General features: G+C 35.8%; 1 long non-coding RNA gene across 1 annotated transcript; it reads left to right on the forward strand.

The window, feature by feature from the left end:
• Positions 1 to 19369: 19369 nt before the first annotated feature.
• LOC128851441 (uncharacterized) lies at positions 19370 to 49902 on the forward strand. Its single transcript, XR_008448827.1, has 3 exons — positions 19370 to 19751; positions 45982 to 46078; positions 49811 to 49902. It is a non-coding gene; the product is annotated as an uncharacterized LOC128851441 (long non-coding RNA).
• The last annotated feature ends 22187 nt before the right edge of the window (positions 49903 to 72089 follow it).

A 72089-nucleotide genomic window follows, 5' to 3' on the forward strand; every position in this document is an offset into this window, starting at 1 on the left:
ATTAGAAGACAATCCTCCATGTTATTTAGTTACGCCTTCAACCTACATATTATAAATGCTTGACAGACACATGAACATCTTCACATATCTGTCAGTCTTATAGTTAATTGGAGAATTTCATATGAAAACTACTGATCTGCCGTCTTTCAGAAGTACTCATCTCTCAGGGAAACTAAATTTTTATGACACAATCCCTCTTGAATTCCTAAAAACAGCTAATCTATAAGTAATACCAAAAGAAGGAACAAAAACCAGTTTATACCCTTTTATTCATCTTCTATCAAGTCAATGTGTGTCTGTTATCTAACCTTAATTGTTGGCAGCAAAATTAGAATGAGCTTTCTCACAGTGATTAGATGTCACTGATGGCTCTGTGTATAGTGGCATATGCTACTAGAATATATTTACCCTATAAATTGGAAGAGTTACTATATCAGCAATCGTTTCATTGAATAGCAAACCAACGGAGGTCTCTGTTCATGAGGTCAGAGTTACAAAGTGAAATATAAAAAGGATGCAAAGATTTCCAATATCTGCCTAGCTAGCAGCCAACCTCATTTTGCATTCCTCTTCAGAAGGTGACCAGCATCAGGTTGCTTAGAACAAGGTATAATAAACCCCTGGAGGGTAATAACCCTGGGATCTGCCTATAAATATTTACATCCCATTTACATCCTAAAATGTAGTGATTTGCATTATCTTGCATAGATTTTTTCCATCTTATCTATGCTAAAAGTGAGAGTTCTGTTTATATTTTCAAATTTCTGGATAGCAAGGACATCTTGCATTTATTAGATTTACAAGATAATTGGATGTTATGTTCAGAATTGCTTCTGCTCAACAGTGTACAATATGCTACTTCAAATTTTTATTGATTATTCCCCCTTCTTGTATTATGGGAGAAACTATAGCAGAACATCTGCTTAATTGTCTGTAGTTCATTCATTATTTCTTATAAGTTTTTTCATCTATTACTTATCCTTACTGAAATTCAAAATTTTCAACTTCCTTTTGTGTAAACTTTTCTCTATAGCCTGAGTTTATTTCTTGTCTTGTATTCAAATCTTTCTCTGCAAAATATTTTGAGATCATAGAATCACTAGGTTGGAAAAGACCTCTTAGATCATCAAGTCCAACCATTCCTCTCTGCCACTAAACCATGTCCCTGAGCACCTCGTCTACCTGTCTTTTAAATACCTCCAGGAACGGCGACTCACCCACCTCCTGGGCAGCCTCTGCCAGAGCCCCATGACCCTTTCTGTGAATGATCAGGCGGCTAAAGCCATACCCAGGCTGAAAACCTACAACTATTTAATTCAGCGTCTTCTTAATATTTTTGTATTTGTTTCTACCATGTTACATTATATAAGAATTCATTCCGACCACTGCTGCGCATGCAAACATTTTCATTGCCTGTCCTGGGATTTTTCCTCAAGTACTTGATTTCCAACTCACACATAGATGTAAAGTTTAAGTTTAAGTATACTTTTACTTGTAGTATAAAATATCTTATTTATCACTGTAACAAAGTCCAAACCTGCAAATATTAAACTCTTGAGAAAGACTTGCACTGGCTGTTTAAACCATCTGCTTTTTAAATGTTTCTCATTTACCTCCATACACCAAAAAAAAAGTACAATTTCAGTTTTACCCATAGTTTTTTTTTAAAAATAAAGTAAGCTAAGTTTTAGAGATGACCCAGACTTCAGATCCTCAATATGAACCAAAATTGAGAATGTGATAGCTGTACATAAGCTTGCATTCAAGTCTGTCAAGGAGCTTTCTATAGAATAAATGGCATATATCCTGAAGTCTTGTGGCAATTTTTGAAACATTGTAGTAATTGACAGAAGCCTGACTCACCATGGGCGTCAATTAACCTTTATCACTGTCCTGGACCAAAAGAGAAAAGCGATTCAGGTATCAGAGGGGTTAAATAGCCCTCTGCTGATGCATGTCTGTTTTCATCTACCTTAAGGGAGGCCAATACATAAAAGTCCCTAATTTAATCACCGAAATTGAATATATAAACTTTGCTAGCATGAAACCATATCATTTTTTTTCTTTGTGCAGGACCATTACTGCAACACATTTCAGTGAAGACCAAGGAAGGAGTTGGAGGGTGATGCTAAAATGATTCACCTGATATCTGCAGAATTTTCTCCCAGATAAAGCAAGTTAGAATCATAGGAAATTTCTGCTGTGTTATATCCAATCTGAGACTAATATAATTCCTATATTACTACTATTTCTTGTCTTATTTTTGTATCTAAATACAAAGTAAAAAAAAAACCAACCAACTAAAAACACAAAAAGAAAAAGATAAAACTTTCATAAACTTAATTTTACAATTTCAAATATGGTACATCGATGCTTAGATAAGTAGTCTTGCCAAAGCACTTAAAGATTTTATGCCTGAATCCTAGTGGTATTTATTTTAAAACTCTCCATCTGAGAAACTCGCCATTGGACTCAGTCTAGCAGATGACTTTATAACATGACCCTCAAGTTTCAAGAAAAAGTAAGAGCAGAAACTTCCCTTTCCTCTTCATATAGCAATTTATTAGTTGGACACGTCTTCTAGTGACAGGGAATCCAGGATCATTTATTTCCAAGAGAACATGCTACTCCTAAGGTTATAGATTTCTCTCCAATGCTCATTTTATTTGAGTGCCAAAAATTTCTGGACCTCTTCACAATAAAAGTATAAACATATTTTATTGACTTAAATATTCTTTACAAATATTTTCAACTCTTCTGCCTTTTTTGGGACTGATACAAAGCTTTTGGAAATGCACTCATACACTTCCATTGATTTAGATGACTTTTTGACCAGCTCCTTGCAACAGCCTGAGTGGAGAATTAATCTGTGATCAAACCAGATAAATCCTAAAGGTTTCTAAAGCTACATACTGACATCTCAAATAGGAACTCATTCTTCTGAATTCAGTGGAGAATCCAGTATAAAATCTGAGTTATTAAACCAAGACTGAGAGCTGCAAGGGGTGCTAGTACAGAAGATTTTGTTGTTGCTTTATTTTATTTTATTTTATTTTATTTTATTTTATTTTATTTTATTTTATTTTCTCTTCTCTGGTTTTGAAGCATCCAAGAAGTCACAAATTATAGCATTTGTTTTCAACAAGGAGTATTTGTAACTGTGTACCGGCTCATGGCTACTTTATCTGTTCTTGCTTGCATGAGAGATAAAGGACAAAATTGTACAGAAAAATACTTCAAATAATTTCAGAACCATATCCAGTCCTCTGAGAACTGAAATCTCTTAATCTCACTCTTCTCTAATTCATGTTAGGCCCAAACTCCTAAGATGTCAGTTCCTTCATGAAACTCGTTTTCAGATTTGCCATGAGCAAATAATACTTTCCTGTTCTCCTATTCTCTTCCACCTTTGTTCTGCTTTCAGAATCAGCAATACAAAAATCAATAGCTGATATATTTAATTGATGAGAAAAGTGTTAGCAGAACCATGACAAGGTCATTCTCTGAGTCTCAGGCTAGCAAAGGTATGCAAACACTTGCCAACACTGAAAACAAGGAACAGTCTTGGATTTTGCCAGTATGATGTGTTACTTGGCCAAGGCGTACACACAAAGCACGTTCTGTGGTATAAACACACATGCACATATCCCAACCTGATTTTTGCCACTGCCCTAATTTATTGCTTATTAGACCTATTGACCTTCCAGCTGATAAACTATTATGTTTATCTTCTTGTAATATTTGATTATAATACTTCATTTTAAATGTATTCTAAACTGGAAAATGGGATTTTCTGGGTACATCACAATTAAGATCTAAAGAGGTGTAGGTTCAGATCCTTAGAAACACTCCTCATCTCACATTTCTAACTGTCTATATCACTCAGGGTGGATATGTGTAGAGATACTGAAGCCTTGTCAACACTGAGCTGACTGATTTCTCTGTGTCCTGTAAGCCTTAGCATGATAGCAGGTATATATACTTCCCCCACAGTCCTCGGTTCAGCATCAGTCTATATAGCATAACTGAGACAGGCTGGTTGTGCTGTGTGAACAGGTTGTCCTTTGCTTTTCTTAATAGTGTGACAGATGAGTAATCTATGGGAGACCCCACTCCAGTTAAATCTCATTTGCAAGTGAGGACCCATTGTCCTAGCTTGCAGAAAAACAGCAGTGTCCCATTTCCTGTAAGATTTCTGTAGGCAGTGGACTATATAATGAGTCTTTCCTGTCTTTCCCTTTGTAGTCCAACTCTTAATTAAAAAGCAATGCAGCTTACAGGAAACAAATCTTGTATAGAAATGGCCAGAACACTTCCATAACAGGAAGATTCAAACCCAGACAGGTAGAAAGGGAATTGAAATCAACCTTACTTACAGCAGAAAATTAGGTGCTTCTTTTCTTGGTACAACTTTTCTTGGTTGTTCCATGATACACAATCTTTGGTATGTCTGCTGAATATTTTCTTGCACATATATCTGTACCACGTCACTTATGCTGTGGAATTATCCAGATGAAATCTAGTTTCAATCTAGATGGTATTTAACCATATCAATGTAAAAATGAATACAAAACGATAAGCATCTGGTCCTTATAAGCCTGCCAAAATTTCATTATAATTTAGATACGTAGCCCTTAGTTCAAAGCTGTCATACAGCTGAATGATGAAAAGTATAACCAGGATGAAATAAGTCTACCTGCAAAAGATGACGAAGTTGGAGCTTATGGATGGTTAATTCTAAGAAGTGTTTCACCTTTGGAGAAAGAGATTCCAAGTTCTATTCTTATTTCTTGATCTTCTTTCCTAAGTTATAAAAGATAGCTGCTCTCATGTTGTATTTTCAATGTTGGCTTCCGGAAAAAAGAGTTATCTTCTGATCTCCACAGCCAAACAACTGCAGAATATTCCTGTGTTTCCTGGGATAAAACAGCAGCAGGATGGTGTTCTGATTAGAAGGCTGGAATGGAATTTGGGACCCTCTGGTTCAAGACAAACCACCCCTGAACCTTGGACAAAATCATTCCTAAAATTTATTTCACATCTTTTTCTTTGTAAAAATAAGAAAATAATGTTTTCTTAGTTTATACCGACATTTTTTACCTATATTTAGAGACTGTAATGCTTTCGAAGTGTTCCGGGTACACATTAAGTATCGTAGGTAAAAAGCAGAGTTCATCCCTGTTCCATGAACAAACACTTCCAGCAGAAAAAAGATGTGGTACAACAGATGAACTTCTCTGCAATAACTTCCGAAATTTTATTTTTATTAGTGTCTTTCATCTCAGCTGACAAGATAAGTCATCATAATTAGAAGGATAACCTAGGTTACAGAGGCATGCTCTGCAATGGAGTTGTGAAATAGATTTGTATATGGCCTTTCTATATACAGTAGTGTTTTTAATGCTTATGAAAGAAAATGCCTCCACTGAATGCAAACATTCATCTTTTCACTGGCCAAAAAAGAAGTGCAGCCAAATAAACTACAGGTCAAGTTCTCAGTTGTATTACTTTGAGAATGCCAACAGTAATTTACTGTGATAAATGGTCATCTAAATATGCATCCCTCATGGAAGAGTGTGTATTTTGTCTAGAAATTTTAGCAAACACTTGTGATATTGGCCAATAAGGTGTTTATAACCAGAAAAAGTTTTAGAAGACAAAAATAACTCACTGTGCACAGGATTTACCTGCTACTTCAGAGCTCCAGAACTCTGCAGCATTTACATATACTCTACCCGTGCCAGATTCGTTTTATAATTACTGCAGAAAGACATGCTTTTTTAAGGTGTAATTCATCTGGCTTGTTTAAAACAGAGACTTTAACATGTGATGAATCATACCTTAGACTCTATTGGCAGTCCTAATGAAAATTCCTCAACTGTAATGGATGTGCATGGTGACTGACTTAGACAAGCTGAGCCGAAGAAGCTTAATATGGCAAATCATTTTGCTTATAGTTTTCATTACCAATTTTGCCAAGGCTTGCTGCACATGTATGGGTAATTGTATTTTTTGAGACTTAAGACCTCTAAAATGAATTCTGTTTCTAGAGGTCTTGGAACCTTGACTTCTTAGTGAAGGATGGACAGATTTTTGAGTATCAGAAAGACTTTTTAAAGCAGGTGTCTTTTAATAATATTTGTTTCAATTTCTTTGTGTCAGCTGTTTCATGTGAAAAATGTGAATTATAATATTACTCTTATTACTACCTGGTTTGTCTTTATTAATTCAGATTTATAAAGTGCTGGATAAACTCAAAGGATACAGATGCCAAACATTATTAGCTATGTTTTTTCTCTTTATTATTATCACTTATTCATAGATATTTTCAGTTTGAATTTTGACCCTTATTCATCTCTCTTTTATAAATAAATAAGATATTTTAAAATCTATCATTGTGCATTGAACTCCCTGAATTTTCATGTCGGTAAATCCGTGATTCAGAGCACATCCCACCACATCCTTTTTCACACAGTACTGGATGTGCCTTCCATATGCTATTAAACATTCAGCATCACAAGCTATCATTATATTAATTTTAAGACACTTTTTTATCAACAGATGAACAATCATGATGATTAAAAATGCTTCTCCTCTCAAGGGCTTGTACAGTATTTTGCATTCTCTGGCATGTTGATTAGTTATGTTGATTGAAAATGAGTGAAAAACAGAGTCAACTTATTAGCCAGTTTAGTTAGCTGCTACTTACATTAATGAAAAAGTCTGGATACATGCCCATTAAAAATACTTGGGAGATCAGAGGCTGATAAGTGATTCTTTTGCTTCTCACTGCTGACAATTTGGAAAGGAAAGCATCCACAAATGTCTGTTGAAGCATGCACAGCCTCCACAAGGAAATATTGCCCTGTCCAAAATCGAGCACCCGCAGGAGCAGGGAAGTCACACTCAGCGGGTATTTGCATGGCACCTGCCCTGAAGATTGGCATCACAGGTGCTTTGGCAGCAGTAATATTTATCAGTAAAAGCAGCGAGCAGCAGCTCCATTGCCGTCACTGCTAACAACACATATCTGTCTTTCATTGCCAGAGAAGCATTAATAGAAATAAGGAAGGACACATAGCTGATTTTCTGAAGAACAGCTTTGGTTTGTTCTTCATAATTTGTTTATTTATAGGACAACCTCAGAGTGCTTTTAAAGCTGCAAGACAGAATTTCTTGTATATAAATTTCATTTCAGCTGATGCCAGGTTCTTCATGTTCAACACAAATACCATTCTCTCAGCTGTGTATCACTAGTTAAGATGTGCTGGTTGTCCACGCTGCAGGGAGGGAGGGAGAGGGCAAAAGAAACATTACTAAGGTTTCTCTTTTGCATTTGGAATTGCAAGGGTAAAAACAGTAAAGTAATTTGCCCAAGGTGATGCATAAGTGCCCGGAACTGAATCCAGATCTCCTGAGTCACAGTCCAATGCCTTAATGAGCTGACCGTGTTTCCAAGCATTTGGCTTTACAAATCAGTTGGCCTGATTTACTGGCAAAGTCTTACGACAGTGAATTTTCCCACTGCAAAAAGTCAATGACTAAAAAAAAAAAAAAATAGATTCCCCTCCCCCACCTTAACTTGAAACTTATCGTACCTGAGAAATACTGCAAAATAAATGCACAAGAAAGAGGATGGGAATAGAAACCTCACTTATTGTTAGTGCAGTACCTGTTCCAGCAAGACTCCAGTGATAATCGTTTGTCATAAGGAACTGTGCATTAGAAGGAAAGAAAAGGATCTTATCATAGTCAAAACATCTGCTGCTTGTCAGCTGTTACTTAGACAATGGAAAAGGGCTAAGAAAAAGCCTGGAGAACTTTGCTTGTGATTATTAGACCACTGCATATGCACTTTAGTTTTCCAAAAATTTAGTTCTTTCTGAACAAAGAAAACAGATTTCATTCTGACTTACTTCTAACACTGTTGAGTGAACTTCAAGCAGAATATGTACTAAAATTTGTCTAGGAAAGAGAATAGAGTCATTAATTATGATAGTTGATATTCAGAATTCGTGAGTAAAGAATTTTAAAGCTATTTATATGAATTTAATTTATATTTTCAATCAGGAGGTCTTTATTACATTATATATATCATTATGGTTATTTACATCTTGAATAATTTATTAAAATTTCTTAGTAGACTAAAACACATTATTATTCTGCCCATGTGGGCTTTTGATAATTGGTAGAACAATGTTACTTATTTCTGACACTTCAAAGTTAATGCAGTTAAGGTGCTGCATTACTGAAAAAGTCAGTGCATGTATGAAGGTTTAAATGCAGAGCTGCTGAATTAATACTGGAAAATTCAATAGTTTTTGCTTGTTTTCATGGTTTTCCCAGTGTGAAAATGGATATTCTTTTTAACTTTGCAAAGCAAGTTGAACTGTACTATTAATGCCTAACCAGAGGACAGCTAATTAGTAGGCAGTTTTCCTTTACAACATAGGTACTAGTCTTGTTTTTGTAGCACAGCAATATAAAAATTACACCAAAGAAAGAGTGCTACAGAGATATTTTTTCAAAGCCTTCTGTTCTACATGTTTTGTCCCTTAGGAATGGTGGTGGTGATCTCAAAAGACCTCCTGCCAGGAAAGGAATCTCCTATCACTGGTACGTAGCAGAGATGCGTTGCAGATTTAATCATTGCAGGTAATCATTTCTTCAGCAAGTGAGAAACTTTCTGTTGTGCCATCCATAGGCATCTTTTTGGTCTTCTGCCTTCTTTGGTTTCAAGTTAGGTGCCACTACATAGGGAAGCTGAAATAAAAGCCCTTCTTTTTTCAGTATTCTGTTGAGAACTCATCAGTATACTAAGAGCAATACATGTCCACTAGTCTGCAACATGTATTTCACTGTCCCACCTGATTATTGTACTTACTACTACTAAAACATCTACTATGGTAAGTGTTTCATTCTGTAAGTTAATGTCCATGTGCTTGGGTAAAGCACATCTTCTGAGATCCTACTGCAACCTGCAGCCAGGGAGAGAAAACACGTGTAACAGCAACCCAGAAAGCAGAAATGGAGAGAGTAAATATCTCCTCAGCTGTGGCTAAGGTTGTTGTTAGATACAGCTCCTGTGGAAGAAGATAGCTGAATATCAGAAAAGAGATTAAATAATTTTCCTTTTTTTTTTTTTTTTTTTTTTTTTTTTTTAAGAAGGAGGTCTTATCCAGCAGGCAACTGTCAGGTCAGGTGATTAACCATAAATAACCCTGCTTTTTCAAGTAAGCTTGCACATATTGAACCTCTTATATGAATTCCCTGAAATCATGATGGAAATACTTCATCTAGCTGTTGGTGGTTAAAGGAAAGCTAACAGGATTTGCAGGCTTTTAAAAACAATGTGACTGGAGATTTTATTATTGAAATGTATACACAAATACCCAAACTGAGACAGAAAGAGCTTTGGATAGTTTTGAACATGCCTAACATGATAAGGGAAAGGAGAATTACAAGATCCTCTATTTCATCCATGGGAGTGACTTTCTTATTAGATTCTGAGTGATTAAAAGTCCAGTGGAATAAAACATTATAAAATTAAGTATAAAACAAGCTGGAAGTATTTTGAGCAAAAAGAGTTTCAGACCCATCTGTGAAAGAAGAGAATAGAGTAATAACCCAGTGTCACCTGCCTACATTAAACTAGAATTTTCTGTGGATTTTAAAAAATATAAGAAGGGAAAAAAAAAACCTGCAAGTCTTCATACTTGTATTATCTTGCACTGCACTGTAACATGCAAAAGAATACAAAGAGAAGTGGGCCAAAATCCATGTTCATGTAATCCTGAATTAGCAGGCAGTAGATCAAATTTATACCGAAAGAATATGTTTCTCTGATAACTGTGAAAAAGTGCATTGTGAATTCGCATGAATATTAAGCATGGCAAGATAAAAACACATCTTATTTCTGAGCACAAAAATGTCATTGTCTAATTTCCTCTGAAATGTGTCATAAACGTGCCTTTTATTCAGTATTTTGAAAGAAAAATGGATCATATTACTTTTCCCAGTAGTATAGTTATGCAATTCAATGGGGGATGAAATGTCATGATTTAATAAATAGGATAAAGCTTAGTAAAATAATCTAATCACTGTTCTCTCTTATTTTCGGTTATCACTGAGGATGGAAAAGAACAGGAGAGGAAGATTAATTTGAGGCTTTATGCAGATATGGGTCAGTAACCCACAGCTTTCCTGGTTTTTGTAAGAGTTAACGTGCTTCAGCATGGAGGAGATCACTTAGAGTGAGAGAGTGATTTTAAATGTAACACACACTTCCCTGAGACAGCAGCAGTGGGAGTGTTTCTTCTTGCAGGTGGCACCCAGACACAGTCAGCTCTGCTCTCAAAAAGCACAGAAAATGCTTCTGTAGTGCCTGTGTGCAGGCAGTCTTGAGTTGTAGTTTTTGTCTTAGATGCTCTGCCTGGATTTAGCCATGTTTAGGGCTAGCTTTGTGGTGATCTGTAAAGCCTCACGTCACATGTGCTCCTACAGGATCTGGCTAGCCTTTCCTCACTGTCCCATATTACTTTAAGCAGTGTCACACAACCACAGTCGGATGGAGAAGTAACCTTAAATTGGACTGGTTTCAAGTGTTAACTCTCAAGTGTTTCCTAGGTGTCTGGGTACAGTCATTTACTTCCCTCTTAGGAGCAACAGCATTCCCAAAGAGCTCCGTCTTCTTGGAGTTCCGTAAGGCAGTAAGTACTAGCTATGGTAAGTAGGTCTATGCAAGACTCTGTCTCACTGTTTATTTTTATAGTGGAACATGTTGTCTGAACACCTATTCCACTATTCCAGGCACTAGGTATGTCAAATTAATTTCAGGATTGAAGGCATTTGATAGTACCCAAATGAGTCAGTTATTCCAGCAGCCACATGTAATTCCTTCTGCTTTTACACAGAGGAGAAGCACAGCCTCAGCCTAAACCTGATCACTCAGCAGTTTTGACCTCCCTAGTGCTACATCTGACTTACACCAACACATCCATGTGGAGAATTAGATATATAATCTGCCACAATGCTCTCACGTGAAATGTTGTTAACAGATGGCATTTTTCTTCTCTAAAATATGTGCCTGTAGCTGGTCTCTTTCACACTTCTCTCTACACATTTTGAGATTTCCGTCAGTTATTCACTCTGCAGCCTCAGGTTGCCATCAACTCTGACAATCACTGCACAGTCCAGATGCTCACGAATTTATCGTGCTACCTGTTTAGCCTCTGGCCTAAAGAGTAAAGATTTCTCCTGGGCCCACTTTAGTCTCAATAATGTAACTGTACAACACGTTAATGTTTTGTCTCTGTCACCATGTCAGTGATGACAGGGACTTACAAGAGCAGGGTGCTGAGTCAAAAGACATCTAAGAGCAAATCCAGCTCTTAAAAGGAAAACTAGGCTGGACACAAAAAAAAAAAAACAATTCAGAGTTCAAAATGTGGGTAAAAAGTCTTTGTGATCATGAATTCTCTAAAGTTAGGGTAAAAAGAGTTTCTTTAGAAAGCAGTAGCTGTGGTTTATCGAAAGAAGCTCTGGCAGAGCGTATTGTGTATGATTTTGGTATGAGGTTAGAAGAGCTACACTATCCATTGCTCGTGTGTGTTGTGATTCCTTAATGTTCATCACAACTTGACTCAGGTGTATGTAAAGCAAGCCAACAGTTTTTTCTATCTAATCTGCTGTGCTTATAAGTCATTTCCTGAATGACTGGCAGAATCTGTGGCTCTGTGAAGCATGTGACCAAGGAAGGTGAATGCTGTCATAGAAAAGCAGGAGGCAGCAAACTATGAGGCAGTTTGGGGACAGAGCAGGCAAAAGGAGAGGTAAAAAGGCCATGGGCCTGCTGGCCAATTTGCCTGCAGCAGAGGGCTGGAAACCCAGGGCACACCCTACCATTGGCGTGAAATGAAGGAAGTGTCTTCTAGGAGACAAGGGAGGACGAAGCAGCAATAATTGACCACACTTTTCAGGATTTTCTATCCTTGGCCTCCCCTCCCACACCAATTTTCCCTCTGACTCTATTCCAGCTCTGCTTCTTCTTCCTTCTCATCCCCTTTCCTTAACAAGACTCTGAGCAAGGCTCCAGCCCCTCATCAGTTTAGGCCACACCGCTTGTGAGCCTTCAGGCAGTGGGCATTCATTTATGTAACATTTAAAAGCCCCCAACAATCATCTGACATTGTCCGAGTACGTGCAGATGAGTTGACTCCCTGAGGCAACCCAAGGCAGTGTTTGCTGAGTCTCAGAAGCTGTTTAACATGAAAACATAGAACCGCTCCATGGAAATCTGGTGCTGTGCCTTGCATCACATGAACACTACGTCAATGTCGCTGCTTTTTTCCTGTTTAATCTATTGTACTTGTAAATAATTTACTGAAGAAAGGTTTTTAGATGGAACAACTGTGATGTTTGCAGTTACCAGCAAGGACCTGTGCCCTACTGTGGGCAGAATCCATGGTCTGGTGAGGACCAAGGAATGCAACCAAGGAGAGTAAAGGATGCCACAAAAAGTCAGCAATCCATTTTAATGATCTATCTGTCCTTCATATGCTGGCATTTTAAAAGCTTGAAAGTCCTTTCTATAAACTTCAGAAAACCTTTGTGCTATTCAAATACAGTTGGTGAGAAGATTTGAGTTGACATTGGATGAGATGTTGACTGTGGTAATATTATTCACGAGATATTTTTCTATGTGAATTTGGTGATCAAAATCAAAATGTCCATGTTTGCAATAAACATCATGTTGTTGCTGGGCCTCCCATGCTGAGGCTGGCAGAAAGGAAAAAATAAGGTACTTACATTCCCTCTCCACTCCAGCCTAACTCACAGATGTTACAGGCTTTGGTTTGGGGATATTTTATTCCTGTCTCTTCACCAATTTGTATAAGGGAGCTGCATCTGCCCATCGCTCCACCCTGATATTCTGTATAGCCACTAGAAGCCCTGGGAAGGGAAGGAATGCTGCTTTTCCTCTGTGTTATCAAGGAATTTTGGGAGACGTGATGTTTCCTGCAAAGCAGTCCCCTCAAAAGCATGTGTGCTGAGGCACCACTGGGCTGTGCGATGTCTAAGAAGGCAAATTCCCTTTGTTTTCAGATAAGTCATCTGGGACAACTGCCCGTGTTCCTAGCCAGGGATGGTGAGGGGGTGATGCTGCAAACAAACCTCAGGAGTAACTGCAAAGATTCCATCAACATGGTAAGCAGGGAGCACATCATAGCTTGAGGTCTGCTTGAGGGCTCCAGGGCGTAACATCAGCTGCGATATAGGCCTATTTGTTTCAGAGAGGGCTGATCTAGAAGGCCCAGCCCTTCGCTGTACGGTTGGCTGTAAAGTTTTGAAAAGATCTTATCATTCTAAGGTGAGGTCCTATGCTTCCCTGCACAGGCTGGGGAACCCTTTTAGTGATCCAGTTCTGTGGATTTCCCTTCTGCATAACTTGTTTTCCTCATGAGTCTCCAGCCTAAAACAATAGAGGAGTTTCCAACAATAAGGGGATTTTCGGCACTCCAAGCTTAGTCATTTCCTATTACTCAAAGGAAGAAAATGTAAAAAAGTTCCAATTTGGAATGTCTTTGGCTGCTGGTCCAGACAGTATTTATGTATCTGTTTTCACAAAGCACTAAATTTCAGAACAGCAGGGGGTTTGCGTCTCTTTGAAAGTAACATGATATTTTAGAACAATTGTTCAAAATGGTATAGTAAATAGCTTTCAACATGACATAATCTGCAGTGGATATCAGTGTTTCCATGGCAACAAAGAATGCTGTCCTGTCTTTATTTTATTTTCCTGGATATTAAAGGAAAATCCTTTGAATGCTTCCAATGTTTCAGCTTATGTTGTGGCTACTACTGCTACAAATCTACCCAAACATATAAGAACCATGCTTCGAGAGTTACATTGTCTGTAGCTTTGAGTATGTAAACATGTTTAACAAATAATTTTTTCTAATATTGTGTCTTATAGTAAGTACAATTTAGCTGCGTCTCAGGGCTGAAATCTTCAGTTAAATAATAAACTTCCTAAACAGAGAAACAGTGCTGATATTGATTAGTAAAATGGGAGACATATACCAGATATCATGAATTATGTTTAGATCCTACTGACATATGATTTGTCTCAATGCTTTTGTTTTGGAAAAGGGTTTATTGCTAATTGGACTTCTGCATTTGAGCAAAACTTCTTGTGGAAAATGCTTCAGACTGTTTATAATGCTCTCTTTTTAATGATTACTTTCTTCCTCTAATTTCAAAATATAAACTTCATGATCAATTTTATACACTGTTCGCATTATTTTATACTATTTTATGAAACATCAAAAGTAGTGTTGTGCTACAGTGTTCAAATCAAGTAATTGTCTTGCATATCACTATTCAATATAAATAAAAATATGAAATCAAAGAATGATTTATCTTAGAAAGAGTCCCAGGAGGTCATCAGGCCCTACTCTCTGCTCAAAGCACAGCTAACTCCAACATTAGATCAGGTTTTTGTGGAAGTTTCCAGATGAATTTTGCATATCTCCAACAACGAATATCACATAGCAACCATACCATCATAGCTTGGAGAATAATTGTTTCTCTTGAAGGCAATGAAGGAAGATAATGGAAGAAGTCAGCAAGAAATATTACATTTAAACAATCTCTGTATTCCTGAAATTATCTCAGATGCCATCCAAATAGCATGGCACAGCTTTTACTTCCTTCTGAACACTAATTCCATCAGACAACATTCTGTTCCACTGTAAGCAATGGGAATTTTCATCTAATTCCCATAACACACTACAATTTAACTTGGTTCTACTTTGATTTCATTCAGTTTTCTTCTGTAAATCAGCATTGTCCTCCTCTCTACCAAAATGATGATGCAAAACCAGGCACTTTCCAGTCAATTCTTTAAATACATGTTCTTTAGAAAAAGTCTTGTTAGGTATCCTAATTATTAATTAATTATACTGTAGGAAAAAATATTCTTTATTTCAAAAACTTCCTTTTCTGCACTGGTTTTAAAATCCACTTTCCCAAATGGAGCTTTGTAAACTTCAAGCAATAAAAAAAGGTTAAAAACCTCCTCCTGAGACTGTAGAAGCATAAGCAGTCACCACAATCACAGAAATCATGAGGTGAAGCAAGATTAGCTTAGTACAGTTTGCCTGACTGCTTTTTCCTATGGTACGCCAAAACAAAATTAGAACAGCTGATTCAGGGGTGTTCAAAAAAGAAACTTTTTCCATATCAGACTTATCACATGATTCCTATAGAGCACATGTCCTAAAATAATTAGAAACATTCTTTCATAGTTCTAAACAGTCCTTGTTCTTTAATCAGAGGACAATTATTTGATCTAGACACACTGAGCCAAAATAGCTCACGTGAGTTCCTTTTTACAGTTGCAGCATGTTCTATAACCTGCTATAAGCTACCGTAGATATGGAAAGTAACTAAGTACAACAGATTAAGTGGATTGCCTAAGATGGGTAGGTGTTCAGCGTTAATGAGAGTTAATGTTTGAACTAGTTTCCCTCTAACTTCTGATATGAGTGTACAGAAAATTATTACAGCAGGAAGTATTCTCATACGTGGTTTTAATGATGTCACTTATTTAGTACTGTTTTATCTCATATTCAGAGCACAAAAATCTATATGGATTGATGAATATACATGTACTTAAATATGGCAATCACTATTACAACAAAACTAGGTGGTTTAGGAATGGAAAAGTCAAACATTAAAAACATGAAAACATGACAGCCCAAGGAAAGGCTTCCCCAGCTCTTAATTTCTGAAGTCATGCAATACAATTTTGATTATTTCCCAAATTCATGGACAAAATAAAGCCAAACTCAATTTCTGGTCTACGTGAACTGGTGACAAAAATAGTAATACTATTGCATACTAATTAGTAATACTAATGCAGTTACTATATGAGTGAAAAAATAAACACATATAAATAGAAAAAGAAATATAAACCTATGTACAAGAAAGTAAGTTTTTCACGGAGTAGGAATTGCCTGTGGCATATTTGGTTTTGCAATACTTATAGTAAGAACTGGTTCCTAATTTGACGTTAGGTGCTATTATGTTAGAAGTAATAAATATTACTTAATGTTACACTTCATACACAACACAGAAATACATATATGAAGGAAAATAGATGTAGAAATATAAATAAAATTAAACTAAAGACTTAACTCTTTCACCCTGCTGAGCAGAATTCTTCAAACTTTTTTTTTCTGGAACAGCCCATGAAAACAACACATAACGTCACTTACTTCAATTTTCTTGCATATGTCAGGCTTAATCATGCAAGCAAACTGGTGAAGACTATGAACACTGATTTTATGTTACATTTCAGAATCCTACACAAGCCACAAACCCAAGTATTTACCACTGAAGGCAAAACAGAGTCTTAGGATGGGATTAATTTAAGTTTTTTTTAAGCACACTATAAGATCAGTAGAGAGAAATCAGCACTTTCTGAGGATCATCTGAAGATGGTTAACAAAGTCCAGTAGAATTATTCACTTCCTGTAAGTACCTACTTTTCTCCATATTGAATGTGGAGAGTGATAGGAGAATTTTAGGCAGATGGTAGAGAGAGACGAATTTTCAAGACCTGTTGGATCAGGTTTAATCTATGATAGTGGTTTATTTGTTCTTATTTTTTAGGAGCCTGTAGTTCTTAGAAGGCGACAAAGTTGTCAAAAGACAAAATGAATAAAATGAAACAAGTTTGAAAACCCAATTGTTTGTGGTATAAACAAAATACTGTACAGCAAGAGCAGCTAGGCATTTACACTTGTTTAGAAGAAGAGAATAGCCTAACCTTGTGTAATGGTCATTACAAACTTGATAATAACACTTTATAGTGCCATTCACTATCATATAGTCTTTAGATACTTCTATACAACATAAAGCAATGTTGAAACACCTCTCCCTTCCCACTCTGAGAACTTATATGAATCCTCCACCAGTCCATGTTTGTTTAGAATACATTTTTATAGCAAAGGTATAAGGTCAATAACGTGTAGAAGTTTATCTTGGGAATACAGACTCAGTAGTAACTGCATTGAAATCAATATGACAGGAAAATAAGAGATCTGGAAGGAACCAGGTGAAAACATGTGGCTTTAAAAATGTTTAGAAGAAAAAAAATTGGCATATATTTGGAAGTTAAAAGATCTCAATTCAACTGAGAGACTTGCTGACTTTATTCATTGCCCTGATGGTTGATTTTCAGTCACATGGTGCCTGTCTCTTCTTTATAGACAAGAAACTAGAGAACTGGACTAAAATTTGCTTTCCCAATCTGAGGATGATGTGTAATCAAACAATTTAATGACTGTGGAAGAAGCACTAATGGGTTCTTTACGTACCCTTGCTTCATAAGAAGTCATTGAAATAAACCGTTAAATTATCATAAACACTTCCTTCTCTCAGGAATGATATGAACATGATAAAAATTAAAGTCCCTGCCTGAAACTCAGGAGCATTATTCACATACAGTACTCACTTAACTACATAAAAAAGTTTTGGTTTGTTGTTCAGTGTTAGTAATATTTATATTCTTGCTCATATGAATGTAAAGTGAAAGATTAAATACTAGTGTTTACAAATAAAGCCAGAGGCTTTTAGTGCTGAAACAAATGGCAGACTTGATGTCTCACTGGAAAGGTAATGTGGAACAGGTAGTTTACTAAAACAATAAAAGTTTATTCTCATCACTGTTGTGTTTTTTATGGTCTCTTGTACTGAATTTCATCTAGTATTTATCAGGTGATAAAAGGACTATGAAATTATTCTTTACTGGAAAATTGTGAAGCTTTGTTGCTATAGCTGATATCAAATAGACGTGCTAATTGGGATAGCGTCCGTTCTTTTGAACACAAGGGGAATCCAGAGTGTCACAGAGTCACAGAATCACTAGGTTGGAAAAGATCTCCAGGATCATTGAGTCAAACCATGTCATAAAAAGAACAAATTTTGGTTTGTAAATACTCAGCTGGATTCTGATATAACTTATGCTGAAGTTATAAGAAGCTCACAAAGAAGTTGGTGAACTGCAGTGTTTTTGCTGTTTATGAATTACAGCGATTGCCCAAAAGGTATCTGAGAAAGTGTTAATGACAGAGTACTGAAATGTGGGACCAGACCCCACTGATGGCTGAAAACAGAAGCCTCTGCTTGTCAAAACTCCATCTTCATTTTCAAGTCCAGAAGTTATCATGAGGTAAAACACTTCAAGGCATCAACTCATGTACCAGGAATGCCAGATCACATGGTTTATTTATTCAGCACTGCACAGTTAACATTAATCAGCTATGTCTATATCTAGTCATATTTTCTTCCCATTGAATTCCCTCATATATTCTTTAAAAGGAGTCCACCAGAGTGACAATTTTACAAAGGCAAAGTTTTAGTTACGAAGAGAAAGGAGTCCTTCTGTGTTCACTTGCTTCAGACACTGGTGTGCCTGGCATAAAATTTCAGACCTGAGGTCCAGATTAAAATGAAATTTCATTGTAAAATACAAAATAAAACAAAGCTGTACTGGGAATAAGAAAATAGTCACTGTAGAAAGATGAAAGCTAATATGTTTAGCATTATTTAATATAGTAGAGAGTTTATTTCTTTAGAAATATTAGAGAAACATTCACTTATGTCAAAATAGTCAAATGACCAGTCTACCAAATACCCAGGAGCTGCTTACATCACCAGGTGTGACAGCAGAGCACTCCATGAAATCAGTTCCCCAGGTGACCCAAAGATGAGGAAAAGTGGGAGCTGTTGCTTCCCAATTCTATCCTCTGAACCCAAGCAGAGCAGATGATCCACACAGGAGGAAAAATCCTCTGTTTGGGAGTTATATGATAAATGTATCTGAATATATCCCAGTTCCAGGCAGTAAGTGAAGGATCAAACCATCAACTTGAAGTCAAAACAACATAATCCCGCTCTTACCTAAGGTTCATTTTAATAAATTAGGAAGACCTAATACCAAACATGCATTTCTGAAACACTATGTCTGAGCAGAAAATCTAAGGGTCTCTGTTTTTAAAGTAAGGTAAACTGCTTTAGGAGAAAGTAGAAACACCTTTCAGAAGTCATTTTAGAAAAAATTCATGGGGCCTTTTTAAAGCTTTGGTTACCAGTGAAAGTTGAACATAATTTCACAGCTCAAATAAAAAGTTATTAAATTAATATCTTGCCTGAGGAAGTTCCCTGCTCCAAATATCAAAGTCTCTCTGAAAACACTAAGTGTTAAACTACACTCCAGTTTTACTGAGAATAAAGTGTTACAAACCACCACTTCCTCTCTCCTGCTTCTCTTCCACAGGAAAATAAAACCTGAAGTATTAGTTAGAGGTATGTAGAATCACATGCTCCCAAAACAGCATAAGTGGAGGAGGCATCATGAAAAGCTGAGAGTACAGAGAAGGTGTCAGAAATGTGCAGAAAGATGTGAAAGAGGAAAAAGAAACAAGAGAATCTCCTTCTAGTATTTTCTCTGTCCCCAACTTGCGCTGAGGACTCCTCCATTACTGTGAAAGGCTGGAGAGAAAGGAAAGTGAAAGTGGAGCAGCACCTCTCCTGGGATCACTCATCTCTAACACTGGCACCTGGCAAACCGGGACCTGGAACTACAGCATCCTGAGCAGTACAGCTGAAGGTAGCAATGTCTCCCTGTGCCTCTGAGGAGTTTATCCTGCAAACGCCATGCCTGGAAGGCAACTGTTACAGAGGTAAGGTACAAATCTTTGCGAAAAAATCTTTCAGATCCCAGCTGAACCTCTACCCTGCATGCTGGCCCTCTAATTTCTGAAAAATATAGTCAGGCACATCACCTCTGGAAGGGATTCATAGTTATGATATATAATTTGATATAATTCATAATATCAGTACTTCTTTTTCTGTTGGATCTTCCATATCATTCAGTACAGAAGCTGCGCTTAGGAAGACGAAGGGTGTAAATTGGTGACCGCCATTAATCTAACATCTTTTGCTAACATTTCTAGTTTTATGTTCAACTCATTTAGTAATTTTTAAGGAAGATTTCTGCATGCTGATCCTTTCAATATTATAGTAGCACATAATGACAAGATACATTTCTAATGCCTTTTCATCTAAGAGAAAACTACCTCAACTAAGTCCTATTTTGTAGCAGAAAAGACAAAGAATGCTTATTATTTTATTCTGCTGAAGAAATCTGATTTAGCATAGATACGTTCCTTAAGCAGAGCAGCCGAGAGAACAACTCATGATCAAACTTGTGAATACCCTTCTCTCCATATACACAGAACCCTTTTCACTTATATATAATGCTACAAATAAGACACAATCTTTCCATGCCCTATGGGAAAAATATGACAACTGATTATGGGAACTACCCATTACCAAGCTAAAACTGAGTAAATACATCAAATGAATATTAGAGAACAAGAGACATGCCAAACTATGAAAACAGATACCTGTCTGTAAGTGCAATAAATTGTCTTACCCCATTTCTTTAGCTATGTAGAGAGGAATTTTAAGAGCTCATTTATGCCTTGAGAAATTATGGAAGGGAGTTTACTGTTCCTTGCATGGCCACTCACTTACCATGATCAGCATGCAAGGCCCTGCCTCTCTCTAACCTTTCCCTGCTGTTCTGGGGAGTTTTTAGAGAAAACCTTTCCTCTCAGCTATGCTCCACAGATCTTTCTTCATCCGCAAGCATGCATCTACATTCACAGACATTGTACTGCGCAGTCTCCACATAGAGCTCCTATGGAGAGCTACATGTTCTCCTGAATCTCCAGCTTTGATAGCAGAATGTTTCTCTTAAATTATTGATGTTTGGCTGCTCTAAAAATAAAAAAATAAATTCTAAATACTTCTGGAGGTGTTATTTCTGCATAATAAATATAAGAATCTGCAGCTTTGCTTAGCCATGCTTATGTTTCTAGGAAAGCTAACATTTTCATACTTCTTTCTCTGTTACTAATATATTTCCCCTCTGATCCTTAGCAGTATGATCATCCTTGAGAAGAAAGGCAAGCAGCTTAGAATATTCCTAAGGAAAAGCAACATTTTACAAACTGGAAGCAGAAACTTTAATTTTCACTAAAGAGAGAGGCAAAATTACTCAGTGGAAAGATCTGAAAAATAAGAAAAAAATCACAAAAACACAGAAACAAGGATCAATAGTGAAAAACAAGTCCCTTCAAGGATTGGGAAATGAAAAATGAAAAAACAATAGATAGCGCTTTCTGGCTTAATACAATCAAGTTGTACAGCTAAATTCACCAATCTTACCTTTCTTCATCAGTTACATTTCTCATTCATTTACCTCATTAACCATTAAGAGAGATTCCGTAAGGTTCATGGTCTCTAACAAATGGCCTTCAAAGCAGACTTGATTTAATTAGCAGACAATCTTTATGATTTAGCTGTAATGGACTTCCTATTTCAGATAATATCCTCTCATTTTATCTTGTTGCCAAAATAACACACATACTGTGTGCACTGGCCTAAATTCAATAAAAATGTCTGATTTTCTAGCACCTTGAATATTATAGTGAGCCTTTCTGTGAAACTTAACAGGCTTTTCTCAGTGTTAGAGGGCTCAAATTCAACCTGAGGAAGAAAATAATGTTCTAGAATACCGGTATTTGCTGTTCTGCAGAGAAATTTTTTGATTAATCCCTGGGAGAATGGCTGAACTAATTGGAAATGGTGAAGGGAAAGGTGGTAGCTGAGAAGTGCTAATCCGTGATGTAAAGAAATAAATTTGGCAAAAGAAGTCTGACTGAGAAATGCCACTTCATGACTGGCTGCTGAGATGTTTTGATCCTCTGTGGCAGATGCAGATTGCATCCCCTTTACATGGCAGCTGTTAAGAAAGCTCTCACTGGCAGTGTAGTGGAGAGGCTGAAAGCTGAACAGGCTTCCAAATAAAGAAGGAAGCAGTTTCCATGCGTTGACATTTATAAGTAAAACACAGTCTAACTATCTTTTCCAGCTATTCATCTTCCAGTATACATCTTCGCTAACCTCTTTTCTCTCTGCTGTCCACAGCAGTTCCTAGTCCCACTTTGTTACCTTTCTGTCTTTTCTCTCCATCTTTCACATTCACAGGAGATGTTCTTTATCCAGATTCTCCCTTTCTTACTCCTAATTAGGGCCAGAAATGTCTTTCTAGGACAACTGGAAGTCCCAGTAGCAATCAAAATGTCTTCTGTTAGGCATTCTCCAAAGATACACAAAAAGTATGTTGTTTGTTGAATAGATCGGTGACTAAAGGTGAGAAACTAAGAGCATGGGATGGGGGGAAAAGACCAAGACATGGCAACAAGGGCTGTTCAACTAAACCAGTCAGTGAATGATAGCTATAGAGAAAACCCTGAGGTGCCAAATTTCGTCTTTCAGTTCCTTGATTACTTTCTTCTCCCATTCCCACAAAAAGATAAACTCTTAGGAAAATGGTTCCACTGTTGTGAAATGAGGATGACATTTGGAGACCTGTTTCCTGAAGGAATACAAAGAACATGAGGCAAATACAAACTAGTATTAAACAATGTACCATACCCTGAATGGAGATATGCCAGACTTCGTAACTGCATGGGCTACATAAAGTAATTTTACCTAAAATCATTGTCTGCACAGGGAATAAGTGCGAGTGACTGTATCAGTCCTCCTCAGGGCAAAGGTAGGTTCACATGTACAGCTAAGTTTATAGGTGAAGAATGACAATGGACCCCAAAGTCCCTGCAGTCTCTCTCTCTCGCCAGCTTAAAAAAATTAAATTTGCTATACACTATCAGATGTATCTGATGTACAGTTGTCCAAATTTCTGATTATTCAGATTGAAAGGAAATTTCAGCACTTCTAAAATTTTTTTCCATTTGAAACCGTAATTCAATTAAAATTTGGAGCTGTTATATATTCTGATTCTTTTTCCTTAAGAAAGTATTTTTTTTAATTTAAAACTTTAATCTGAGGTTCCTATTACTTTAACTCTATTTATCACTGTTCTGATATATTAAGAAGACATTTTCAATGAAAATGCAGAACTAAAACCAGAAAAGAGTACTCTACTGAGATTCCAGAGTTATAAACCAAAATTCCAACATCCCTTCTTCTTCTGAAGATAAAGTTTGTTTTTCTTATGAAAATTTCAATAAAAATGGATACATTTTCTATATCTAATCCTAGACAATAATTAATTATTGATAAAAAGCACATTTCACTAATAGGTTTTAGACCAAGTCTAATCTAAAATTGTTAGATTAGAATTCTGTTGCACGGCATCGGTATTTGTGCCACTGAAGACCAGCATGCTGCCTTTCCTTATGAATCAGAATACAGCATTTTTTTACCAGGTCTAGAGCTGAGCTCTATAATATGCATTACCCCCTCGGAGGTAAAAACACATAAAAACAAGAAGTTGTTTAAAGCTGTTGTGATATTTTTTTCTCACTGATGGCCTTTCTTTCACAGCTCTGAAAACATACCCTTTAGTTTGGGCTTCTACGCCTAGAGGCTGTTTTCTAAAATTAGAGACAAAACCACCATGCATTTACCCAAAGTTCCAGGCAAGTTGCCAGTGTGGCCTTCTGTCCCACGAGTACAGTGCACGCCTGATTCTGGTCCCCTTCTTATATATACTTCTTTTTACCGTAACACTATCGCATGGTTTGTGCTCTTTGTGTTTTCAAAGACAAAAAACTACCTAAGCCTCTCTTGTTTGCACCTTACAAGCAAAGACAGTTTTTACAAATCCCTGGAAGAAAATATGATCTCAGAAGAGAACATTTTCTGAAAGGAATATCATTTGGTCTTGATCCTGTGATTACTTCTCATGTGAACAGCAGCCCTGAAGTCAACATTTAAACATAATGAGACTGTTTTTCATGAGATAGATTTGAAGATGCATGATCATATGACTATGTACACTAATAAGACAGGATTTTCAAGACAGCCCGAAGCTCTTATGCTCCTAAACCAAATAAAATTTCACGGCTTGGTTCCTACATCTCTTACATGCTTTTCAAATAAAAAAAATGTATTACCATTTAATTAGATATCATAATTATACCTAATAGCAATTATTATAAACATTAGAGGCTGAGATAATACCTCTACTTCTTTTCCAGACTTTTTGAGTCTCATATGGAAACCTTAACTATGTTGTAAATTTTTGTTTTCCTGTAAAAGATGTGTTACAAATTGGCATAAGGAAAGCTGATGGTATCATCAAGCAAAATTAATTCAGCTAAAAGGTAAAAACAATTTTAATATTCTTGAATTTTCATTCATTCATAATCTTGGATATAACATGCGTAGGATTTAACTAGAGTGGGTATTTTTTTCTTTTTATCAGGCCAACGATTTTGTGTCAGTTCTTTGGCTGCATCAGAATGAAATTCATCACATTTCAGAAGTCTAGAGGTTAGACATCCACATCCAAGCTATTCTCATTCCCCTAACAGTCAGTAAAGAGACATAGGCATCCCCAAAGGGCAGTTTATCTGATCAGTCCTAGACACCTATCTTAGAAAGAGATGAATTGCTGTCTGGAGATGGTATTTCTCTACACTTACTATTAAAAGAGAGTGTAGTAACTGTCTTACTTACTTTGTAACTTAGCTACCATGTTAGATGCTTAAACCAGGGCAGATGGATCTCTTTTTAGGTGACGTTTTTACATTTACTACATGCCAGGTTCAGAAGAGCATTACAGGCAAATCTATGTGTTTGTCTGATGTCTCACTTTCTATATATGTGCATGTGAACATCTGTTTTGGAAGCTAATGAAAGTATTTCTTCGGATTCTTTCCTCAAAGTTGTTTTTAGCAATTTCTCCATATATAGTAAATGTCAGATATCTGTTGAGATATTCTGTGCAAATGCATGCTTGCCAGTCCTTGGAAACCTGTCATATCATGAGTTCCCAGTCTTCACATTAAAGCAGCATAATGCCAAGGTGCATGTACATACAGGCAAGGAATTCAATAAATTACAAAGTGCCAAAAAAAATCCCAAGCCCTGAGGGAAGAAAAGACAAATATTTTTTTTATAAGAGAACACAGAGTACTAGAGGCTGAAATCTTTCAAAAGCAAGTGCACTCCACTAAAAATGTTCAGACATGGGAAAATGAATAACATGAGGTTTTGATAGTTAAGAGATTGAAGCAAAACATTTTGAACACTGTTTGTGGAGTAACTCATTAACTTTTTCTGCCTGTTTTGAAAGGTTATATAGATTGTTGCACTAGTGGCCTTTCACATACTGTGCTTAATGTTTAGAACTCCCCTGTTCAGCTTTCATGACTGTAAAAAGCTGGATTATAGCAGTTATGCTACAATAGAGACAGGAACAAAAAGTTTCTGCCTCCAACCAGCCATAGGGCTTTACAAGCAAAAGAAAAAGTAATCTAGGGAACGATGGGGGGAGAAGAGGATTGAAGGGAGTGGTTAGAAACAAGAAATTCAGTCTTTGTTATGAGCTTTCACATATAATGCTTAAAGATATGTAAGACTTGTTTTCTATCACTTTTCTTTTCTCAGTTGCATTTAGATCTGTCATGTGTGAACCGGATTTGAAAATATGAAATGGCTACCAGCAGGACCAAAAGGCTTGTATATCACTAGCATTGTTATCTCTTCTGTAGCCACATATTGACCATGAAACATAGAAAGAAATCTGGGAATTTTGAGGAGGAATATAATGTTTGTCAGCCTGATCTCTTCAGACATGAGAAAGGAGCTTGTAGAAACATTATGAAAAACAGCCCCCCTCAAATAATTATCAATACATTCCCATGCCTAGGAGCAAATAAATAAACACAAGAGAAGTACAGGTGACAAATATGCAGAGTTTATTCTGTCTTTATTTTGGACTTAAAGAAAACCTCTGTAACAATGCTTCAGAAGACATTGTGTTGTGTTGCGGTTTTGCTTCCAAAAAACTGGAAGGAAGGAAAGAGGTATATTTAAAAATGTTGGAAAGCATCAGTCTAATTAATTAGCCTGAGCTGGTGCATTATGAGTTATATACATACCCATTACATACAGATACTTGTCCAATCTGTTCTTGAAAACTTAAAAAGATCGTGATTCTACATGATAGTTTGTATTGTTGTTGTTCTTTTGCAATATCTTACTGAAATCACCTCTGCAGCAACAGGACAATTACTCCTTGAAAAGAAAACGGAGCTGACAGAGCTCAACATGTTTGATTCGCAACCCTTGTGCACTTTGGAATGTTGTTACTGTGATCATTCTTCCCTCTGCAATCTCCTTCTGCTACCTGAGAACACTATTTTTTAGATTTAAAAAAAACCAAACCAAAATGATTCTTCAAGCTTTCCCATAAGAAAATTAATAAAGCTTTCATCTTTACAAGTATTATTCTGTTGGCTGTCTCTGTCTTGTCTACAACTTCTCTGAGATTTGGTGCTCAAAGCACCCCTTCATCAATTCCAAAAGGGTTGGAATAATTAATCTCTTGTCTGATATACAAGACTTCTATTAACACATCTCAAATGAAATTTGCACTTTTTGCAATAACATCTCTATATTTACTCATGTTTGTTGGAAATTCACTATACTACTTAAATCTTTTTCTGCAGTACTGATGCCTTCCAAATGTTTTCTGGTCTCTATTTGAGACATTGATTTCTCCTTAAGCACCACAGGTATTTGTTCAGCAATGCTGGTGCTAATCTTCAAAGTCACTCTAATTCTAAAACAGCGCTTGTATAGCGACGTTCTAAATTCTTCTTCATACATGACCTGCAAAACAGAGGAATGACTCAAGTGATCCTTAAGTATCAGATTGCTTAATTTATGTCATTTGTTCCATAGACATAACAAATGCTCCTGATGCAGCTATGGTGGGTTGTTGTGGGAAATAAAATGTGCTACATTAAAGCCAGGGGTAGGAGCATCATTTCTTTTCATTTGATTTCCTAACTGCCAAATTTTGAAGAGTCTTTTAAATTCTAGAAAGTGCCCTGGAGTGCTTACAACCATTCCAGTTTTACAAGTGTATTGCCTGCTCCCTTGGAGTCATTAAGAAACATGTTGCTCTGAATAGGCTTCAGGTCAAATCCTAGTAGGACCTGATTGGAAGTACTCTCTTCATCTGTCAGCAAATATCTGTGGCTTACTAACCTGTAGCACACCTTCTTACGGCTATATATATAGCCCTGGTTTTGTTATGTGATCTTCTAAAAATCTTTTCCACAAATACATGAGTGTATTTCAAGTTTTAATTTGAAAGATCAAAGATCAAAGAAAGGAGGTGCCTGATTTCCTTTTTTAAGTAAAATATAATAGAAACAGTGAAATATAAGTGAAGCAGTGCTTTACATGTGAAGAAAAAAAAAACCCATACGTGAAGTCACAATAGCATTTTAAAGAGAAAGTCAGTGGTGATTTCTACCTAGTTGTAAACATAGAGGAGGAGCCTAATGAAAAATTTTACACATACTGCGATAATGTCTGCTCCATTTTCTTCTCATTTCCATAAACTCAGTGCCTGGCATAGATTACTTCATTTGCACAAGGTTGTTCTCACTGTATGTAATTTTTTTTTTTTTCCCAACACCATTTATCACGACAGACTGATTTTTCTGATCTTTCTGGCACATTTGGAAGCAGTTGACAGTGTAGTTTCTACTATCTATTGTATTTATTATATTTAATGTTTGTTTTCCCAAACACATTTGATTCATTTTAATAGCACTCTCTGCAACTTCTCCACTTTGTGCCTTTATTCTGTTAGTTTTTTATGGGCTAATTGGGTTCACCTGAGCTCAGTTTTTGATTGAAGATCTCCAAGAAAAGAATCAAATGTTCTATGGAAAAATACTGAAGAATCAGTAGGATGAGTTTTAATAGAGTCAATGACATGTTTTTATAGTGCAATGTGCTTTCTCATAAGAAGACAAAAGTGTTGGCCTTGTAGTATCATTTAATATCTCATAGATAATGTATGTAAAAATAGTATTACTATCTCTAGTATCCTTGCCAAATTGCGGTACTGATAATTGCATTCTACTAATTTATACCGTTCTGAAATATTCATAGAAAAAAAATTTTTTTTTCAATTTCCATTCTAAACATTATGTCATGTATGTGTATTTTACTCTTTGGCAAAACAGTTAATGTGAATCTTTAACAAACTGCTAAGTTAGAGTTGCAGAATTCAGCAGGGTAGACTGATTCACTCTCTATCACAAGCTACCTACCACATTTCACAAGTTATTCTTCCTATTATACCCAATAGCCTGTATTTGAATAAGTAATTAAGCATTAAATCACATTTAATTTCAAGGGGTTATTCTAAACAAGTAATTTCAATTGCATGTGATAACTATTTTGCCCTCATGATGGCTGACCTTTATGTGGCACATGTATTTTGTCAATTATAATTTCATGTTTATTTCCAGGTCATTGATAAAAATATCGAATGCCCTATAACATGGATATCGTGTGTATGCACACTAGGAGTATTCTATTTGATGATTAATCTTCATGGATGACTGATTTTTCAATGTGTTGCTTATTTATTAGTCTGTTTAATATACGCAGTATTAATATTATATAGCACTAAAATCTTCTCCATAATGTCAAGAGAGCTAACTATATTGTCGATTATAATAATACTTGCAGTAGCCAATCAATTGAAATGTTCCTATTGACTTCAGAGGCTCAGTTGAAGAAAAGGGAAAAGGAAAAAAAGAAAAATTAAGGTTTTATCTATAAAAGTAAACTTGAATTGATCTCTTTTCATGAAAATTCAATATGAGAAAAGGGAAGTGTACTAATCAATAGAGAAGAAATATGTAGATTAAATAACTAGATAAAAAGAAATAGAGAAATGTTTTCAATTGCACAGGTGAAGTTTTGGGGCTAATGGGTGAACTTCGGACTAGCTTCCCAAAAGGCATGTAAATATCTCAAAATGAGACACAGTGCAAAGATCCTCAGGCTCAAAAACACCAGCCTGGTAAGTCTAGACTCTTTAATGCAAAGAATGTGACAGTGCTGCATCAGGATAGCAGCGATACGCTGCTGGTTTCATATGCCTGCACTATGATGCCAAACATCTTCTGAACGAGCTGTGCCAGGTCAAGTCCCCTTATGCATATTGACCTAAAGAACTCAATAAGCCTCATTTCATTTTAAAGTTGGTAAGAAAGGGGAAGAAGGCACCAAATTAGAACACATATGCTCAATTGCAAGATATTTACATATCAATCTCAACAGGATTTGGGTGAGGCAGTAGATTTCATGCACTGTTTTACTTAAGAAATTTATGTCATTTGCCTACACAGAAAATGCAGGATAGTAGAATAATTTAGATTGGAAAGTTCCTCTCTATGTCACCTATCCAATCGTCCATTTTAGAGCAGGACTAATTAGATCGGGGACCCTTCTTCTCTGGGGCTCTGTGAAGGATTTGTCAGTGGCATTCAGAACACCAGGAAGGCTTCGTTTACTTCTGAATAAAACTTCTAATCACTGGAAAGAAAAAGAAAAATAACCACCTCTGAAATTTTACCTTCCTAAAAATTTACTGAGACAAATTCATTAGCAGATTACACTAATCATTATGCTAGGGAATTACATCCATGAAGTCCCTAACATTGTTGCATATTATCACATCTGCTGCCCTTTCAATGATACACTTGAATTAATCTCTGAATAACAGGATCACATCTCCTTAATTAAAGCATTAAATGACTAAATAAAAAAGATAAAAAACTTTACATTCTTTAATTAAAAGAAAACGATTCACTAAGTGTCTAAAGAGACACATAACTATCCCTGGAAGAACTCCAAGACATCACATGTGAAGGGGAGAGGCAATAATCAACTTTTTTTTAAGGGAAAGTGCAGAAATTGGAAATGGCATTAGGCCAGGTATTGCCATACCTACACATACTGAATAACAATTTTAAAATAGCTCCACTGAACTCAAGTATAAAGCCATTTCTCAACAGAGATCCTAATCAAGACCTTGTAAATCAAAGATTTTAGTGTATACAAATTGAGAATATGTTTCTTTATCTGAAGTAGGAAAAGCACCCACATCAGCAAACATGTAAGTTGAATCCTTTGGATCCTCGACCATTAGCCTCCTTCACTGTTGAAAAACAAATTCTTTGCAGCATATTAGAAATCTCTGCTTTCAAATAGGTCATCAGTGCCCTTAATTTTAATCTAACATGTACCAGCAATCTCTCCAGATGGTAGATTTCAAACTGGTGGCTATTCAAGCTTTTCAATTTAAACCACAATTCCAGTTCTTTAGTGAGAATATCACTGCTGAAACTATTATATCGTTAATATCGTAATTTTTGTTTCCTTATAGATTTTTTTTGATCAAATACCTTCATACACATGTGTCGCTCTATAATTGTCCCCTAAATAAAATAAACATGAATGTTGATTTTGAAAACAGTGATAGCATCTAGCATGTGGAAAATGAATGTTAATATTACCTCTTGGATTTGTGCAGAATGATAGATATGGTGCAGACGACGCTCATAGAGAGGACTGGCTGACCTCAATTGGCACAGTAATGACAGTGTTATGGAGTCTCTAATAGTTTCCTTGAAAGTATGCAAAGAAAAACACTTTAGAAAAAGAAAAAAAGCTTTAATAATGGAGATATGAAAAAGATTCAACCGACATCACCTCTTCTTCAGACAGATCGCACGGGATGCACAGTGGACTACTGTGATCTAAATTGCTGTGTTTATCTTCTGGGGAAATCTGGATGATTATAAATAAAATGTCAATAATGAAAGTGTCAAGGAACACCCATGACTCATCCACAAATGAGAAGTCGCTAAAACACCCTAAACAAATGCTTGCAATGTTTTCTAAATTCTTGTAGCCTTTTATTGCCTTTAATGCAAAATTTTTTAAATATTACAGACTAGCTCTATAGCTGAAGGCAACTACAGTATGTAATATTCTGATGACAGCATCCCAGAGCCTTTGTCTCAGGTTTGGCTTGATTTCTCCCCACAGTTGTTGTTTGAAAAAAAAATAGCTGCCAGACCAGGCTCAATAGTACCAAAACACTAAGTCAGTAGAGTTACAACAAAAATAAAAGTATCAGCTGTATATGAATAAAGTATTAAAGATTACCTAGGATACTTGGAAATTTACACATAGTTTATATTTTCATGACCTGTGTTTAGTCCTAAATCCTTAACAGTTTTTCTCTCCTGTTCACAATCCCCAAATCTGAAGAAAATCAAACTATGGAAATAAATGAAATGGGCACAACAAGAAAAACTTTTCAAATCCAAGGAATTGCTTATCTAGCACCTAGTTCACCATGTAATTGACATCAACTGCACAAAGCTGAGGGTGGTTTTGCAATTCAAGGCTCAATTGTGCATTTATTTACATGAGCCCCCTTTTCAGATTGTGAAAATCCTTCACAGTACAGATCGTAGATTTAGCAGATTAAGACTCCAGTCTGTGCAGGTGAAAGCTGAGAAAACATGCTGTGTGTGGATTCGGTGCAGCTTTCAGTTTACTACGTGACCTCAAAATTTGCAAGGTCATGTAAAACTCACTCATGCAAATGAGGACCCGAGGAGACATTCAGGCTTAGATGGATACAAACATAGGGAAAAAATTCCACGTGATAAATTCAAATTTCAGGTAGCTCAGCTCTCCTGAGAGAAGTACTGTCAGCTTACAGCAAAGCACACCGTGGGTAAACTCACAAAGTAAGGTTACGAGCACAAGTAATTGCCTCAAAGTTCCCAAGATTTCTGAAATTTCACTCTACCCTCTGACAACTTGTCTCCGTGTTTGCACTCAGAGGAATCTGTGGAATTTGGATTATCTCTAAATTGCATTGAAACAAAACTTTTCAGATTCTTAATAATTAAAGATGCACATGTCATGTTCCTGGAAACCTCTTCAGATCTAGTCTTAAGTGCCTAACATATGTAGACTTGAATACATATTCATATGCATGTACACATTTGAGATCTGGTGAATTAATTTCTGTTCCTCACTAACCAATGTGCGCCTTCTGAAATATCTCTTGGTTGAATGGAATTATTTGACTTAAAAAGTGCTCTGACAATACGCTTGGTCCTAACACTGGAAAGCATGAAAAAACACAGAAAAGCAAATTGTGTAACAAGGAGTGTAGCAATGTTTCCAAGGGCAAGTAAAGATTCCAGACAAAACATGCAATATATTCGTTGTGGTATCAATCAACTACTCAGATTCTCTGCTATCTAAATGATATTGAGGGAGATATTTGTACTCCAGTATTGCAAATATTAATTGTGTCTAGTCTGTCCTATCCGGGCATTAAATAACATTCTCATTCTCATTTTCAAGAACTATGTCTAATCTTTGTTTACAGTAATGCTTCCTTTGTTGACTTTAACAATTATGTGCCACTGAAAATTGTTTATTGTTGTTTAATTAGGAGGTGGATTATTCCCATGTTTTAATGATTACTGCTCAACAACTAGACAGAAATGTTATTCCCCAAACCACCAAGCACAAATTGGCTTTGATTTATTTTACTTAATCTTGTTATGATTGTATTATAAGCTCTCAATTTTTTTTTTATTAATTACAATATCTCACAGTTTCAGCTCAGTACCAAAGGAAAGAAATATTAGTGGTCCATACTGCTGGGTTCTGTTGCTTTTAAAAGAAAAACAAACATGTTGGATAGCAGAAGAGATATATACAATAAACTCATCAGCACTGATTCCAATTTCCAATTTCAAATTTGCAAATATGAAGCATCCTTTTTCTATATACTCTTAGTCATCCAGGTAGGCTAAAAGTTATCATCATCTGTTAAGTGTGCGTTCTCAGTTTTAGATATAAAACTTGAAACAAGAAGTTATTGATAACAGACAACTTTTAAATGCTGATATTGTTGTAGAGATGGGTATTGCATCTACACTCATTACCCAATGTAAACACTTAGTTTTTTGTCATGAAATATTGATGATCACTAAAATAATAATGAAGAACTGCAAAAACTAAAATTTGCATGAGGTACATGCAAATGGCAGCCATTTTCAAATGCAGTATTTCACATAACAAGTGAAAAAATAAATATTGTATCTAGATCAGGTGACAATGAACTATATCTAAACTGGGTATCTTCTGTATGTTTCTGACAATACATATTTTTAATACTGTTTTTCTTTCAGGAAAGAATGTTATTGTCACAATCATCCTTTAAACAGTAAATCCTTCATTTAAGAAGTCCTGATTGAAATTGCATCCTCATAGACCTGAACTGAACCCCGTCTTTGCCTGCATGATATGTTGAGCAGCTCCCTCGTGTTTGCAAAGCACGTTACTCTAGAACAGTCCTGTTGCATATTGTTCAGTGCTTAGAGACATTAACAGAGCCAAAATTTATCTCAGTGCTGGCTTTAAGTTTGTTTGTTTTTTTTTTTTTTCCTTCTGCTTTCACCTACATTATTGGAAGAGGGATTCAAATTTCCTTGGAACACAATGGGTATTTCCTGGGTACACTATGCTGAAAAGATTGACAGCATTGGGCTGTGGAACCCCACCCTTGGGCTGGGGTGAGCTGGCAGAAAATAGAGTAGGGCTATGTCAGAACTCTGCTTATCTTTTGTTAGAAGATTTTTTTGGAAGTATTTTTTTTTTAATGAACTATTTTTCTTTGTTGACTCAGCCATTTCTTACAGGCTGATGCTGAAGAAAACTGACAGCCCAGGCTAGTTATCACCACTTGATTCCATCAAAAGCACTTGAGGAATTGGCCTTGTTCCTTTGTCATGTTTCCAGAGGTCACACAAGATAAATTCCCTCACTCTTCAGAGTTTTCTAGAGTTAAAGAAAGTAGTTGTAAAGAAGAAACATAATTACTAAGATATGAAAAAGTCTTTTGGAGATGTTAACATACTTGAAGGATGACACTGAGCAATAATACTTCGTACGAACACGATGTAGTGTGCATCAAAACGTGATTAAGAATAACTGAATTAAAGTGAAAGCTTCACCTTTCCTTTTGAAGATTGTTCACCTTCCTAATAATAAAGTGTTTTATATTTGTGTTGTTCTAAAATACTTTCTGATTGTATGAATTCCAAAGATGACACTTTCAAAAGCATTTCTCAGGGCCCTGGGGAACTTCTGTACAGTTTGAGATCCTAATTTATTTAGGCCATCAGGAAATTCCAGCTCAGGAGATCAAAACACTTTAAAATCGTACTATGCTATTTCAGTTTTCTTTCAGTGGTTCTCCATCCACCCCAAAAGCTGTATCCAGATGACATTTTTACTTGCAAAAATTTATTACAGACATACTATTAACCCTTTTTACCTAGAATTTCTTTCAGGTTTCTGGCTGAAATCTTAATCATACTCTCTAAATCTAACTTTAAAGATACTCTCTAAATCTAACTTTAAAGATCTTCCACATCTTTCTTAATTCTGCTTCCTTTTGTAAAGATCATACAGTTCTTCATAGGAATGATGGTTCAATACCTCTTCAAAGAGATTGTGAGGTATTATGAAGTTGTGAATATTGTTAGTGAAAAACAACAGTCTCAAAGAAGCATCAAATATTGTTCTAGTTTGAGTCATGATAATTTTGACAATGGCAACCTAAGAATTCATCAAGTCAGTAAACTCCAACGTGCAAGAGATAACATAAATTTTTCTTTAATATGGAAGTGTTACTTCAGTTTTAAATGACTTGCCATACTTTAGAAATTCATCTTTTTATACTACTCAAATACTTACTGTTTAAAGCTGATGAATAGTAGGCATTCATGAGCACTCGTGCTACATGTTTACAAGGATAGTTCATGGTAGGAAAAAACTTCAATATCCATGTGATAGATCTGTGTTTAGTTTTGCCAGCTTAAGGCATGAGGACATATATACAGCATCTGCTATTCTATAACACATCCTTAGATAATTCTTAGGAAGAGGAGAAGCAAGTGTGTTTGATCATAGGGTTTACTGTGATATTAGGTGTTTATTTAGATGGTTGCTGATGTAGTCATGTCATAAAAACCAAAAAATGCATTTGTATTCTTGCAAAGACACAGGAAAGACTAACAGTGAAATAATTCTTAAGGAAGTGTCATACTCAGATAGCAGATTCTTCTGCCTTTAAGATAAATAGCTAAATTGACATTGGTACATTCACTTTGGTGGGAACTGGACCAGATTATTGATATGGAAATGTAGATGAAAAGTAAGGACTCTTCCTAGCCTCTTTCTTCCAGAAGCATGAAGTGAGTACAAAATCTAATCTTATCTATGCTAGAAACTGTGTGAAAAATTTTTTGGGGGAAGAGAAGACTGATATAATTTTAATCTAATTCCTTTTTAGTAAAATATCAAGAAGAAGTCATAAAAATTAATCGCTCTTCTATTTACATATATAAAAATGGAAGGAAAAATGTGTTGTGTGTAATATTACTTCAACATGAGGATATATTGTGTAACAGGAACCAGAAAATGAAAGATAAAACATATGATTTAGCTTTTGAAGGATATATCTAGATTCCTGAAAATTTCCAAATTATTTTAAAAGAAGTGACTGAACCGTAAATTAGCAAAAAAGTTATGTTCTTTTTCAAATTCATCATTTCTGCCATGATAATATCTCTCTCCATCCTCTTTTTTAACACTGCATATTACTCTATCAGTTTCTCTCCAAATATAAACAGCAATGTTTCAGATGATCAAATTTATTGAAATAATGTCTGGCAATATTATGCACATTCTATATGTTTATGCTATCTAAGTCTATGTGATATATATTGCTGCAAATCTGCTTATGATGTTAATGATAAATGGAAAATTGGCTCATTAATCACATCATCTGCATTGTAACCTTACTCTGTATTTCAAAATTTATTGCATCTGTCTACCTAAAATCTTTGTAGTCACTGTGTAAAAAAACCCAACCCAAAACCCGTTATTCTTTATCCTTAAATTAAAATAATAAGAAATAGGATTAAAAGAGATAGGAAAAGATTATAAGGTCCATATCCTGATACAGCTGTATCAGGAAATTGTGTCATATATTCCATTTTCCAGGATGCTGAAACTAGTTGGGATTCTTCTTACGGGGTGACTAAGAAAGATCTCATGCTTTAGAAAATTAGGATCCTTTAGTTTCTATGCCAGGGCCCGGTTAGGCTAATTTAAACATGTCCAAACACTGACTTTAAGTAAGTCCTCTATAAACCTGGCATTTATATCCTTGGAGTATTTATGAACATCAATTTGCCTTGACTTTTATTCTTCTTAAAAGAAGAAATCATTCTCTTTTAATTTCCCTTTGTAAAACAGGTCTTCCACTTTAATCATTCTTGTAGTCCCTTGTTGCAATATCTTCTAAATGTGGCTGTGGCAGTGCCTGGTAATGCATGAAAGATTTTGGCAGTGGTTTGGTTACCTTTTCCTCTATTTCTTTGGCAGATCCTTACCTGATAGATAGTACCTACACAATTGTTTGTGCATGATCACATTTCATTAAAGGCTTACTGATGCCTTTAGATCATACGTCATCAGCAGTGGACAAGCCAACTACTTCTAATAACATTTTTTGCTATTTAATATTGCATGCAAAGTCTTTCATTTTTCTGCTGTTTTTCTTGCTTACTTTCTTGAACATACCTAATAATAATTATTTTGAAGGGATAGATATGTTTCTACTCTAAATATTTTATAGAAACATTAAACCCATTTTCTTTCAGACTTGCAATTTACTATACTGTTTCAATTTCTTCTTGCATTCGGACACGGGTGTTACCAGTCCCATTAATCTATGTACATACAATCATCTGAACATATTCATATGGCCAATTAACTGACTCTCTTATTACCCGCATATATGGGTTGGCGTTTCTGTACAGTTCAAAATAATATCTTGTTTCAAGATGAAAGCCAGATGAAGTTCTGGATGTAGCTCAGAGGAGGGAGGGTTGTTATAGGCAACATGGACTGTGCCAGCCTTGGCTACCTCAGAAATGTTTTGTCTCATAGTCATTTATTCTAAAACACCTTTGATCTTCATATAACCCTCTCCTACATATACTATGTAAACTTATACCAGTGCCCAGGGCATCTGTCACATCCCCTCAACAGCATGGTATAAAAGTTCTATCATAGCACAGCATTGATGCCATTTATGCTCTGTGATCAAAAAGAAAAACAAAACATATGTTTTAAAGCTGCCAGATATGCCCCAGAAACAGTTTAAATGAAGTATTATGAAATATGGATATAGTCAGTCTGCTCTGGATTAAGTAATTCTGAACTATGTAAACACAAGCAACACTTCAGCGCATACTTTGAGGGACAAGGATCATTCCCAGAATTATATCTTTATCAACACAGCTTCCACATTTTGGCATTGTTCAGGTAACAGTATTTTCTGTCTTGGTTTGCACATCTCCATAGGCCATCTAATCAATGATCTGTATCCTTGTCTGAGATAAAGATACTTTTGAAGCTAACATGAGCTTTTGTCTTACTCTTACTGCATTGTCAATTCCACTACGGCCTTCTGGTTAAATTCTGTGGTTTGAGATCCCTTTATCATTTGTGTTAATTTCTTCGCAAGATCTAATGCAGATAATAGACATTATTACATTATCTTACTGTTTCCAAGATCTTTAATATGTAACTACCTTTTCTGATTTCCCGCTAGATTTTCCAGCAGCCTTTTTAATGTTTTCATCTTCGTATAGTCTCTATTCTTTTATCATATCAGTGAGTTATCTTTAGTTTTTCAGTCTCTTAATATTGAAAATATTGTTTACTGACTTATATTGTGTTTAGTGTTTCAAACATTTAAACACAGACAATTCATGCTTTTAAATTACAAGTTTTTTATTTCTCCAAGAGGCTCTCTTTTATATGACCCTGCTCCTTACTAGAACTATAGTTCTAGTAAGCCCTAACCCTTCTAATTTCTCGGTGACTGTATGGTGGAGAAATCTGTGAACTACCACAGCAAGAAATGTGTTGGATCTACTTTTAACATTATAATTTGTTCTCTAATTTAGCATAGTCAATCATTTTAATAGGTAACTATTTTAAGTAAATAAAGTTGTTCATGATAGAGTCATCTCATCACAGATATGTCTATATATAAAAGAGTAACAGGAAGAATTAAGGAAGCTATAGCAGAATTCCAACCTTTTTGCCATCCTTGAATGAATATTGACCTAACCTGGTTTATGACATCTATGTCATAGTATCATAATATCATGGTATAGTTTGGGTTGGAAGGGATCTTAAAGATCACCCAGTTCCAACTCCCCTGCCATGGACAGGGACACATCCCACTAAATCAGGCTGCCCAAGGCCCCATCCAACCTGGCCTTGAACACCTCCAGGGGTGGGGCATCCACAACCTCCCTGGGCAACCTGTTCCAGTGTCTCACCACTCTCATGATGAAGAAATTCTTCTTAATGTCCAGTCTAAATCTGCCCCTCTCCAGTTTATACCCATTCCCCTGGTCCTACCCCCACAAGCCTTTATGAATAGTCCCTCTCCAGCTTTCCTGTAGGGCCCCTTCAGGTACTGGAAGGTCACTATAAGATCTCCTCTGAACCTTCTCTTCTCCAGGTTGAACAGGACCAACACTCTCAGCCTGTCCTTGTAGGAAAGGTACTCCAGTCCTCCGATCATCTTTGTAGCCCTCCTCTGGATTCGTTCCAACAGCTCCATCTCCTTCTTACGTTGAGGATTCCAGAACAGGGCACAGTATTCCAGATGAGGTGTCACAAGAGAGGAATAGAGGGGCAGAATCATTTCCCTGGACCTGCTGGCCATGCTTCTTTTGATGCAGCCCAGAACAGACTTGGCCTTCTGGGCTGCAAGTGCACCTTGTCATCATTTATTTGATTGCAGTTAGCTGCATAATTTAAGAGTCATACAATCTTTTCTTGTTTTGTTGTTATTGGATTTGGTTTTATTTCTTTTATTTAGAATGTCTTCTTAAGCTTCTTCCTCACCTTATTTTGGTGAGCTCATCTACTTTTCCTCTATTATCACATTCATATCTACTGCTAGTCATGCAAGTTTCTCCATTTGGTTCATTAGTGTATAAATAACATAACAAACAATATCTTCTCTCTAACATAACTCCCATTCATCAAAAATGTATGACTTGTGAATAAATTTGGTGTGTCGAGAGGAAGAAAAAGAAGTGAGAGGAGTCATTTTACACTTTAAAAGCACTTTCATTTTAGGTATGTAGTTGAAATATATGTTATGCTAGTAGTATCATATTTCTTCAGTCTTGTGAATAATGCTGTAAATTAGCCAAATTTTATGCTTTTCCAGTCTAACCCTCACTTTTACATGTATATCTATCTCATTGATCCACATTGCCCTTGCAAGTTTTCAGAATCTCTTGGCAAGTTATGTATTAAGTTAATTAGGTGATGAAAAGAAGGGTAGATATAAAAAAAATATTGCCATCTGTCCTCTTTGTCTCCATCACCCTTCTTCTTCATTCACACTTTTTCATATGTGAAGATTTCAGCATATTTTTGAATCCCCTTCCCTTCTCTTGGACTCAAAGGCAAGGGCCATGGCTCCTGGGAGTACTGAACACCACACAAAATGGTTATAAATACAAAGACATAAATGAACAAGAAGATTACTGACAATCAGGTCCTGCTGTCTTTGCAACTGAGTAAGAACTGAAAGTCTTTCAGAAGGGGACAGATTCTGATGTAAAGAGGGCATAACTCACTGTGTCTTGTCCTGCAGTGATGCTGTTCACAGATACTACTCAGAGTCTTCAAGCCTGCCTCCGTGTCTGGACAAGACTCTGCTGCTTAATTCCAATAACACACCACCTCCAGCACTATGAAGCTACTTCAGCACATCTGACATGTTCCAAACATCCTCTCAAGGACCACAGGTCATATGTTTTCCTCATTTCAGGGAGAATAGTTTATTTCTCATGAAGAGTCTCTTTCTGTCTTTCTCTGTATACTTCGAAGTGACATTACTAGCAATCATTTTACCTGTACCTGAGCCAACAAACAAGGTAAGGATTGGGATGCAGGAGTCACAGGAGAAAGGAATATTACATTTTTTAACATCAACCTCAAAGACATCAAAGACAGGATCACAGAATCATTAGTTTGGGAAAGACCTTAGAGATCACCAACTCCAACCTTAGCTGTCTACTACTAAATCACATCCTCAAGCACCTCCTCTACCCACTTTTTAAACACCTCCAGGGATGGTGACTCAACAACCTCCCTGGACAGCCTCTTCCAGTGCTTGATAAACCTTCTGAGAAGAAATTTTTCCTAATGTCCAATCTAAACTTCCCCTGACGCAGCTTGACACCATTCCCTCTAGTCCTATCATCTATCACTTGGGAGAAGAGACCAACGCCCACCTCTCTGCAACCTCCTTTTAGATAGTTATATAGAGCAATAAGGTCTCCCCTCAGTCTTCTCTTCTCCAGGCTAAACAACCAGTTCCCTCAGTCGCTCCTCATAAGACTTGTTTTCCAGACCCCTCACCACTTTTGTTGCTCTTCTCTGGACATGCTCCAGGCCCTCAATGTCTTTCTTGCAGTGAGTGGCCCAAAACTAAACACAGTGTTCAAGGTTCAGCCCTACCAGTGCAGAGTACAGGGGGAGAATCACTTCCCTGGTCCTGCCGGCCACACTGTTTCTGATCAAATAGACATTGACATATATGTAGACCCTAAGTGGTTGAAGTGCTTAGGGACATGGTTTAGGGAGTGTTAGGAATGGTTGGACTTGATGATCCAATGGGTCCTTTCCAACCTTGTGATTCTGTGATTCTGTGATTCTGTGTGATTCTAACATTGAATACAGAATACCCAAAGAAAAGCAGCAAAATACCCTTCAGTGAGTGTCCTTGAGAAGATTATGGACATTAAAAGGGAAATGGAAAAATTTATGAAGTCAGAGAACATGTGTTAAGAAAGATCTCCTGTTCTGAGAAAAAGAACATAAGCATGACTCAAGGTGAAATAGTCACTCACTAGATTCGGAGTATGACTAACTGCTAATGGAGGCTTCTCAACACAAGGTGTGAGTCATCTCCTCAGACTTGGGCATCTAAAACTTAAACATCTGAATCTCAGGAAATTACTTAAGAGACCATTGAGATTCAAAGGATAAAACAGATGTTTCTATAAGTCTATTTTAAAATAGGCACCTAACTGGGGCATACATCCTCCATACATTTGCATTTTTGGACTATAAAAGGAGCTTACATTAACTGAATTAGTTTCAGATACCTAACTAATAGATATCCAAAGCTAGATGTCTTAACCTAGGTGAGATGAATCCCATGATCCCACAAAACTTGAGATAAGGAACTCAGATGTCTGTGGTAGGTCCTTTGTCACCATTGTGTGGGAAGGTACATGTTTTTCACCACTGACAATGGAATAAATAGAAGATGACTATGCTTCTAGATCAGGCACCTGATTTAAGCACTTAAAGCTGAGACTAAATATAGCTTGAGCATTAACTTTGGCAACCCACAAGCAGAGAAAAGACTACAGCAGCAGAATCGACAGGTCTGAACTGGAATCCTTGGTTCCATACGTACTGATGAAAAGAGGTTTGTGCCTTAGAGAGGACTTCAAAATATCCATCAATATAGCAATGAAATAGTTTATGTATTATCTCATTTGTCCTTAGTTCAAAAGCTCATGTCTCTCTAGGTGGGATCAACTCTAAGATCATCTCCTTTCCCATGAGAATATCTCCTACTATGCTACAGACTAATTAAATTCTTTCATCTCCGGCTTCATGAAATCACTCTTAATTTTTCTTCCTTACTCCAGTCTTATGAGCAGGTTAACATTGAAGACGTTTGTCTGGTGTGTGTATTTGGACTTGTTTGGGCTAACAAGAACACTGCCATTCCCCTTCCAAATGGAAAGAGGAATATTCCAGCCCCCTGGTTTTGTATAAAACATGGACAGTGATCTTGAAATTAATCTGGCCAGGCCTTTTCCACTGAACTCAGTCAAGTGTAGTCTAAAGGGCTAGTTCTGAAAATAAAGCAAGAACAGATATTTCTACCTAGTGTTCAGAGTAGCTAGACTAGAGAGGTGAGATTTCCTAAATGACTCCTGATGTCACAATAATGAGTTTCATTGTGAAACTGGTTGCATTTGCATTGTTCTCAGAAAGTGGGTTGCCTCTTCCCATACTGCCCTCATAGGAGAGTGAGTTGCAGCAGGCAGATAATAAAATTCTACAAATGGGAAAGCCTTGGATCAAGCAGCTATCATCTGTACTAAGCAAGCATTTGTAAAGAGTGCAGCTCTTTCAAAACAGGGTTCAGTGTTTCAGGTTTTTCCAGCTTCACATTGTTTTGTGTAAGAGAACGTCTTTAATTAGATTAGCAAAGTTGAGATAATGTCTGTGTTTGGCAAATGTGCTCTGCAATGGCCTAAGGGCTTCTCTGTGGTGCTGAGCAGCTTTAGCTCCTGTGGATGCTCAAGACTGGAGACTGAAACCTCTGTCCTGCGCAAATGATCGTATCATTAATAAGCAGTTGATCACTTTCTCTTTTATCTTAACTGGGTCATGTCTTTTTTGAAGGCTCTATACTCTTTGTTTTCTCCCAGTTGTCTGTTTAACCTTTGAACAGCAGACTCACTCTGTATTTGTAAGATCGTGAGCACATTCTCTCCTGGAAGCAAAGACTCTCATTGTAATATGTGTGTTCTCCTTGGAGTAACGATAAATAAAATATTCTCCTGGGTTCCTGAAGAAGATGGCCTTCCTAATGCATAAAGAATTTCCAAGTGTGGGACTTCAGCCCTCTATGTTCTCACACTTCTTCATGTGGATAGTGCAGTATTTTCTGGCAGCAGATTGCAGCAGCAAAAGTAGAAAACAAAGCAAGATTGGCACAAATCAGCTAATTAGTGGTGAGGTTTTAATTTTAGTTTATAAAATTTTGCTCTCCTGTCTTGTTTTTATTTTGCCTGCTTAGAAAAATACTAATGACTTTTCTTGAAGACTAAACTCTTCCACGTTAGATCATGTAAGTATCTCAGTTCACCCATATTTTTTAAGGTATGGGAATTCATTTGACTATAAAAAGCAGTACTCAACTCTTCAAAGTTATGCACCTGCCAAAATGTTCTGCTGAATCAGGCTAAGTTAGATGAAACAAAAGCTTTAAATATACCTTTCAGTTTAACATAAAAAGAAATTAAAAAGATTGTATGTGCATAAAACAAACACATAGCATCACTTTGATATGATGGATTAATTCCGCATTAAAAGAATTAGACTGAAAAAACTCACAGCCCTATTCCATACCACCCATCAAAATTGATTGCAAGATTAATTTCTGGAGCTGTTTTTATGATTACTAAATTAATTGTTCGTTTTACCATTCATTCTAATGAGAATAGAAACTACTTTGAGAGAACGAGAAGATCTTCCACTTGTGTGTTCATCACAGTGAATGTGTAGCAAGAAAGATATTAAAAAACCCTGAAATCAAATTGAAACAATGAATTATAAGCTGTGCTGTTAAAGGCTGCCTCTCCTCTGCTAATTTAAGGTGTTACTCAGAGGATCTGTTCCCACTAACTGCTTTCTTCTCATCAATATTCTGTAAAGCCCATCGTACTAGGTGGTGTGAATAACTAATGAATTGATTGAAAAAGTCTTTAATAGTCATAAACATGTTATAAAACTGAAGGCTAGTCTTGATTTTGCTCTAGAGCTAGGGTGAATATTAGGCAATAAAAAATTCCCATTCAAAAAGATCAAGAGACTATAGAAAAATAAATCTTTTAATTCATACTGAGAAATCCTTGCAGTAGACCAAGATCATCACAACAGCAGGAGAAATTTCATATTTAGGGACAAAAGGAATGGTAGGAAGTTTTAATTTTACTGAATTATTCTACTCTTTAATATTGATGTTTTACTTTTCCCTCAGTAATGTGATTCTAAACTTGGGTGCGTTGTAAGAGCATACTGTTGTTAGTTTAGGGTTAGTGCTGGGCACTGACAAGCAGTACAAGCTGATAAGGACAGTGGTCTCTAAATTGTCCAAAACCTTTGGATTTCCTAGTCCTCTTACTCCCAGTGATCCATTTCACACCATCCATTTGCAATCCCTTGTCCTTTGTATTTTACCTTTCCTACCATGCTACAAAACATTCTGTTTATTTTCTACATGATAGATCTACTATTCCTTTGGGTCCTAAAAAGCACAACCAGTTGCTGTGAAACAAGTTTAGCTGAAAAGCAAAGTGCTAAAGATCAAACCAGCAGATGTAGAAGTTGCTGCACCTTACAGAATCACACCACCATAGGCACAGAAAGTACAACAACTTTCTCTCTGTCATGTACTGTAAGAGGAATTTTAAACTCTGTATGGAAAAGAGCTGGCAGCTTATTGTGAGACATGTATGGATAACGGTCATGTTGCAGTCAATATGTGGTAATTTAAGGAGAGGGATGTTCGGAAATGCCAGGTTTGGAGGTTTAGACCTAGGATCACCCTTGCTCAAGGCAGCAATATTATTCATCAGATACGCTGATTGTTTTGAGACACATGTAATGAATGCTTTTTTCTATACCACAAAATCAGTGCCCTCTAAAACCTTTTTTTTCTTTATTTGAACTGTGATTTTATAAAATTTAACAAATGATTGTATTGGAAATGCCCTTAGTAGATAAAGAAAAGTGAGCAAAGCATAGGTGAGATCAAAAGGACTGTCTACAGAGATCTGAATTAGATTGAATGGCTTATATTTTACCTGGATTTCTGAGTTTGCAATGACTATAAGTGGGAGAGCATGTATATGAAAAAATCCCTTAAAATGGGAATTAATATTACATTAACATCCAAATGATGCATATAGCTTAAGAGCATTTTGAAAACCATATAACATAGTTAACTCTATTACTGTAATACAGTGTTGCCCTTTAACTTTCACAGAGTAATTCAGAAATAAATTGTTACACAGAATTTAATTATGGGGTTTTTCTTTCTATAATTCCTCCCTCCTTTTTTTTCTCCCTTGGAGAAGACAAGAAGAATCATAGCCTCTTCTTTCTGGGATGGATTAGAGCAGTCCTTAATTTTATATTGTTTCATTCTTATATACCTTCAGCATTTCAAGAATAAAGATAGCCGAAGAAAATTAAATTTTCCTCATACATAGTCAACTCCTTGTGGCAAATGACACAGATTTTTATCATAAGACAATAGAATAGTAGTAATAAAAAAAAATCTTAGAAATTACTAAGAGAAGTCAAATGTTTTAAGGATAATTAGAGCATAATTAGAAATAGAAATGCTATCAGTGAGATAATAGTTGCCATTTTATTCATACAAATGCATAATTTCCCTTGGTGACTCAATGTGGTTCTATCCTGAAAGCATGCACTCTTAAATTGCTCACAGCAGTTAGTGGTTAAATTAGTAAAATAACTGTTCTGTTTTCCATAACTAGTTGTCTTCTAAGTACTGATCTGATCATTTAAATTAATCATGGGAAATATTTATGAAAATTAGCAATAGCTGCCTGAGAGATCATTATAGTAAATAATTTACATTTGAAATAAAATAATAACAACATACAATCACCTTGATATCACAGTAATGATAGACATTATGGAAGAAAATTTAAAAAATTATTACAGGAAAAAATATTTGAAAATAATTTTGGAAAACGACAAAGAGTAATATATTCCTCTTTCAGTGTTTTTGCTCAAATTTAATCTACTAGACACCATAATTATATTTTTTTTAACTGTCTTTGGTTAAACTAAACCAACACTCTTTACGAATAAGATATTTAAAAAATGTTACCTTGAAAATCAACATATTGCTGCTTAGTGCTCTTATTCATCTATTAACCATAGCAGAATGGTTATATTTGATTTTAACATGCAGATTTATATTTTTTTTTTCTTTAGTGTTCAAGGATTCAGGAAAAGACATGAAAGCACAAAAGAGATCATGCTAACCACTCATTTTGTCTTTCAAAGTGCCACTTGCCAACTTACAAACACGGTACGTACGTTCCTGACTGTAGCCAGAAGATATTTACTTTCTTTTCTCCATGTTTTCATAAATAACCCTTTTTCAGTCAATAAATTTGGCTTTAAATATAATAAATATTTTGTTATGTTTCCTCCCTGATATAAGCTCTAGGTAATCAAATCCACTTACTTTTCAGAAAATGTTCAGGTATCACCAATAAAACATTCCAGGCATTACAATGGATGTTGAGTTGACTTATTTATTTATCATCTATTACCTATGCAAGAATCAAGCATTGTTCTGTTAAAAAGATCAGCCAGTTAAATCACTCAAAAAAAATCCCCTTTGTGTCTTAACTAAGAGCAAATGAAAAGCCACCAGTTGAGAATTCTTCAGGTGTTTTTTCAAGCACCAGAGAATCCCTGCAAACTCATGTTATTTGGAGACATCATGTGATTTGACAGCCATAGCCTTCAGTCTGGTTTATCTGCAAGTGGTCATGGTTTCTTTTAAACAAAAGCGCTACGTTATCTCCATTGCTGTTATTTAGATCATACACTTCATACAGATTCAAGTCAAAATCTTGTTAAAATTGCAATCAAGCAAGCTTCCCTGGCGCAGGGTCTTTGCATTACTTGAAACAGATGGTCATTGATAGTTATGTATAATATGGTTGAGAAATAGAATGAGGGAATTGCAGTTAAGGATTTTCTGAAAAAAAGATTGCACTACTCCAAATTCAGACTGTCGCAGTTCCAATTGACAGCTTCCAATAACGAAGTTCATCCTCCTAGTAGCACTAGGCTGTAATGCTGGCTAAACTATGGCATAGACAGCTGTATTGTAAACATCTAGGACTGAGCCAGACTCCTGAATTCCCTTTATAGTCAGTGGAGTAGGAGTTTTTAAGACATGATTCACTTATCTTTAAGAGAAATGCCTACATAAGTCACCTGTATCTCAGTCTAACACACTGGGTTTTCTCTCTAAATCCACAGCATTAGATCTTCAGAAAGTCCACTCTTCTACAATTTTCCTTCAGTTTCATCATCTTTCTCCTTATTACTAGCAACTGAAGAAATAATGCAGTAACCCATCAAAACCTACTGCCGCTTGGAAACAGATGTTTTATGTGTCATTTTTGGTGATCTCTGTCTAATATATTAAACTAGCTTTACTCAAACACTTTACTAAATGTGAGATGGCAGACTGCGTTGGCTGGTTAACCAAGAAGAGCATGGGTTTCTCTTCCCAAGTTGTGGACCCAAACCATTGTAAGGAGCAGAATTATATTTTGAGGGAAGGAGTATATTTTCCAGAAAAATGTGAAGCCTGATTGACCAGCCATAGGTTAGACGACTACTTTAACAAATAGAAAATGGGCTTCTTCCCACTAAAGTAAGTAGTCAGGTAGCTGTACAGTGAAAACATTCATTATAGTCAGCTACATCTGACTATGTCTGTATCATGAATAAATGTTCCTAGAGCTATCACTTAATATTTATACAGACACAGTCTGATATGCAGAGTTAGTTCCTTTTACTCATCCAGAAAAAACAAAAGACAGCAGAAACTTTCTTACCATAAAGAAGACTTTGTATCATAAGTTAGCTTCTTGAAGAGCTCTTGGCTATTGTCATTCCTGTCCATAAAAAGGTATCGGCAAGAAATAGTGCCAAGGCTTTTAAGGCTTCAGGCCAGAGACTTCTACACATCTACATATGCAGCTAGCAAAGGTTACCAAATCTTCTTTATTTGTTCAGTATTTACCATTGAGTTCTTAACCCAGAGCTGCGTATGTTCTTCTGAGAGCATTTGTCCTTAAGTACCACTGAATTATTTGTAGAGTAATAGGTTTTTGATGTAAGCTGAAAGTTTATTCTTGGCCTTACAGTAATAACATTGACTTGAATATAAATTTCAGTGTAAACCTGAACTCTCAATTTCCGAGGAAAGTGAACTCTTAACAATGCTTCATCTTCATCAACTGTAATTGTCCTTCCAAGTATTTTATCAGAGAATATTTCTGTGCCCATCTCCCACTTTTTGTTCAGAATGTGACTCATTGAAAGGATGGTTTCATGCCAAATTGACATCAAGAATATACAGTATGATTCTTCCAACCTGCCACACTGCAATGTAAAAGAGCTAAATGAGATCCTGGAACAGTCGAACCTGCAGAGCTTGGCACATTTTCCCAGAATATCTAAATTCAATTCCTCTTGCCTAGATTTTATTACCACTAGCAATATGAAAGATTAAAAAGGTCAGCTTACTAAATGTTTGCTTGGGATTCATCACTTCATACTTGCTAAGTTCTTGCCATTTCACTGGATACTGTCCAGTAGGATGTGGCTATATCTTTCATCTAGGTATCAAAGCTGTAGACAGTGAAGAAATTCTTGTGAGCAATAATCTTAAGTAGTTATATCACAAGTAACATCTGATTATTTAATTAAAGCTGTCAGTGCTGGTGCACTCTATATATGCACCAAATGTGCATTAATTTGCCAGATTAATTAATTAAGAAAACCAGTAAAGGAAGTCAATGCCATTTAACACATATTGTTCCTTGTGTACAAATGAAGTTATATGCAAGAGTTGAAATTTCTTGGTACCAAGATTGGACAATAATCATATTATTGTTATTTCATTAATCATCAGAACCAGTCTTTCCCCATCCTCAGTTTTCTTTGGCATGTTGTCATTCTGAATTATTCTGCTCCTTCCGCAGCTGCTGTTTAGGAGACTGTAGCTGGAGCTGTCAGTAACTGCTTTCTAAGAGACAGAGAGCTAGCCACCTCCACTATCCCTTCTGCTTTCCCCTCCTTTGTTCCCTTTTATTAGCTATTTCAGTATGGATATCCTCTCACATTTCCCTATTGAAAGAATTCAGATTGGATCCTCGTCTGTCCTAAGTTTTTCTCCTTTTGATTAATTTATTTCTTCCTGCTCTTTCTTAATAGAAATGAAACATGGCTTGGAAATATTTTAAAATGCTTTATTACTTTTCACCAGAAATTTTTTAATCACCAAAAGAGAAACTTTCTAAAAGGACACTGTTAACAAGATTTCTCTTGTTCAAAGTAAAATGTTACATTTAACTCAAAGCCGGTATCTAGCAGAACAGTCCTATCTGCTTCTGTCAGAAAAAGGAAGTATGACCAAACACAAATGCAAGTCTGAATATTCTGCATCACAGGCGAATATTAACCTGGCTTTGTGACGTATTCTTGGACTCTCAGTTCACCCTCATTGATCAGAACTATAACTGCTCAAGTCTTAGAAACACCAAATAAGTGAAGTATGTCTTGATCTATTCCAATGGCAATATGTTTTCTTCTTAGATTATTGCTCTTTATTTGTCTTTAAATATTAATCACCCTCCTACATTAGTTACATACTGGTCAAACCCCAGGGAAATATTTAAATGCATGACTTTTGTCCTTTAGATTTTATATTTAGTTGTCTCTTCTATTCTAGTTTACTTAGAGATATCTTCCTTTGGCAGCTTTAAAAAAAAAAAAAGTGCTTACTTATACACATTCCTTTCCAGAAGGTTGTAATAGTAAATGTAAAACTTTCTCATAGTTTTCAATAATCTTTTCCCAAAATACTTTCTGCTTTAATTACATGTGAGCTTCCTCCCTTTTGTTCTCCCTGTGTCTCTAATTCCATTACACTTTGTAGTTCCTTATCTTTTTTTCTTTCCCACCAAGTGCTCCCCTGTTCACTGCAGTCTCTAAATTTTTCTTTCCTTAGGCCGTAACTTCCCTAAGACTAACTTTTCCCAAGACTTCCTATTTGTACAATGTGTACTACACTAATGCCTAAGACCTCCTACTACCATGAAACAGGTAAATTCTGTGTCAAAAACCTTTCTTTTCTCTCATATTTTTCTGTGATAAATATTCTATGTTTTCTTTATTAGATGATATGCTACTTGAAGCAGCTTTGCTCTGAATTGTACATTTACTATGTGTATTGGAGTTTCATAAAAGTAATGTTCTCAGAAAACTTCCTGGTCCTATCAATGTAGCACAAACACGAGCTAATTTCAAGGAGAGGACTAAGAGACATCTTAATAACCCAATACAAAAGCATATAGAAAACCTAGTTTTATTTCAATTTTGCAGTATTCCTTAGAGCTCTTGATCTATAGAAGTGCCCAGTGCCAGGCTAAATCCCACTTTTGGAAGCTACAGACACAATTCCTGTAAATCTTGATAAAAATTCTGACTACTTAAAAAATAGAAGAACTTCTTTATGGCTTTTTGAAGTCTTCCTTCAGGAAACTTTAGAAACATCAAGGAAGTTCAGGATTTTTTTTTCATATTGTTATGAATGCTTATAAAAGGGATATATAGACATAGTAGAAAGGAAAGAACTCTAGTGTATATCACAAGTACTGTATTTTCTAACAGTATAGCAAGCTTTAACTTTAATCTTCAGCATATCTAAGTAATGACTTACCCGATTCAGAAATACAAAACAAAATTCAGGATTTCTAGGAAGGGAAAAAATATATTAAATTAACCCTAAGAAAGACAAGACCAGGTGAGAAAAAATCTTCTTTACAACAAAATATATGTTTAAAATATTCAGGTAAGCTGTCCTGCTCAGAGTGTCTTTGTGAACCTGTAAGCCTCAATGCTTTTTCCTAGCTGTATCAGATAGTGTAATAAAGGGTATTATCCCTCCCTTCAAACCCTGCCTGCTGGTATTATTCGACCAATGCAGCAACTTAACTAAAAATGGGTTACAGAGAAATAGTTCTCTTCAAGGGTAGCAAAGGTAATAATGTCTGTGACAATGCTTGTACCTTCAACCACCTTTCAAAATGTAAAGCCTTCTACAGAATCAAAGTTCGGATAATTCAGACAGAAATAGGGATTCTACTTCGAGCTGCAAAAAGCTGATACACATTCAAATCACATTTTCCAGCGGTAAATATGATTTATATAATAAATTTACCAGTTGTTTTCCCATTATCACTGTTCAAAAAGAAAGAAAACACATTTGTATTGTACACAGTCAAATTATTTATTCTGTATAAAATGAGAGCAGACACTTCTACGTTGATTCATCTGAGTTTTTTTTAAAAATCTACTTCAGTGAGATAAGAATTGACTATATTCACTGATCTACTAAAATAACGGTAGGACTCCTATACAATCAACTCAAAGCAGATCTCCACAATTTAGTCAGATTAATCCCAAATTTAGTCACAAATGTCATCTTAGAAGAATCTTTAGAATCAAATTTTCCTACTGTTTACAAATACCATATTGGATGATAATTTACAACGGTTTTTGGAGTAAAATTTTGAACATCTGAGCTGTTTTATTAAAGAAGAGTTATAAGATTTTGCTGATTTGGTATTATAATCCATTTCTTGCAAGTAATAAGGAATAAGAGATGTGGAGTTCATTCACAGGAAGGGTAGCAGTCATCTTCATTTCTATAATTTAAAAGTATGCAAGAGTAAGCTATAGGAATGTCTACAAAGGTAGTCTGAAATTACCTTGAGATTTAGAACAAGAATACTTGGCTATGTCCTCAGTATTTTCCAGGCCTCCCCATGCTCACCAGCATGGTGCTATTATGAGCCACTTGGCATCACTTTCATTGTTTAGCCAGGGAAGACAGAACGTCTTTTCAACAAGCAACTGCGACTTTTCTCACAGTGAGAAATATAAGACCTGGCAGATGTCTTCAGAGAGCTATAACACCTTCAATGTTTCTGTAGTAAATGTGTATTGTTTGCTTTCAGCTGAAGAAAATCTGTTTTGAAAAGCAATGATATAATTCCTACCTGCCCTAAAAAGTATTTTTGTGTTATAAAAATATTTTTATATAAATTCTTGAACTTTCATGGCTATCTGTGTTTTATATAGCCTCGTTTTATAGACGTGCTCTCAAAAACTACTGGGAAGGGTGCTGAGATACTGTGATGAAAAGTAAGAAAGACTGCTAGGACAGAAATTCTAACAGACATAGTAAAAAATCCCTTTCATATCTTTTTAAAAAGTGCTTTATAAATAGCTCTAGGCATTGCTGAAGTGAATGCTGTATTTACATTACTCTGTCCTCTGACTCATCCTTTTTTAATTTTGTTTTGTTTTGGTTTTTTTACATTAATGTATCATTTTCTTGCAACATGTAATAAATATTTTGGAATTGATGTCTGAAAGAGATGAGCTTTTTTCAGTGTAAAAAGAATTTGACAGTCTGTGACCAATTCTTTCTGAAAGTTTCAGAAGGATTTCTATGATATAATCACACATTATAATTGTGTTGTTATGCATAATTGCTCTACACCATTACATCACATAATTGGATCAGTTCAAGTTCTAATTGCATGGTTAGAGAGTATTACTCTAAGTATGTTTGGGATATAATTACACTAATTTCATAATTCTGGGACCCACAGAGTCCAAATTTTGTAGTATTAATGTTTATTTTTGTGGTTCTGTCTTACAGCATGAAAATCTTAAAATGGTATTTCGGTTATATAATAGATCCTATTTATTTTCACCAGGATAATATTAATCTTTATTTGTAATTGTAATGTACTAAATTCCATTTGCAGGTGTAAAGATTAGGGTATTACTCAGTCTATAGGAATGTTAAACATGCCTATTTGAGCCACCTTGGCTACTGGTCTAGACACAAAAAATAACCAAATGCAGCGGTCAGCACGTGGCAAAAAGCAGATGGGCAGAGACTTGTAGGACCAGAACCAGCTGGTGTGCAGGCGACAGGGTCTGCTTCACAGTCTTCTGAGGGAGCCAGTTCAGAGAAGCTGATGTGGTATTACTGGGATGCTATTAATATCCTGGTACTTTAATGACATATCTGTGGGTGGGTCTGCAGCAACATGGACACAGTTTGGAATACTGCCAGCTTTAGAAGACAAAAAGCCATCAGTCAAACAGCAGCCTCCACTGACATTAACCTTATGATACTGGCATTAAAAATAACCAGATTATGTTTTCCATTCTGTTTTTGTTTTACTTTTAAATGACCATTTGATTCTATTCTAACAGTAGTCAGTGTGTAACAATTTTGTGTTGAAAAGTCAGTAAGGTACAATTTTCCCTATTTCTTCCATTTGTTCCTTTGAGGTAGTGGAACTACATTAATCTCATTTAATTATCTTGAGTTTTCTAGTTTCTCGCTGTGTCTACAGCAGGTGTTAGAAAATGCTTACTGTACACCCACGAAAGCATTAAGAATTTTTGCATTCATTTTTTTCAATTCTGAAATATTGAAAACACTGTTGAGCCACCCTGACTTTGGAAAAAGCAATACCATCAGAAATGCATAAAATTTCCAACAGCAATAAATTTATATAAATTTACATATTAAAATCACCATAAACATCTTCAAAGCAAATCCCAAAACCATTGCAAGTCACTGAGGCAGCCTTCTGTTGAAGTGTCCATGAAAGACATTATTTGGTTGCTCACACACAATCACACAAAATCACAGACCACTTGGGGTCAGAAGGGACCTCTGGAGACTGTCTAGAAATATCAGTCTATTGCTTCCTACACTGAAACGGAACAATATGTCTAAGTTTGATTCTATAGAACTGAAACTTTCTTTTTCTTCCCTTGTGTACAACTTGGTATTTTTGTCCTATTTATCTTTTTATTTTTTTTTGGGGGGGGGTGTTGGAATGTAGAATTGTCCAGACATATTTTGATATCACAATTATTAGTTCAAGATTTGCTGTTTCTGTGCAATAGATGATGTTTGCTATAATTTACTGTCCAACCATAAAAGAATCATCACGTAAAAGGCATTTATTTTCACACTTCTATAAAGTCTGTGATTCCAGCCACAGTATTTCTTTGCTCTTTGCATTGACTGTTCATGATTCTCTGCTTATAAGGATTTCTTCTTAACCTGCCATTTGTTTCCTTTCTTAGCGTCACTAGTAGTAACCTCAAGTCCATTCTTTGCTACTACTCTGATGGGTCTAACCCATAACCTAAGGCCATGTGGAGGGACAAGAACCTACTTGTGCCTCCAGTTCCCCCACCCTCAGCTCTCTGGTCTGGAAGACCACAGGAATATCAACATTTTTTGCCTTTTCCTGCCAGCATGAAGATTCTTTGGCCCACTAGTGCGGAAAAGTTTGCTCTAGAGGGTCTGCGACCCAACACCAATGGCTGTCGTCCTTCACAATAACAACACAGAGCAAATAAGGAAAATAAAAGTGGCTCTGCAACAGGAGCTTATCCTGATTTTGTGACACTTCTGCTCCCAATTTGGCATCTTAGATTGGGGTTACATGTAAATAATCAAATTAATAAGAGGTAGTATCTTTCTTTTTATTGATATAATAATAATTAATCATGAAAGAGTTATTTTAGGCAAACTATTATAGACATTTAGTAGTTTTGTGAATACTAATATGCATCTGTTTCATTGTATATAAGCAGTGAAAACAGTGACAATTATAGTATTTCTGCAGATGGAATGGGTAAGACTTTTTTTTTCTTCTTCTGAATTCAACAGAAAAAAATTGTTGTGAATTTACTTTTGATTTATCTTTTTTTTCTTATAATTACCATTTCATGTAATGGATTACAAATACGAAAATAAATAAAATTCTGCATCTATGAACCTTTATGTTTTGTATTATAATTAAAGGGTAATTAGTATAGTGCTGGACTGCCAAAAGAAATAAATAGCATTTTCAGGTAATTAAATGCCAGAGCAAAGCTGAAATATTTTATGACCTTAAAAGTCACTAGTGAGAGTATAAGCCAAAGCATTCTTTTTTTGCAATCATTTTTCTAGTGGCTAATCAGGCATGATAGGGCTTTTTGGAACTAATGAAAATTTTCAGTTGTCCATAAAACCTTTTGTTTCTCTTTTAAAAGGTCTATCTATACGTTTGTAAGGTAGAAGAGGATTTTTTTTTAGAGTCTCCTATTTAAAACTCTGTGAAATGTTTTCCAGAAAAAAAATATGGAAATAGTTTATCTCCAGATCACAGGAAAATAATGGACTGCCTGATTAAAAAAAACATTTTCTTGTGCATTTTTATCTGTTATATTCCCCAAGGAGAGAGGGAGGAAGAAGGGAAGGCAAGATGGAAGAAAGGAAAAAGGAAAAGGAATCAGAAAGGCGAAGGAAAAAGAAGGAAGGGACATATCCCAATCAATAGTGACTACAAATACTGGCATCAAATAGGAAACTGTGAAAACATATTGAGATAAAATGGATATGTTTTTTACTGTTGTGAATTTTGATGCATCTGTAATGTACTATATGAAATCACTTGAATAAGGAAAAGTTCACTTGCTTCTGGGAATAAAACCACCGCACATATCAACTGCCTGCAAAGATGTCACTTAAGAGAAAATAAGTATAGAACCAGATAAAAGAAAAATCAAATCTGGTAAATACTATATTGTCTGTGTAGTGCTTTAGATTTCGTCTGTAGCAGAGGTTAAAAAAGACATATGATTTTGTACAGCAGAAGCCTCATTTAGAGTTTCCAACATTGTTAGATTTTGGGTTTATATTAAAAAAAAAAATGTTATTCTTTGACCTATTAGGTTTATTCAGGTGAAAAAAAAAACCCAGAAATTTCTAAAGGAATTAGGTACCCAAATCACCTAAGAATCTCTTGTCTTCTAATTTTTTCAGGTTCCCCCAAAATACTCTTCTAACCTGAAAGTTAGAAATACCTTTTAGAATGTAAGTATTATGGATAAGGAGATATCCTTAAGACTCTCTTTCTTAGCAAAAATAAGACGTTGTCTTGTTCCCTCTGTAACTATCTTTGCTCTCTGATATTCCCAACTGAAGCTCACGTGACAATAGTGCTTTATCAGTAATTGATATCTTTTGTAAATGCGTTCAATGAGGAATCAATTAGTTTCTGTTAGTTTATAATTATTATTTGTTGTCTTTATTTCTATTCATATTATATTTAGATCCCCAGAAAACCTGCAGTCTAATTAGATTAGACACAAACTCATAGAATAAGTAAATCATTGAGAGGGGTTTACACTCTAAATGGACACAGTGTGAGGAAAGGAAAGGAAAGGAAAGGAAAGGAAAGGAAAGGAAAGGAAAGGAAAGGAAAGGAAAGGAAAGGAAAGGAAAGGAAAGGAAAGGAAAGGAAAGGAAAGGAAAGGAAAGGAAAGGAAAGGAAAGGAAAGGAAAGGAAAGGAAAGGAAAGGAAAGGAAAGGAAAGGAAAGGAAAGGAAAGGAAAGGAAAGGAAAGGAAAGGAAAGGAAAGGAAGGAAAGGATTCTCTTTAATCCTCTCAAGAGTGCTCACATGGAAGGCAATAGAATCTGAAAATGATAATAAAAATATAAACTGACAGTAAAAAAAGAAAATTTCTTCTTCTGATACTCAGAGAAAATGCACTGAGAGATGGAAAGAGAGCAGTAGGTTGAGAAATAATTCTTATCCTCAGCAAAGGTACAGCATATGGAAACCTAGATTAAAGCTTTCAGAAAGGATGTTGGCTTTACCAACTATTTTAATAGGCTTATTTTCAGTTTTTGTGATTCTGTTGGGCTGCCAAATATGGTGGCAAGCTACCAACAATACTAATAGTCTAGCTGTCTACAAGATGCAATAGTGATCCTAATTAAGACATGCAACTGAAAGCACAAGCAGTTGAATGTAAATTGCAAGATTCAGATGATTATTTATACAAGAATGAAAATTCTCTTGATTAAATTCCTCTTTAGAGGCTGAATTTGTAATTGACCATTTCTCTGGTATTTTGAGAACAGCAATTAGAAAGAGCAGATTGACTTTCTCTTATCCGAGAAAGAATCCTAAATACTAGAATAGTTACAAGAGTCTCCATGACTTGAAAGTCACTAATAATATTTCTAAATGTTTCAAATGATGTATTCTTTTGAACAACACACAAATCCAACCAGAATGGTTTTCTTTTACGGCCTCCAGACACGGGGAGTGGGAATGACTTCAAAGCACAAACGGAATGTGAGATACAACGTTTGATTTCAGAAGGCACCATTTATAATCTGCAGTAACTAGTAACTCTCAGTGGAGACTGCACCTGATGAGCAGATTTTCAGCCTGCCAACATGTTACATAAAATGTTGTTTTGATCTTTGTATACTGAAGTTTACTTCAGATGGTACTAATTACACCAAAACTCCTCTGACAAAAGATGGCATATCTTATCAAATTTAGCAAAAAACAGAAATATGACAGTTCATACTTAACCATGTTGTCTAGCTATAGGCTTTCAACAGAGATCATATCATTTTAGCTCCTGTTGCTGCTTGAGGCAGGTGAGAGAATGGACTTTGGACCTGTAGCACTACCAAAAGCTGACATATGCTGGAGGACTGCTGAAACTTGTCAGCTTCTTTGATGGCATCACCCACATAAAACAGATGGAAATGTGGTTGTGAAATTCCTATACGTTGATTTCCTGTCTGTGGTATCAGCTAACTAAACAAATAAGAGCTTCTAAGCCATATGGCCCTTCAACTGGCTCTTGATTTCTTACTCTAAGGGAAGGAGAAAAGCAAGCTTTATTATACAATACTGAACTGAAAATCCTTTTTGATAAGGCATTATTCAGATTATTTCCTCATACAATTGTTGATGACCATGAAAACAAGAACAGTACGCTTCATACTGTTTTTAACAAAGACAGCTGGGAAATCTGTTTATTTTTCCATTGTATTGGCTCTACGTCCTGTTTCTAGAGCTAGAGAAGAGTAATTTAGAGTCTAGCCAAGTATGCACAGTATGTAGTAAGTTCTCATCAGAAATTGATAGGCTAGCAAAATTTGCTTCAACATATTGATTCTGATACACTTTATAGAATTATAAAAAATATCGACTCTAAATACACTCTCAAGCAAAGTCTCTGTTACATACCAGCACATATTGTAAAATTAGACTACAGGCATTCCAGTCTCTTCCACAAAGCTACCTTCAGCTTTTTCCTATGGCAATTTGTTGAACTATAATTTGAAATCCTTTAGGGAAGAGGTGCTGTCAAGAAATTAAAAAATATTGATGCAGAGTTTTCACACTTGTACAAAAGTAATACATGGGATTTTTTTGCCATTTCAAACCATAGTGGGGAGAGGATTTTCTAAAAAGCCAGTTTTGTACTAACTTTCTTTTTGCTGACTGAAAGATTTTTTTTTTTTTCTGCTTACACTGTTGAGAATTTCTCAGCTCAAGCTGCACAAGTCAGAATTATTTTTTAAAAAAGGCACGGTTTGCTTTATTCCCACCTCTTTTAGCTTGATTCCTTTTCAGTGATAGAGATAAATAATATAAAAAAATTGTTGGGATTGTCCTTGTAAGGAAGAGATTTTTAAAAAGAAGGAATTAAGTTAGCTCAGAATTAAAATTTACTTGTTGTCAGGTATTGAAGCTCTTTTCCACAAGTAGTGTGACATCAGTGGTCAAGACAAGGTAGCCTTACAAATATTGTGCTGAGGTACCTTCTTTGTACAAGTGAACAGACTGAGAAGTTAATTTGTTTTTGTTTAGACTGAGAAGTCAGCAGCTGTGACACGCTCTCCTGTTGTATGTCTTACCCTGTTACAACTTGCCTGTTATTAAATAGAATCTCTCCTGTTAGTTTATCTTGAAAGTGAATCCCTGGCCATGGTGAAGGGGAGTCTGATATAATGGCTCATTGGAATTCAGGAAAACATTCTCTTTCTCCACATTTTCCTGTCTTCTGGGACAAGAACTGCTGGTGGCCTGTCTTTTCAGGATATTCACTGTTTTTAACAAAGGAGGCAGTGTTCACTTGTCTCTTCCTGCAATTCAAGGTAAGTTGCTTAGACAGGGTGCACTCCAAGTTCTTTCACTGTGGTTACAGCTAATAGAAATAGTCCATAATTTTTCTGATTGTTAACACAGAAACACTCGAAGACCAACAGAGATCAAAGCTACAGCACTAAGCTCTGATGAATCACCAGAAGCGAACAGATAGTCTCTCTTGAAAAGACTGAGGTGCAAAGATTCAAAGCAGGAAAATTTTAGTGGGAGTGAGTGAATAGTGGTGACTGGCCAACATCACGTCAAGTCCAGGACTGGAAAAACAGTAGTAACAGAGGTGAATTAACAAAGTGATGCACTGTTAGGAGGAGACAAGGAAAATGAAAAGACAAAATAAGAAAGTAAAAGGGTAATCAGTGGAGAGACAAAGGAAAAAAAAATATGCATATCGAAGCTTTCAGAGAAAACGTAAAGCAGGGATGGAAATAATGACTGGTAATCAGAAGAAGAGATTGTCAAGATTAAAGAAATTCTTTCAGACTGCTTCTTCATATGTTCTTTTTTGCCTGAACAGGCGTCAAGATTGATGAGAACCTGTCAGCCGAATTTGAGGGCAAGAGTTTTCACAACTCCATACAGGGTATCAAAAAAAGAGACGGCGTAGTGCAGATATTAGTACCCTGTAAGGAGCTAGTCCCAGGAAAGAGGTAGAAATTGAAACTTTTGATGATCTTGGCTAGGAGATAATTAAAGCAGTTCAATACTGATAGAAGAAATGTTTCTATTCAGCGATTGTGGATCAATTTTACTAGATTCCTTTCCATTACCAAGCTTTTATTTTTATATCCCTTAGTAACCAAATGCCAAATCAATTACTTTAATGCCAGCATGTTAATTTAGGAAGTGAACAATTTTGTTTATAGACTATTGAGAAAAAATTTATTAAAAGTTTAGATTAGAGACTGGTGAGTAAAAAGGCATATTATCATTTGTGAAACTAGATACCTACAACTGGTTAGCTAATTATCCAAATAGCCTTCTAATAATTCTAGTCATACACAGCATTATAGGTATGAATGAAAATGACCAGCACAACATTATACTTTGTATCTCAGCTGTAGATCTCCTGAATAGTGTGTTACCACAGTATCCTTACCTAGGAGTTTGATGCATCTGCTCAAAAGTAAAAGATAATCTGCAAGAATAAAAATAAAGTAAATAATAATATCCAGAGACTATCTATTGACTAAACATACTGCATAAAGGAGCAGTTTATTGTTAAGGAGAACACCAACAGTTAAATTTTCTCAAATGGTCTAACAAGTTAGGTGAGGAGGTGTCGCTTGTCTAAAGGTGTTTCATTGATCAAAAGAACATTTCTTTAACCAGACGCAGTTCCACAAAGTGAAATCACGGAGGCAAAAGATGTGCACAGGCCACATTTATTTTGTTGACAAGGCTGCTGAGAACACATCACTTAGTATTGCCACTCTCAGGCTGTGTCTGAACTTTCTTTCTGGGCTGTGCTCTGAAGTATCTCAAGAGCTGAACTCCATACTTAACTGAAACAAACTTCATTTCAATATGGTTTCCCTTGCACAGAAGCTACAGAGCAGGAAGCAGGACTGCATTTCTCTGCACCATATGTTGCTACACAATCCAGACAGTACTACACTATATAACCCACACAGGAACTGGGCAATTCTCCCAAATTCCTGATGCCCATAGCCTAAGGAAAACCCAAGGATACAAAAGTCCATGTTTTTCAGTGAAAATCATGTCCTTTTACTAAGTGCCCTTCAAAGGGGAAACAAGTTATACGTCTGTATTGCTGGTGCTTTGTTCTGGCTTTTTTCAAAGGTAAATGATGGGTTGTGCCCTGCATCAGTCCCAGAAGTGTCAAAAGATTGGAAATCCAGGGATATTGATGGTGATGTAAAATCCTGACAAGAAATGTTGTCTGTGCCTCTAAAAGGTCAGCATAACACAGAGCTTCCCTCATTTTTATCTATCATCTCAGCTGTGACAAAGAAATTTTGTTACTCGAGTCTAGTACTTTACCAACATAGAGGTGTGCCATGGATTCCTAGGCTCCTATCTAGCTACTAACAGGCTCACAACTGCTCGTCTTCCACTTCAGAAGAAGCTCAGCTGCATTACCTGAATGAAGCAATACTGACTGAAAAAAAAAAAAAAATGCCAAATTTGCTACTAGGAATCAGGACCCGGATTGACAGCTCTGACAGACAAGTAAAGACTACGGTTATTATTGTTTAATTGCCATGGCAACTAAATATGGCCTATTTGCTGAAATAATATCACAGTAACACCTTACTCATTGCAAAAAAAATTAATCGGTCAACCTAGATCGCTGTTGGGGCTGCACTTGAGTGAAAACTAGACTCAGAAAAGAAAGGTTAATAAAATACATAGAACAGAAAACAAGGTTAGAGGTGATGTTTTGCCTGTGAGGCGTTTTTCAGAATGCAGAAAAAAAAGATTAGCTGGAGAGACAAGATGAACATTAGCTCCCTGGTTTCTCCTTTCTACCAATAACCTTTTAAGAGTCTTTCCAAAGTGCACAAAAGTCCCTGCAGCCATAACGTCACCTTCAACCTTGCTATCTATCCCAGTTTTCAATATCTATTGCTATCACTTCTTTTTCTTGCAATCTTCTGAAGCAGCTGCAAATTACAATTTTTTCACATCCTTAATAGGAATTTAGTTCTCTAAGTAATCTGCCAACTTTTCATATGTTTCTTTTTCTGTTACTGGGAAAATTGGAAGTTAGTGGAATAGCAGCTGTGGTACTGACATTTCTCTCCTTAACATTTTGGTTTATGACTATACAAACTAAACATACCCTGGAAGAAACTCTATTGATTCTTTTTGACCTATGTTCTTCTATTATGTCACTGTTATATTAAAATGAAGACATGGTACATTAAATAGAATGTACCATGATAAAAAAAAAATGCTTGATCATCTATTCCTTGCTATGCATCTCCTTATGCTATTTTTTCATATTTTAGAAGCTTTAAAATAGCTGAATCTGAAGAGAATCATTTATTCCTACCTTTTAAACATTTTGCATGCTGAGAATTGTATGGGAACAAAGAACAATTGTAAACCTCAAAGTCAGTGCACTGATTCAGGAGAAATAAGAATTAAAGATCTTAGCGAAGAAGAAACAATAACTCACACTGTCAACCGGTAGGCAAGGCTGACCTGCCTGATTCCAGTTAAATTCAGTGAGAAAAGTTGTATACTTTTAAGATCTAGGGGGATAAATGCTCATGCAATTGAGCACCTACTGTTTTATAAATGAAATAAGGAGGTAAATCTGTTTGTCTTTTTTTCATTTTTAACTTGACTATGGACATTTTTTACAAAAGAATTTAAATTACACTCTTGTGATTTTTCTTTATATGCGGGGAATGACTGGCTATAATGATGAGCTTACCAACTGTTGAGAGACATTTCGTCAGAAGAGTTTTGTGGTTCTTTATGTTCATAGCCAGGCCTCGTTGAACTTTTTAAATAATATTATATTTCTTCTTAAACAATTCTTCTTGAAGTATTCTTTACAGTCCAAAGAACAACTTGAAGATAGAGAAGCTCTAAAGAAAATTAAGAACTCAGTTTGCTCTAATTTGTTATGCAATGCTGAATAGTGGTCTGCAGGATGAAAAAGACTGAGTACATACATTGGATCTCTTTGTAAAATAATTTTTGAAGCCTTAGACATGGGACCACACAAAAAAAGCCAGTTATATTTTATGTTAATGCTGTCCATTGACTTCAATCAGGTTTTATATGAAAACTTTGTTTACACATAAAGTTACAGATTAAGATTAAAATTTTTTATATTTCTGGTTAAAAAGCCATCAAATCAATTGTTTATAACATTGCATTTTTAAAAGAGGAGACATTAGCCCCATTAAATATTGTAAGGGAAATATTTTTAAACCTCTAAATAGACCTTTTGTGGAGGTGATCACTCACATTTCCCACATACTCTTTGCTTCCAAATTGCTTAGTGACTTACAGAGAAGTGGTACACATCATCCCGAACCCTAGAATTGCTCTGGAAGAACAATTGGAAGAACACAGACGAGTCCAAGCATTAACAAGTTAAATGTCCACTGCTCCACATTCAGATAAAGGTTTTTCATGATTGCATTCAGTTAGTATAAGGACCCAGAGCTAACACAGTTTCTTTTTCAAGTGCCATTCACAAGCAATAACTTATCTGAGGAGCAGCGTGCTTATAAAGAATATCGTTTATTCCAAAAAGGCTTTGAATTTACTATTTAATAATACGTTTAACTTCACAACAGGCCTACAGTAAAAGCAGGTGATCATGTGCATATCCCTTCAACTTTCTTGCTTTACATTCATTCTCCATCAACAACTCTACAACCACATCTGACATCCAGGAACACTAGTCAAAAACAAAAAGAAAATTTATTGTTACAAGACAATATATTTGTCTTATATATCTTTATGGAGAATCGTTTCTGAGGATGATCAAGTTCATACTGACAAACCAAACAACAAAGACATAAAAAGGAGGTAGTTTCTGCATTCCTAAATGGAACAGGGTGCTATGTTTTCTTTATCTTATGATTTATACCTTTCTCAACTCGATCATATTACACCAAAAAAAGCAAAGAATTCAACCCTTCTTACCTTGCCCAACAATATTCTACTTATTTAAGTATTTAATAAAAAAGAGCAAAATGTAATTGGTGTGTAAGAAAATAACTAGAGACAATTTATTCCAGTTTACAGAACTGATCATACCCACTCTTGACAAATAAAAAAGTTTCTAATATTTTCTTTTAAAAAATCTTAATAAAGTAATCAGCTCCAGGCACTGGTCAGAGTATTTAACATAACACCACTATGTCAGAATATTTCTGTTCTTTCAGGGTTACTTTTTGTTAAATGGTTCTTCCCTGCACTGTCTTAATCTCTGACTGGGATGTAATTTTTAAGAGAAGTTATTCTAAGGAAATAAGGGAAATCAAATTATCCTATAATTTTTCTGCTGAGCCTATATCTACTCAGGAACCTTTCCTATAATATATGACTTTTGCTAAGAGTTTCAGAGGAAGAAATCAATAGCCTGCTTCTTTTAAATCTTCATAATGTTATGATTAGTGAAAGACTATTGTTAAATGGAGTGAAAATTTTCTGTTTTACATTGTGAGGTCTAAAATTAACGAAAGACTAGCTATCCGGCTGTCTTGAAATGTGACTTCCAAAATTGAATGATTGCACCCAGCTAATCAATCTGCAAGTGTCACTTTAAATATCCTTTGTTATAAAAATCTGTTGCTTGGGTTCTTTTTTTTAAAAAAAAGCTTAGTCTTGCTTTCATTTAAGGAATACGGAATATCACTTTTTGATAGCTGTAGATGTACACCATTAAATAATGATCTATGAAAACTCTCTTCAGGTAAAATGAAGTAGATTTTTTGGTTTGAGACTTGTAAATCCATAGGAATCTCAGAAATCGGATGAAGACCACCTCCGCACTCTATTCTACCTTTTACAGTGCTTTATCTGCATATCATCATACAATTGGTATAACCTCGTGATGGGATATAAAGGTGAAAGATGAAACTCTACTTTGTAATTGTGTCTAAGAATTCTTGGCAAAAAAAGCTGTATGAGATGATGAAAGCTGGGGCAGGGGAAGGAAGAGTCATCAGTACTAATCTTTTTGAGGATCATTATTAGCTCAGAGAAGCCATTGATTGTCTTTCTAAAACAGACACTACTACTAATACAGAAATACGAATTATTTCCAAAGATTAGGTAAAATTTTGAGAGTCCAGTAATTTTTTTATTACAAATTAACTTGTAGAGTAAACTTTGCAGATTTGGCAGGGTCTGGGAGTAAATAAATTTAATGAAATTTACATGACTACAACATAGTAAATGACAGGTTTCTGCCTTGGTGTTAAGGTAGTGCAGGTGGTAAAATGCCAGTGGTGAGCAACATGTACACAAATTCTCTCCATGATTACAAATGGACCAAAGGGCCTAAACTTGCATTAAATCTCAAAATCAATTCTTTATAACCTTTGACATGTCCATTTTGGCAGCACATGCTCCTTTTTATCTCCCTGAAGTGATTTGGATAGGTTTTGAGGTGGGACAGAAAGCCCTTCTCTCTGAACTGTGCACTGTCTGCTCTGTTACATTTTTATAAAGGCTGAAAGGTCATGTATCTGCAAAGCCAAAGTCCTAGAGACTTTTTCTATACCAAGGCCTCATTTTCCCTCCAATAACTAGGTTAATGTATTGATATGAAAAGGTCTGTGCCTAAAATCATCTCACATAGTTTATCCCATCAGATATCTCTGTCTGTGAATCAGGAGCTCTGAATCACAAGAGAATTTTCCTCTAACACCCACAGACTGTCCTATCACTGATAGAAGCAGGTTCCCCACTTGAGTCTCTTTAACAATACCGAGATGCTCCAGCTTATGATCTGGTCCTTCACTTGTAAAGGATACTCTCCAGCCACAAGGAAGTTGTTTCCTCGAGGGGACAAAATATGAAACTTCTTGAAGTGATACAAAATATCTGATGAAAATGATTGTATTACTCTACTGATCATGCCTAATTCTTTTACAAGTACCTAACATGCCCAAATAGCTTCTGCCCTAAAATTTATGTTGTTTTTTCAAAGGAAGTGGTTTTGTGAGTGCTCTTTGCATGAATGTGCTCTTATTTGTTATCAGAATAATTTCCTGCTTTTGGAGAAAGCAAGCTCTTCAGAGATGAATATATAAGATAATAGTATTGCTATGAAAATATAATCTCTACAACGAAAAAAGAGAAACTTTGCCTACTTATAAAAGAATCCTTCATCTAAACACAGTGAAGCTTGTAGGTTTGCAGTTAAATTATGCAATGCACCATATGCTAGGTAAATGCCAAGTCCTACATTATTAAAAGAAGAAATTCTGGCCTTCTCTGAATCAATGGTAACAAGTTTTCAATGAGAAGACATTACCTACACTGAGAAATGGGACCTGGCTCAGACTATTGTGTTTTACCATTATGGTCCTCATCACAATGGTCTGCTGATAGAGAGCTTGGATTAAACATACACTTTTACTTATGTACTACATGTATTCAGAAGACCAAAGTCCTTCTTATCAAATCATTGTTCTCATGGTTAAACAGCTGCACAGCTGACACGTTGAGAGGTAGCTGACTGTTCAGAGAGCTGACAGGTGACTAAAGGGCCAATTTTATGTGTAAACTCACTTTACTGAGTACAAGATCACACAAGTCTTGCTTAGGGGCAAGATGTTATCTGGCCTGGCATGTAAGGTTGAAACCAAACCCAAAATAAGTAAAATAGGTACCTATCTGAGCAAAGGGTGGTATTTTGGTATCTACAACCAAAACGCTGTTCCTGAAAGACCCTGTTCAGGTGCATGTAAGGATCAAGGCACCTAGTCTTCTCAGTTTTTGCCTTTTGTGACCTTAAATTTCCCAAATTGCTTAGCTTCCACACAACTGCAGAAGCACTTATGTTTTCACATGGTTGAGCTTTGCAGTGCAAAGCTCACACTGGAGACCAGGCTGGGTGTCAAGCAGGCATTCCTTTACTGTAGTCCCCACATGGTCTTCCAGATCTGATAAGCATTATCAGGATAGAGTTTATGGACACTCCCCCACAAAAGATGACATGTTTTCACAGCTTCTGGATTCTTGGAGAAGGACACGGTGCAACTAACCATTTGTTTAAAACATAGTGGCTTCCCAGGAAGTAGGAGATGAAAGTTAATTCCTTCCTCTGCAGAAGTATTTCTTAGTTCTTCAATTGGTGGTCAGAGCTAATAAGCTATACAGAAAATAACTAAGGTTGTTTGAGCCAGAAATAAACCAGAAAAGTGATCATGATGCCTCTGGGAATGACACATTCTTTGTGACTTTACTACTGAGTGGGTACTTCAACTCTGGTTTCTGTTTAAAACTCCCTGAATAGTGAATTCGTTTCTACAAAGTGACAAAGCAAGCTTCAAAAAGTATGTGGAATTTATCTTTCCTTCTCCAGCTGCCAATGTTACCTGGAGCTCTATGCTTATTACATTTGCCTGAGGATAAGCAACTAGGAATTGAATAATTCCTGAAAGCTTAAAAGAGCCTCAAACTCAAGCTGTGCCCTATCCAGATACCATGTACAAAGTGGATGGAAGTGGCTGTGGCTGTATATACTTCAGGTTGAACACAAATTTTCAGTGATTGTTAGCTGTAACATGATCTCTGTGATAAGAGAAATCATGATATATGTCAATGTTTAACATAGGAAATGCAAGAAGATATATTTTACATAGAAAGTATGAACATAAAGATTCAATGTATTCTTGTGGTTTCCATTTTCTTTAATAGTTCAGCCTCCTACAGACATGTTTCCATGTAAAATCTATGAATACAACTTATGATCAGTTTGCAAAATAAGACAAATAAGGTCATAGCTAGTGGACCATTGTCAGAGAGAGAAATTACTTCTCATCAAAAAGAAGATACAGTTGGGCATGGCCAGTCTCCAGATCTGCTGGCTATACCCTCTGTATCTCAGAAGTACGCATATTGGTGATTTCAGCACTTCTTAGTCAAATATAATATGATTTAGTCTTATCCTTCTGTCCCTTGTGTGGTCTATCCATTCATAAAATAAAATGGAAGGGATTTACCAGCCTTCAATGTGAAAACAGATAAAGACTCAATAAAGATTTACATCGTTTCTTAGTGATATAGCACACATTTGAATGCATTTTTGCTTGACACGCAGCTCCAATACAACATGATTGTTAATGAACACAATAAAAGCCTAATATCAAGCTTTTGACTTCATCCAGTAATAGCCAGAGAATGCAAAGGTAAGGCCACTATTCAATGCCTAAATCTTTGTGCTGTGATATGGTATATCAGTTTAAGACAGTACTTTGAGATTTATCTATGTATTAGATATTAGATGTAATTTGCATCTAATATTGCAAGCTAGACCTTTTGCTATTCTAATGGGTCTGTGAACATCAGAAACACTCAGCATTCCAGGAATAGCATACTGAAGTAAATATGAAGGCAAAGGCAGGGTGGGGTCAGGGGGAAACACATCAAAGGTGAAGTATGTTTTCCATCAGTCTCTGCAGATGATTCAGCTAGGAACATCAAGATTGTATAACGACCTGCAGACCAGATTCCCATTCACAGCTGTATGAAGTAAAACAAGAGCAAATGAACTGTGAAAACTATTATTGTCACTGAAAGCCTAAGTAAAGTACCATTTATTTGAATCTTTTTCTGTTCCAATGAGATTATTTTTTAGAGAGACACCAAAGCATAATATAATTGTGCATTAGCCTTTCTTGCACAGAAAAGAATCCAAAATTGACCTCTTTTGGATTTACAGTTAAAATTACTTTCACATCATAGCTTTAAAAACCCCCACCAAAACCACTCTGTCTTCAAAGCGTGGCTGGATTGATTTCTTCTTTATTTCTTCTCTTCTTTATTGTATAATACATATATACACCATAAATGTGCATGTTTGTAACTTTATGGATTTATACATACAAACAGATGTCTATATGTGTATATGAATACATGCATATATTTGTATAGACACATTTTTATACATAGATGCCAAAGTTTGCATATTCACACCTATATATACTTGTACACTTTTACTGTATTTAATGTAAGAATCACACAGTGATTTCTTGGTCAAACAGGGGTTAGCCTCCTTCTTTTACAGGAAACACTGCACCATAACAAAGAACTGTTAGAACTGCTCTTTAAAAATTACACGTGACTCAACTCCATGCAGCTACTCACTGTACAAAACTCTTTGAAATCTCATTATGAAACCTGGAATCAATTAAAGCTCACTTAGTTAAGGCTTTGTTAATAGCCTAACATTCACCTTTGGGTTATTATAATGCCTCCATGATCTTTTAGAGGATGATATAACTGTACCTGTACAAATTGTTTGCGTTAAAGCAGGTGTTACAGGAAAGACTTTTAAATAAAAGACATTAAAGATAGAAAAGGCCAAGACAAAATGCTTGTTTATTCAGAACAAAACCAGTAAATTCAGTCTGATGCTACTTACCATCGCTTCTGCTCATATGCTAATGTGTTTATGTCAGCAAATTTTTGTTTGCCCAGCGCAGTAATAGAGGGTGACTCATGCAGGTACTTATGTACAAGCATTTGTGCTACAACAGTATTGTCTTGAGCTCTGATGCTGCCATGGGAATTTATCCAACAAGGAAATAGAAACAGTGTCACGTATGAAAGAGATGATCAAATCTTTAGACACATAGAACATAATGAACACAATGAAAATCTCAAAAAAAAAATAGTCAATCTTTTTAGGTTAGGAACTGCCGCTTAAACAAGGTGCCCACTGGCATATCATGAACAACTATCTGTCAAACTTTGACTGAAGTATGTCATTTGATGGGTAATTTCAAATGCTGAGTGCAATGGAACATGTCAGAGCATATTTGCATGTATTTCAAAAGCAGTTAGACTTACTGGATAAACCATTTTCTGGTGAAACAGATCACTCAGTGCAAGATGACTTTAAAAGAATCTGGGCAATTTCCTTTATGTTTTCCTGCTTCTTTCCCTCCAACTTACTCTGAAGTCTAAAATCCACAGGCAAAACGAAATGCAGGGAAAGGTTCAGCCCTGTGTACCAAAAGACAAAAGATAACAGAGGTACATAAAAAACCCTCCAGGTGACATTATTCATCAATTAGGGAGTGTAATTTTTAGTACACACAAAACTGCTGGCTGAACTGGTTACATGTGACAGTGTGACTCACCTCACTTAAATCCTGGGTTCAAATAGGTACAAATGGAAAATTAATAACAAGGGTAGCCAAATAACACGCTTGGTAAGTTTAGGAGGAATACAAATTTAATTAATCATGTACAGTATATTAACACCAAAATAGTTTTAAAGTGCATAAAGCAACTCCTTTAATGAACAACAAACACTACTGCTACACTCTGCATTCCTTTCCCTTTTTGCTCAGCTGAATGTTCAAGTTAATGTTCAACATATTTAATATTTACAGATCTGGCTGGATTGGATTTTTCTTTAGTTGGTTTTTAACATATGTTAAAAATGCTATGCAAACAGCGACCAAAAGATGATGGTCGGAAGAAGCTATTTGACATAGATTAAAAACACTACATCCTGTCTTGAAGCATGCAGATGCACTGGATGGAGTTTTAAGATCTCTTTCAGCTCAGTGATTCTATCTTTTGCTTGTGCCTTGTAGTGGTTTATTAAAAAAAAAAATATATCGCTGACCAGGAAATCATATCTGAAGCCTCAAAAGCTAGAGTAATGATGAATATTTAGGTTGAGTCTGCTCTTTGATTTTTTTTTCAGTTAGAATGATTGATAAATATATCTCTAGAAAGTAATAAATCTTGACTGACAGATTACTTCCTTCTTAGACATTTTGAATCAAACTAACACAGACATTTTGATCACACTTCATTCTTTTATATTAATACAGCATAAAATCCTCCCATAGCTATATGTGTCGATAGAAATATTATATCTAATTCATAAATATTTATTTTTAGCAAATCTTAAGTCTGAAGTTTCTTGCATTAACAAAAATGTAAATACAACAGATTTATCTCCTGCAAGGACTGTAAATACTGATTGTGCTCATTTATATGGTACAGATAAGGGCCACAGAAGAGATGTACATCACCCCGTTGGCTTTCCTTTTTACAGATCACCAAAGAATGCTCTACAGTTTAAAATGTAAACAGGAATGGGTTTGCCCTGAGCTATTTTTTATCTACCATTAAATGAAACTTGGTGTTGCCAAATATTACAAGGGGAGAGAGGATAAATGTTACAATAAGATCATGAAAAAGGTAATCATAATTGCCTGCCCCTGGTTTCTCCACAGGAGAGCTTTCAAGGGGTACAGATTTAAAGGCAATGGGCCAGATTGAAACCTACCATAAAGAAATCTACACCCTTTGAAATCAGTAGAGACATTCATATTTACACTGAAGAGACTACTATCTCTGAACAGGTAACCTAGCAATTCAATGACGACTAGTTAACGAGCTGTCAAAGCTTAAATGTCAGTCATCTACTCTACTGTATCTAGGAAAGGGATATACAGCCAGAACTATATGTGTAGCATTTAAGCAACTGCCACAGATGGGGAATTTAGCACACTTGCTGAAATTATTCCAGGAATCCCTAAACCATATTTGAACATCAGCAAGTGTATCTAGAAATGCACAGTTAGCGAGAATGCCATCTAGTGTACCCTCCAGCAACACTCAACCATAACAAATTCTCTGCATGTAGAAATAAAGTTAAATGATTATGAACTATACATCACTCTGGATTGTGATAGATGGGACCATTAATAGCAACCTGAGACAAATCAGATGGCTGGATCTAATGGAAATCACATGGCTTTTCAAAGCAACTTAAAGTGTTTTGTTCTGCAGGTTGGCACCAGATTCTTTGTATATAATTATATAAAACTATTCCAGTTCCATCCAGCCTGTCTCACTAATCTTCCCCTAGGATGCCTTGTGGCAAGTCTGTAACCAAGGCCCTCCGCCCTTCCCTATCTCTGAATCATCCTAAATGTAAGGAAGAAGACATTTTGTGAAACAAGCCTCTTGAATAGTTCCCTGAATTCTGAGATAAGCATTAACATGTGCAACCTCGGTAAAGATGCTTGATATGATGTTATCTAGCAAGTGGTTAGTCTTAATCTTACTATCTCACAGTTGCTGTGGTATGCAATAACAAATTGTAAATACCTAAATGTTTTCCACTATCCACATCATATCTTCTAGTTCTTCACACACAGGACTCAAATGACTACACTTCATCTCTGGCTGCATTCTGTGATAGCCCAATGTGTAAACCAACAACAAACGCTTTCCTTTACTTACTCTCATTTACAATCTACTGATTTGTTGTGGTTTGCCTCTTTATCTCAAGCCAGTTTTATGTCAGTTGTGAACTATTTATATGCAAATAAATTCAATTTTTTTTACAGCCTACATGTATTTCCAAGAAAAATCTTGCTATGATTCCTGCTATGCTCCAGCTTACTTTGAGAAATTGCTCAGACATATCTACATTAGATATCAAAATTTGTGTTCTACTCTAGATTTCACAGTAAACATCCCCTTCATTCTCATCTATGAAAACAAAAGTTATTTAATGA

This window comes from Cuculus canorus, chromosome 2 (genome assembly GCF_017976375.1).
Source record: "Cuculus canorus isolate bCucCan1 chromosome 2, bCucCan1.pri, whole genome shotgun sequence".
Classification (NCBI taxonomy): Eukaryota; Metazoa; Chordata; class Aves; order Cuculiformes; family Cuculidae; genus Cuculus; species Cuculus canorus.